Source organism: Dama dama, chromosome 2, assembly GCF_033118175.1.
Source record: "Dama dama isolate Ldn47 chromosome 2, ASM3311817v1, whole genome shotgun sequence".
Lineage (NCBI taxonomy): Eukaryota > Metazoa > Chordata > Mammalia > Artiodactyla > Cervidae > Dama > Dama dama.
This window is the reverse complement of record NC_083682.1, coordinates 47,839,797-47,911,885: the sequence shown is the minus strand read 5'-3', so window position 1 is coordinate 47,911,885 and position 72,089 is coordinate 47,839,797. Positions and strand designations below refer to the sequence as shown.

The window sequence follows — 72,089 nt, the reverse complement described above, 5'->3', positions numbered from 1 at the left end:
TTCCACATAGGTTCCTTGGTCCTTTGAACTGCCATGTTTTCTAGGGAGTCCATCTTAGGTCTGTTGATGAAACAAGTATTTCAAGTTTTCAATGAATGCTACAGTGTGTGGAGAATTCACCTTTTCCCAATCCAAGTGACAAAAATATATAATTTATAACTGGTTATACAGTTTTGCATATAAGCTACTTAAGAACGCGATGTAGCAGTAGTTGGGTAAATTGATATTTAAAAACTTTACTTCTTGTAGGTCAGCAGTCTTTCACAAGAAGATTTCCTCTCATTTTGACTATAAAATTTCAAAGGGCTTTTCAGAAAATCTACTCTCTTCAGTCTTCGCTAGTCATTCAAGTGTAAATTCTGAAACTGCTGTGTCCCCACAGAGATAACTGACAAAAACAGAGTATTTGAAAACAACTACTGAACAGGAGAACATGTAAATTTTTTAAAATAATAAGCTTCACATGACTTTCTTGAATATTCCTCTTAACAAAAATTGGTATTTGGTAGGGACCATGACTTTCTCTCTTTGTAAATTTAGTGCTTGTTTTTTTTATCATGTACTCAAAGAATCAGATAAAACATGATGAAAAACAAGTTCTTGTTTCACTCTTCATACAACTCCCTTTCTCAAGAGGTAACCACTGTGAACTCTTGATAGTTTTATTTGATATTTTTACTTCCATAATTCTAAATAACACATCTACAGTAGTATTAATGTTTCAACTTTATATATTCTCTATATTCTCACAACTATGAAAAGGGAGAATTTAGCTATTTCCCACAGTCTTCACTGAGCACATTTCTCCCCATCCCACCCACATCTTCAAACAGAATTGTAATATATTCTCTTGTTAAAGTTATATTTTGTGTTTTTATTATTATCACTTTCCATTTATTATTCACTGCCAAGCAAAGTGGCACACTATACTTATATTTCTTTTATCAATGTTTTATTCCTGAAGGCATCCCTTCTGGGTACCTTCTGCTGCACAACTGGGATCCTGCAACTCCCCTTTGGTATCCTCTTGGGCTTTACCTCTCCCGTGTTGAAGTCCTGCTTTCCTGAATCTCATGTCTACTTCTTCCTAGGTGTACTCTTCAATTATGATGGAGCTTCCCTGGTGGCTCAGTGGTAAAGAATCTGCCTGCCCATGCAGAAGATGCAGGTTAGATCCCTGGGTTGGGAAGATCCCCTGAAGAAGGAAATGGCAACCCACTCCAGTATTCTAGCCTGGGAAATCCCATGGACAGAGGAGCCTGGTGGGCAATAGTTCATAGAGCTGGACAAGACTGAGCATGAACACTTGACTTTGATGGAGCATTCCTCCTATGCTTTCTAAGAAAAGGAATATAGGAGATATATTTTTTTGAATTCATATATCTTAAAATATGTGTATTTTATGCTGTCATTTTATTGATAGTTTGGCTATGTATCAGATTCTAAGTTGGATGTATTTTACTTCAGAAGTTGCAATTCAATTCTCCATTGTCCTCTAGTTTTCTTTTCTTGTGATATTTATTTTGAGGAAAATGAGATGTTCAGTGGTATATATTAAATACTTACTATAAGCTACATACTATGCTGTTATTATCTGTTTATAATTTTTTATTTTTTAAATTATGAAAATATAACACATTTATAAGTGACTTGGAAAATATAGCACAAGGTGACACACAGTTCCATTGTATATTATAATTATTTCTTTAAGTAGATAAATTAAGATTCTAGTTGGAGTTTCAATATCAAACTCTCAAAAATTAATAGAATGAAAATATAGAGAAGTAGAAGGATATAGTAGATCTGAAAAGCATTATGAACCAATTCAACATCATTGAGATTTATATAATTTTTCACATAACAGTATGATACAAATTCTATTCAAGTTCTCATAGACTATAAATGAGGAGACACTGGAACATATCCTGTCCTCTAGCTTTTGATGTTGCTAATGGGCAGTTAGATGCAACTGTAAATGAATATGATTCCCTCCTCATCTTTTTTTTTTTTTTAATCTCAAGAAGCTGTTAGGATCTCTCTATTATTTTCTAACAGTAAAATGTTTTAAAATTATAAAATTTTATCTTGGCTTAAGCCTGTTTTCATCTGTGGTGTTGGACATTCAGTATTGTATTGGGCAATCCTTCTAATTGGGAAACAAATACCCTGCAATTATGAAAAATTCTGTTGTATTATTGCTTTGATTTTTCCTTCACTTTGAACCTAATAGATGAACCATTAAATTATTTTTTCTATTTTTCTTTCTTTTTGTCTTTCTGTTCTACTTTTTGTTCTCTGAACATTCTTTTTCCTATGGCATTATATTCTTATTTTATGGATGCACTGTCTTTTAAAAAGTTATTTGAGAATATCAGTATTTTAGTTACCTTTTTCTACTAGCATTCTTTTACTTCTAATCACAGTTTTCAGTTAATTTTAATCACTAAATCAGAAACAAAGAGTTAAATAAAGCAAACTTATTGGTGATAAAAGGAAGATTATCAGTAACAATTACTTCAAAGAAACTCTTAAGAGAATCAGTGTTAGTTAGCATGTTTCCTAAATTCTCAACAGAATACAGAAGTCATTAAGGTGGATATTAGTTAGAAGATGGTAAAAAATTATCTCTATATTCATTGAAAACATAAGAGGATGAAATGTACTTAAAATATATAATTGGGCTTCCCTAGTGGCTCAGACGGTAAAGAATCTACCTGCAATGGAGAGACCCGGGTTTGATCCCTGGGTCAGGAAGATCTCCTGGAGGAGGAAATGGCAACCCCTCTAGAATTCTTGCCTGGAGAACTCCATGGACAGAGAAGCCTGGTGGGCTAGAGTCCATGGGGTCACAAAGAGTTGGACACAGTGGAGCATGAGACACATAATAAGGTAATATTTCACACAGAGGAGACTCAAAGTAAAGTGAACACCTAAGGTTTGGTCTGTTAAATTTCTGTTTTTGGACACTATTCCCTTCGCCACACTGTCATATGCATAATTTCATCAGTGTGTGTGTATGTTAGTTGTTTGGTCATGGCTAACTCTTTGCAACTGTAGTCCACCAGGGTCCTCTGTCCATGGAATTCTCCCAGCAAGAATACCTGGGTGGTTGCCATTTCCTTCTCCAGGGGACCTTCCTGAGTCATGGATTGAACCTTAACCTCCTGCATTCCAGGCAGAATCTTTACTATCTGACCCACTAAGCCCAATTTCATAAGTACCTACAATATATATGACTTTGTTCACCCCTCATTTGACTAGTCTTGGGTGAGAACTTGATCTAATCCAATTAGAAGCTAATCTAATCACATATTTTTCTTGGGGTATTAAAATAAAAAAAAAGCCACTAGTATCTTTCTGGACACCTGAACACAGAAACTGCAAGTTCTAGGAACCATGTTTCCTGCTGGGCAAACCTGAGAAGCAGATGAATTTAGCAAAAACCTGCACAGATACAAAAGTAATGGCCAGAGAAGGAGACAGAGTCTCAGAGACATCAAAATCAGCTTGTCCCAAATCTAGGCACATCTCTGTTCTGGGGCTCTCAATATTCTCATTAAAGTCTAGGCCTCTCTCTCTAGTGCTATTAAAAAAACACTTCTAACTAATATGCTTGGTTTCCCGCCACAGAGGTAAGCAAGGATATTACACCATCAGGGGTTCCAGCCTTCCGAATGTGAATCCCTGAGCCTAGGAAGAACAGTGCTGGCTACTGGACAGGCACAGTCACTTCCTTGTAAGCAGCAAGAGTGAGCCCTGTGGCGCTGGGAGGATGTAAGAAGGCACACACCATCAATCCCTTCCACCGCTCCCTGTGCAGAACCAGGGACTAGGGATGCCAACAATCCGGAAGCAGGATTTGGCCCCAGCTAGCTAAGATGCCTAGGAAACAAATGAATTCAGTGAGCCCAGATGCCTGCCTCTTTCCATACATAGAAGAGCACTAAATTCCTTAACTTGAGATGTCTGATTTTCCTTAATTAACAATAATCCTCGATGTTCAGATGACCTGCCCTTTGTGTTGCAAACGTCTATATAATCTGACTCCTAAAATAAAAAAAGGCAATCTTCTAGAAAAAAAAATAATGATAATCTGAATCCTTCCCCCACCTCGTTGGAGCAGTTTCTCAGGGCTACTTGGGATGCTGCCTCTGGGGCTTAAAGTCTTTAAAATGCCCATCAAATAAATATAATTCTCAACTTTCAGTTGTGACTGTATTTTTTAGTTGACACTGTGAACTTGGTACTGGGCTAATGCTCTAAATACTTTACCTCATTAAATTGTCACAACACCCTGTGAGGTTGGTAATGCTATTTCACACATGAAGAAAGTTTTGAGATCTAAGTACTGTATAAAAGATAATGCTATTCAAATGTTCCATGGGTGTCTCAAATCAACATATATAAAACACAACCCTTTCTCCATCTGTAAAATGGGGAAGGCTATTCTCATAGCCTTGGCTGGTCTTCTCCTTACATACATTTAACCAATTCCTTCTAACATTTTCTAGTCCTGTGGCCACTGATGAGTTTTCCAAATTTGCTGGCATATTGAGTGCACACTTTAATAACATCATCTTTTAGTATTTGAAATAGCTCAACTGAAAAAGGTCAGTTTTCATTCTAATCCCAAAGAAAGGCAATGCCAAAGAATGTTCAAACTACCGCACAATTGCACTCATCTCACATGCTGGCAAAGTAATGCTCAAAATTCTCCAAGCAAGGTTTCAGTAGTATATGAACCGAGAACTTCCAGATGTTCAAGCTGGATTTAGAAAAGGCAGAGGAACCAGAGATAAAATTGCCCAATTCCACTGGATCAGAGAAAATGCAAGAGAATTTCAGAAAACTGTTTATTTCTGCTTCATTGACTATGCTAAAGCCTTTGATCATGACAAACTGGAAAATTCTTCAAGAGATGGGAATACCAGACCACCTGCCCTGCCTCCTGTGGATTCTGTGCAAGTCAAGAAGAAGCAACAGTTAGAACCAGACATGGAACAAGGGACTGATTCCAAATTGGGAAAGGAGTACATCAAGGTTGTATATTTTCACCCTGTTTATTTAACTTATATGCAGAGGACATCAAGTGAAATGTCAGGCTGGATGAAGCACAAGCTGGAATCAAGATTACCAGGAGAAATACCCAGGAGAAATACCAATAACCTCAGATATGCAGATGACACCATGCTTATGGCAAAAAGTGAAGACTGAAGAGCGTCTTGATGAAAGTGAAAGAAGACAGTGAAAAACTTGACTTAAAACTCAACATTCAGTGAAAAGAGACAAAGAAGGGCACTACATAATGATCAAAGGATCAATCCAAGAAGAAGATATAACAATTATAAATATATGTGCACCCAACATAGGAGCACCGCAATATGTATGGCAAACACTAACGAGTATGAAAGAGGAAATTAATAGTAACACAATAATAGTGGGAGACTTTAATACCCCACTCACAACTATGGATAGATCAACTAAACAGAAAATTAACAAAGAAACACAAACCTTAAATGACACAATGGACCAGCTAGACCTAATTGATATCTATAGGACATTTCACCCCAAAACAATCAACTTCACCTTTTTCTCAAGTGCACACGGAACCTTCTCCAGAATAGATCACATCCTGGGCCATAAATCTGGTCTTGGAAAATTCAAAAAAATTGAAATCATTCCAGTCATCTTTTCTGACCACAGTGCAGTAAGATTAGATCTCAATTACAGGAAAAAAATTCTTAAAAATTCAAACACATGGAGGCTAAATAACACACTTCTGAATAACCAACAAATCATAGAAGAAATCAAAAAAGAAATCGAAATATGTATAGAAATGAATGAAAATGAAAACGCAACAACCCAAAACCTATGGGACACTGTAAAAGCAGTGCTAAGGGAAAGGTTCATAGCATTACAGGCTTACATCAAGAAACAAGAAAAAAGCCAAATAAATAACCTAACTCTACACCTAAAGCAATTAGAGAAGGAAGAAATGAAGAACCCCAGGATTAGCAGAAGGAAAGAAATCTTTAAAATTAGGGCAGAAATAAATGCAAAAGAAACTAAAGAGACCATAGCAAAAATCAACAAAGCTAAAAGCTGGTTTTTTGAAAAAATAAACAAAATTGACAAACCATTAGCAAGACTCATTAAGAAACAAAGAGAGAAGAACCAAATTAACAAAATTAGAAATGAAAATGGAGAGATCACAACAGACAACACTGAAATACAAAGGATCATAAGAGACTACCACCAGCACCTCTATGCCAATAAAATGGACAACTTGGATGAAATGGACAAATTCTTAGAAAAGTATAACTTTCCAAAACTGAACCAGGAAGAAATAGAAGATCTTAACAGACCCATCACAAGCAAGGAAATCGAAACTGTAATCAAAAATCTTCCAGCAAACAAAAGCCCAGGACCAGATGGCTTCACAGCTGAATTCTACCAAAAATTTAGAGAAGAGCTAACACCTATCTTACTCAAACTCTTCCAGAAAATTGCAGAAGAAGGTAAGCTTCCAAACTCATTCTATGAGGCCACCATGACCCTAATTCCAAAACCAGACAAAGATGCCACAAAAAAAGAAAACTACAGGCCAATATCACTGATGAACATAGATGCAAAAATCCTTAACAAAATTCTAGCAAACAGAATCCAACAACATATTAAAAAAATCATACATCATGACCAAGTGGGCTTTATCCCAGGAATGCAAGGATTCTTTAATATCCGCAAATCAATCAATGTAAAACACCACATTAACAAATTGAAAGATAAAAACCATATGATTATCTCAATAGATGCAGAGAAAGCCTTTGACAAAATTCAACACTCATTTATGATTAAAACTCTCCAAAAAGCAGGAATAGAAGGAACATACCTCAACATAATAAAAGCTATATATGACAAACCCACAGCAAGCATCACCCTCAATGGTGAAAAATTGAAAGCATTTCCCCTGAAATCAGGAACAAGACAAGGGTGCCCACTCTCACCACTACTATTCAACATAGTGTTGGAAGTTTTGGCCACAGCAATCAGAGCAGAAAAAGAAGTAAAAGGAATCCAGATAGGAAAAGAAGAAGTAAAACTCTCACTGTTTGCAGATGACATGACCCTCTACATAGAAAACCCTAAAGACTCTTCCAGAAAATTACTAGAGCTAATCAATGAATATAGTAAAGTTGCAGGATATAAAATTAACACACAGAAATCCCTTGCATTCCTATATACTAACAATGAAAAAACAGAAAGAGAAATTAAGGAAACAATACCATTCACCATTGCAACAAAAAGAATAAAATACTTAGGAGTATATCTACCTAAAGAAACAAAAGACCTATACATAGAAAACTATAAAACACTGATGAAAGAAATCAAAGAGGACACAAACAGATGGAGAAACATACCGTGTTCATGGATTGGAAGAATCAATATTGTCAAAATGGCTATTCTACCCAAAGCAATCTATAGATTCAATGCAATCCCTATCAAGCTACCAACGGTATTTTTCACAGAACTAGACCAAAGAATTTCACAATTTGTATGGAAATACAAAAAACCCCGAATAGCCAAAGTAATCTTGAGAAAGAAGAATGGAACTGGAGGAATCAACCTGCCTGACTTCAGACTCTACTACAAAGCCACAGTCATCAAGACAGTATGGTACTGGCACAAAGACAGAAATATAGATCAATGGAACAGAATAGAAAGCCCAGAGATAAATCCACGAACCTATGGACACCTTATCTTTGACAAAGGAGGCAAGGATATACAATGGAAAAAAGACAACCTCTTTAACAAGTGGTGCTGGGAAAACTGGTCAACCACTTGTAAAAGAATGAAACTAGAACAGTTTCTAACACCATACACAAAAATAAACTCAAAATGGATTAAAGATCTAAATGTCAGACCAGAAACTATAAAACTCCTAGAGGAGAACATAGGCAAAACACTCTCCGACATAAATCAAAGCAAGATCCTCTATGACCCACCTCCCAGAATATTGGAAATAAAAGCAAAACTAAACAAATGGGACCTAATGAAACTTAAAAGCTTTTGCACTACAAAGGAAACTATATGTAAGGTGAAAAGACAGCCCTCAGATTGGGAGAAAATAATAGCAAATGAAGAAACAGACAAAGGATTAATCTCAAAAATATACAAGCAACTCCTGCAGCTCAATTCCAGAAAAATAAATGACCCAATTAAAAAATGGGCCAGAGAACTAAACAGACATTTCTCCAAAGAAGACATACAGATGGCTAACAAACACATGAAAAGATGCTCAACATCACTCATTATTAGAGAAATGCAAATCAAAACCACAATGAGGTAACATTACACGCCAGTCAGGATGGCTGCTATCCAAAAGTCTACAAGCAATAAATTCTGGAGAGGGTGTGGAGAAAAGGGAACCCTCTTACACTGTTGGTGGGAATGCAAACTAGTACAGCCACTATGGAAAACAGTGTGGAGATTTCTTAAAAAACTGGAAATAGAATATGACCCAGCAATCCCACTTCTGGGCATACACACTGAGGAAACCAGATCTGAAAGAGACACGTGCACCCCAATGTTCATCGCAGCACTGTTTATAATAGCCAGGACATGGAAGCAACCTAGATGCCCATCAGCAGATGAATGGATAAGGAAGCTGTGGTACATATACACCATGGAATATTACTCAGCCGTTATAAAGAATTCATTTGAACCAGTCCTAATGAGATGGATGAAACTGGAGCCCATTATACAGAGTGAAGTAAGCCAGAAAGATAAAGAACATTACAGCATACTAACACATATATATGGAATTTAGAAAGATGGTAACAATAACCCTATATGCAAAACAGAAAAAGAGACACAGAAATATAGAACAGACTTTTGAACTCTATGGGAGAAGGTGAGGGTAGGATGTTTCAAAAGAACAGCATGTATACTATCTATGGTGAAACAGATCACCAGCCCATGTGGGATGCATGAGACAAGTTCTCGGGCCTGGTGCACTGGGAAGACCCAGAGGAATCGGGTGGAGAGGGAGGTGGGAGAGGGGTTCGGGATGGGGAATACGTGTAAATCTATGGCTGATTCATATCAATGTATGACAAAACCCACTGAAATGTTGTGAAGTAATTAGCCTCCAACTAATAAAAAAATTAAAAAAAAAAAACAAAAAAAAACTCAACATTCAGAAAACTGAGATCGTGGCATCAGGTCCCACCACTTCTTGGCAAATAGATGGGGAAACAATGGAAACAGTGAGAGACTTTATTTTCTTGAACTCCAAAATCACTGCAGATTGTGACTGCAGCCATGAAATTAAAAGATGTTTGCTCCTTGGAAGAAAAACTATGAGAAACTTAGTCAGCATATAAAAAAGCGGAGACATTACTTTGCCAACAAAGGTCTGTTGTGTTTTTCCAGTAGTTATGTGTGGATGTGAGAGTTGGATCAAAAGAAAGCTGAGCACCAAAGAATTGATGCTTTTGAACTGTGGTTTTGGAGAAGACTCTGGAGAGTCCCTTGGATAGCAAGGAGATCCAACCAGTCCATCCTAAAGGAAATCAGTCCTGGGTGTTCACTGGAAGGACTGATGCTGGAGCTGAAGCTCTAGTGCTTTGGCCACCTGATGCAAAGAACTGACTCCTTGGAAAAAACCCTGATGCTGGAAAAGATTGAAGACGGGAGGAGAAGCTGTCGGCAGAGGATGAGATGGTTGGATGGCATCACTGACTCAATGGGCATGAGTTTGAGCAAGTTCTGGGAGTTGGTGATGGACAGGGAGGCCCGGCATGCTGCTGTCCATGGGGTCACAAAGTACTGGACATGACTGAGCGACTGAATTGAACCAATTTCTTCTAACCCAGAGCTGTCAGTTTAAATGTCATCTGAGAATGTCACCTACTCAATCTAAAGTAGGTTCTCCAGTAGCAACCTATTAGTATTTTCTTCACTAACATTGTAATCACGTAGTAAATATTTTGCTTAGTTCTTTTCTTTTGCAAGTTCCGGTATTGTAATTTGAACTCCAGTTCATACCAGTGTTCTTTGCCATTACAGACCCTACATCTAGCACAGTCCCTGGCACAGGGAAGGTGCTTCATAAATGTGTTTGGCTAAATTATAGCTTTTTAAATAAGGACATATTGAACGACTTTCAACACCTATTTATTGAGCCACTGATACATGCAGGGCACTCTGTAAGGCCTTATTGAGACAAAGACAGAAACAAAGATACAGCTTCTCTGTGCAGTCACAGTATATGAGGAATGATATATTTCCTGCCATATCAGTAAATAAGGATGTCACAGTCATCAGGTATTGCAGCCCTCAAAAACAAGCTGGTGAGCCCAAGGGTACTCAGAAAGGAGAAGAAGACCTGCCATCTGCCACCATCAGGCTGCAGCCACTCCCTGAGAGCTCAGGAAGTGAAAACACAGGACACTGGCTGGACAGCTGAGGTGCATGTGGAAGGAATGATTTCAGGGAGCACAGACTCCCACATCCTCCCATATACAGAAAAGTGCTAAGTCCCTTAATTTGGTTTTCTTTAGTTAACAATAATCTGTTGATGTTCAGACTACCTGCCCTTTGTTGCAAAACTTGTATATATAACCTGGCTCTCCCACTCACCTCCTCAGAGCAGTTCTATCAGGGATACTCGAGATGCTGTCTCCCGGGCTTGAAGTTCTAAAAATTCCCACAAAGTAAAACATAGCTCTTAACTTTTAGGTTGTGAATATTTTTTTAAGTCGACAAGCATAAGACTCAGACAGGGAAATATTTATAAGGAGCGAGGTGTTATAACAGAGATATGAACAAAGTGTGGTTTTTATAAACGAAGAAGCAATTGAGATATGATCCAAGGCGTTAAAGTCAGGAAAAGAAAGAAAGGAATCGCTAGGGTTCAGTCAGATTCTTTATAATATCATTATTCTAATACAACTTTTCCCTATCTCTTCTTTCAGTTTACAAGATCTGGAGCAGAAGTCACAGTAGTTTCTCAAGAAATATGAAACCGTATATTGTCTTGAATTTTATGATCACCCTTATCTCTTATCTCCATATCAATCTGTAAAGATATTGAGACAGGCTGCTTGCTTCAGTCCAGACCTCCGTTACATCAACTTTTTTCCTCTCACACTGCTAGATCTGCTTATCCTGATGCTGAGATTGAGGACAATGGCTGTTGATCCCATTTAACACTCAAAGAAAGCCTTCCTAAGTGAACAGTGCAAAGAAATAGAGGAAAACAATAGAATGGGAACATTCCATGCAAAGATGGGCACAATAAAGGACAGAAATAGTATGGACCTAACAGGAGCAGAAGAGATTAAGAAGAGGAGGCAAGAATACACAGAAGAACTGTACAAAAAAGGTCTTCATGACCCAGATAACCATGATGGTGTGATCACTCACCTAGAACCAGACATCCTGGAATGCAAAGTCAAGTGGGCCTTAGGAAGCATCACTATGAACAAAGCTAGTGCAGGTGATGGAATTCCAGCTGAGCTATCCCAAATCCTAAAAGATGATGCTGTGAAAGTGCTGCACTCAATATACCAGCAAATATGGAAAACTCAGCAGTGGCCACAGGATTGGAAAAGGTCAGTTTTCATTCCAATCCCCAAGAAGGGCAATGCTAAAGAATATTCAAACTACTGCACACTTGCAGTCATTTCACAGGCTAGCAAAGTAATGCTCAAAATTCTCCAAGTCAGGCCTTAACAGTATGTGAACCAAGTGCTTCCAGATGTTCAAGTGGGATTTAGAAAAGGCAGAGGAACCAGAGATCAAATTGCCCAATTCCACTGGATCATAGAAAAAGCAAGAGAATTCCAGAAAAACATTTACCTCTGCTTCACTGACTATGCTAAAGCCTTTGACTGTGTGGATCACAACAAACTGGAAAATTCTTCAACATGGGAATACCAGACCACCTGACCTGCCTCCTGCAAATCCGTATGTAGGTCAAGAAGCAACAGTTGGAATTGGACTTGAAACAATGGACTGGTTCCAAATCGGGGAAGGAGTATGTCAAGGCTGTATACTGTCACTCTGCTTATTTAACTTATATGCAAAGGACATCAAGTGAAATGCTGGGTTGGATGAAGCACAAGCTGGAATCAAGATTACCAGGAGAAATACCAATAATCTCAGATATGCTGATGACACCACCCTCTTGGCAGAAAGCAAAGAAGAACTAAAGAGTCTCTTGATAAAGGTGAAAGAAGAGAGTGAAAATGTTGGCTTAAAATTCAACATTCAAAAAAACTGAGTTCATGACATCTGGTTCCATCACTTCATGGCAAATAAATGGGGACGCAATGGAAACAGTGACAAATTTTACTTTCTTGTGCTCCAAAATCACTGCAGATGGTGACCGTAGCCATGAAATTAAAAGACGCTTGCACCTTGGAAGAAAAGCTATGAGAAACTTAGTCAGCATATTAAAAAGCAGAGATATTACTTTGCCAACAAAGGTCTGTATAGTCACTTATGTTTTTTCCATTGGTCATGTATGGATGTGACAGTTGGACCATAAAGAAAGCTGAGCACCGAAGAATTGATGCTTTTGAACCGTGGTGCTGGAAAAGACTCTTGAGAGTCCCTTGGGCTGCAAGGAGATCCAACCAGTTCATCCTAAAGGAGATCAGTCCTGGGTGTTCATTGGAAGGACTGATGCTGAAGCTGAAGCTCCAATACTTTGGCTACCTCATGTGAAGAGTTGACACATTGGAAAAGACTCTGATGCTGGCAGGGATTGGGGGCAGGAGGAGAAGGGGACTACAGAGGATGAGATGACTGGATGGCATCACCGACTCGATGGGCATGAGTTTCAGCAAGCTCTGGGAGATGGTGAAGGACAAGGTAGCCTGGCGTGCTGCAGTCCGTGGGGGTCACAGAGTGGGACAGGACTGAGTGACTGAACAACAACTCTCAAAGGATAAAGTTGCTCTTTCAAGACATTGTCCCAAGTGTTCTCATTACAGTGGGTGGTTTCTTGGACAATTACCTGTCTGATGTGTGTCTTCTCTCCCACTGATCTGTAATAGGTACCCCACCCCAACACAGCTTATGATCCATGATAGAGCTCTTTCTTCTCTATCTTCCCTATGTCTTTGTTATGTGTCTAGAACATTTCACAGAAAACCTTTCTTTGGTGTTTGCATGTGTATGTTTCAGAGTGATTGGGGTCAAATCTGAAGGAAAAAAACGGTGTTGGCAAACCACAGTAAAACTCACAAAAGGATAAAACAGGAGGAAACATAGATATTACTTAACTGTGTACACTTAAAATATTAGCATTTAAAGTACTTGTCACTGTCGATTTAAAAAATATTCACAACCTAAAAGTTGAGATTCATGTTTTAATCAGCAGAAATTTTTAGGCCTTCAAGTCCTGGAGACAGCATCTCAAGTAACCCTGAGAGAGCTGCTCCAAGTAGTCAGGTGTTGGCAACAAAGGGCAGGTAGTATGAGCATCAAATGGTTATTGTTAATTAAAGAAAAGCAGATAACCCAAGTTTAGGAGTTTAGTGCTTTTAGTGCTTTTCTGTGTAAGGGAAGATGCAAGAGTCTGGGCTCGCTAAAATCATTCCTTTGATACGCCCCTCGCCTACTGGGGCCAGTTTCCTTTGCTTTCACACCCTGACTTTCCTTCCCTCAGGGCTCAGGGTAGGGAGTGACTGATGGTTGTTCAGTTCAGTTCACTCCAATGCTTTGCGACCCCATGGACAACCGCATGCCAGGACTTCTCGTCCATCAACAACTCCTGGAGTTTACTCAAACTCATGTCCATCAAGTCACTGATGCCATCCATCCATCTCATCCTCTGTCCTCTCCTTCTCCTCCCGCTTTCAATATTTTCCAGCATCAGGGGTATTTCCAATGAGTCAGCTCTTTGCATGAGGTGGCCAAAGTACTGGAGTTTCAGCTTCAACATCAGTCCTTCCAATGAACACTCAGGACTGATTTCCTTTAGGATGGACTGGCTGGATCTCCTTGCAGTCCAAGGGACTCTCAACAGTCTTCTCCAACATCACAGTTCAAAAGCATCATTTTTTCAGCGCTCAGCTTTCTTCATAGTCCAACTCTCACATCCATACATGACTACTGGAAAAACCATAGCTTTGACTAGACAGACCTTTGTTGGCAAAGTAATGTAGATGGACCTTTGTTGGCAAAGTAATGTCTCTGCTTTTTAATATTCTGGCTAGTTTGGACATAACTAGTCTTCCAAGCTGCAAGCGTCTTTTAATTTCATGGCTGCAATCACCATCTGCAGTGATTCTGGAGCCCCCCAAAATAAAGTTTCTCACTGTTTCCATTGTTTCCTCATCTATTTGCCATGAAATGATGGGACCCGATGCCATGATCTTAGTTTTCTGAATGTTGAGTTTTTAAACCAACTTTTTCACTCTCTTCTTTCACTTTCATCAAGAGGCTCTTTAGTTCTGCTTCACTTTCTGACATAAGGGTGGTGTCATCTATATATCTGAGGTTATTGATATTTCCCCCAGCAATCTCGATTCCAGCTTCTGCTTCATTCAGTCCAGCACTTCTCATGATGCACTCTGCATATAAGTTAAATAAGCAGGGTGACAATATACAGCCTTGATGTACTCCTTTCCTGATTTGGAACCAGTCTGTTGTTCCATGTCCAGTTCTAACTGTTGCTTCTTGACCTGCATACAGATTTCTCAGGAGGCAGGTCAGGTGGTCTGGTATTCCCATCTCTTGAAGAAATTTCCTCAGTTTGTTGTGATCCACACAGTCAAAGGCTTTGACATAGTCAATAAAGATATTTTTCTGGAACTCTCTTCCTTTTTCAATGATCCTATGGATGTTAGCACTTTGATCTCTGGTTCCTCTGTCATTTCTAAATCCAGTTTGAACATCTGGAAGTTCATGGTTCATTTGAAGCCTGGCTTGGAGAATTTTGAATATTACTTTGCTAGCATGTGAGATGAATGCAATTGTGAGGTAGTTTGAGCATTCTTTGGCATTGCCTTTCTTTGGGATTGGATGAAAACTGACCTTTTCCAGTTCTATGGCCACTGCTGAGTTTTCCAAATTTGCTGGCATATTGAGTGCAGCACTTTCACAGCATCATCTTTCAGGATTTAAAATAGCTCAACTGACATTCAATCACCTCCACTAGCTTTGTTTGTAATGATGCTTCCTAAGCCCCACTTGACTTCACATTCCAAGATGTCTGACTCAAGGTGAGTGATCACACACCATTGTGATTGTCTGTGTTGTGAAGATCTTTTCTGTATAGTTCTTCTGTGTATTCTTGAGACTCTCTTCTTAATATCTTCTGCTTCTGTTAGGTCCACACTATTCCTGTCCTTTATTGTGTCCATCTTTGCATGAAATTTTCCCTTGGTATCTCTCATTTTATTGATGAGATCTCTATTCTTTCCCATTCTATTGTTTTCCTCTATTTCTTTGCATTGATCCTGGAGGAAAGCTTTCTTAACTCTCCTTGCTATTCTTTGGAACTCTGCATTCAAATGGGTATACTGTTCCATTTCTCCTTTGCCTTTCTCTTCTTTTCATAGCTGTTTGTAAGGCCTCCTCAGACAACCATTTTGCCTTATTGCATTTCTTTTTTCTTGGGGATGGTCTTGATCACTGCCTCTTGTACAATGTCAGGAACCTCTGTCCATAGTTCTTCAGGCACTCTGTCTATCATATCTAATCTCTTCAATCTATTTGTCACTTCCACTCAGTTCAGTTCAGTTCAGTCGCTCAGTCGTGTCCGACTCCTTGCAACCCTATGAATAGCAGTACGCCGGTTCCAAATAGGAAAAGGAGTACGTCAAGGCTGTATATTGTTACCCTGCTCATTTAACTTATATGCAGAGTATATCATGAGAAACGCTGGGCTGGATGAAGCACAAGCTGGAACCGAGATTGCCGGGAGAAATACCAATAACCTCAGATATGCAAATGACACCACCCTTTTGGCCAAAAGTGAAGAGGAACTAAAAAGCCTCTTGATGAAAGTGAAAGAGGAGAGTGAAAAAGTTGGCTTAAAGCTCAACATTCAGAAAACTAAGATCATGGCATCAGGTCCCATCACTCCATGGGAAATCAATGGGGAAACAGAGGAAGCAGGGTCAGACTTTATTTTTGGGGGCTCCAAGATCACTGCAGATGGTGATTGCAACCATGAAATTAAAAGACGCTTACTTCCACTATATAGTCTCAAGGAATTTAATTTAGGTCATACCTGAATGGTCTAGTGGTTTTCCCTACTTTATTCAATTTAAATCTGAATTTGGCAATAAAGAGTTCACAATCTGAGCCACAGTCAGCTCTAGGTATTGTTTTTGCTGACTTTATAGAGTTTCTCCATCTTTGGCTGCAAAGAATATAATCAGTCTGATTTCAGTGTTGACCATCTGGTGATGTCCATGTGTAGAGTTTTCTCTTGTTGTTGGAAGAGGGTGTTTGCTATGACCAGTGAGTTCTCTTGGCAAGACTCTGTTAGACTTTGCCCTGCTTCATTCTGTACTCCAAGGCCAAATTTAGTACTTTTAGTGCTTTTCTGTGTAAGGGAAGATACAAGAGTCTGGGCTCACTAAAATCATTGCTTTGATATGCCTCTCACCTACTGGGGGCCAATTTCCTTTGCTTTCACATCCTGAGTGTCCTTCCCTCAGGGTTCAGGCTATGGGTGGCTGATGGTTGCCAGATAGCAGGTATTCTTCTCCTTCCTGAGTGCCCTTAGAGTTCACTGGCTCAGTGATCCTAGAAATTAGACACTCCCCCCCCCCACCAACCAAAACAACAACAACAAATCAATTTTCCTCAGAAGATCCTAGGGAAATAGAATGGGCAAAAAGAAAAAACCATGCAAAAAACCATGCAAAACAAACAAACAAACAAAACAAAAGAACAACTTCAAAATTATTTTCATTTAATCCAAAAACCTTACCCATCCAGTGATGTAGTAGCCAGAGGGGTTAGCTTTGCATACTGAAAGCCCTAGCTCTAGCTGCAGTTAGAAATACATATTTGCCATTTACTACTTTACTATCCTTGGACAATAGTCTATTGTTATATAATTGTTTCCTCCGGGATCAATGCAAAGAAATAGAGGAAAACAACAGAATATTGTTTTCAATAGAATATTGAAATAGATGCGCTACCCCACGTCCAAGGTCAAGGGCGGCGGCCGAGAGGAGCTACCCCTCGGCCAAAGTAAGGACCAGAGGCTGTGCTTTGCTGGAGCAGCCATGAAGAGATATCCCACGTCCAAGGCAAGAGAAACCCAAGTAAGACGGTAGCTGTTGTGAGAGGGCATCAGAGGGCAGACACACTAAAACCATAATCACAGAAAACTAGCCAATCTGATCATAGGACCACAACCTTGTCTAACTCAATGAAACTAAGCCATGCCGTGTGGGGCCACCCAAGATGGAGGGTTCATGGAGGACAGGGCTGACAGAATGTGGTCCACTGGAGAAGGGAATGGCAAACACTTCAGTATTCTTGCCTTGGGAACCCCATGAACAGTATGAACAAGCAAAAAGATAGGACACTGAAAGATGAACTCCCCAGGTTGGTAGGTGCCCATATGCTACTGGAGATCAGTGAGAAATAACTCCAGAAAGAATGAAGGGATGGCACCAAAGCAAAAACAATACCCAGTTGTGGATGTGACTGGTGATAGAAGCAAGTCTGATGCTGTAAAGAGCAATATTGCATAGGAACCTGGAAAGTTAGGTCCATGAATCAAGGCAAATGGGAAGTGGTCAAACAGGAGATGACAAGAGTGAATGTCGACTTTCTAGAAATCGGCAAACTGGACTGGAATGGGTGAATTTAACTCAGATGACCATTATATCTACTACTGTGGGCAGGAATCCCTTAGAAGAAATGGAGTAGCCATCATAGTCAACAAAAGAATTCCGAAATGCAGTACTTGGATGCAATCTCAAAAATGACAGAATGATCTCTGTTCGTTTCCAAGGCAAACCATTCAATATCACGGTAATCCAAGCCTAAGCCCCAACCAGTAATGCTGAAGAAGCTGAAGTTGAACGGTTCTATGAAGACCTACAAGACCTTCTAGAACTAACACCCGAAAAGATGTCCTTTTCATTATAGGGGACTGGAATGCAAAAGCAGGAAGTCAGGAAACACCTGGAATAACAGGCAAATTTGGCCTTGAAGTACAGAATGAAGCAGGGCAAAGGCTAATAGAGTTTTGCCAAGAGAACACACTGGTCATAGCAAACACCCTCTTCCAACAACACAAGACAAGACTCTACACATGGACATCACCAGATGGTCAACACCAAAATCAGATTGATTATATTTTTTGCAGCCAAAGATGGAGAAGCTCTATACAGTCAGCAAAAACAAGACCAGGAGCTGACTGTGGCTCAGATCATGAACTCCTTATTGCCAAATTCAGACTTAAATTGAAGAAAGTAGGGAAAACCACTGACTATTCAGGTATGACCTAAATCAAATCCCTTATGATTATACAGTGGAAGTGAGAAATAGATTTAAGGGACTAGATCTGATAGACAGAGTGCCTGATGAACTATGGATGGAGGTTTGTGACATTGTATGGGAGACAGGGATTAAGACCATCCCCATGGAAAAGAAATGCAAAAAAGCAAAATGGCTGTCTGAGGAGGGCTTACAAATAGCTGTGAAAAGAAGAGAAGGGAAAAGCAAAGGAAAAAAGGAAAGATATTCCCATCTGAATGCAGAGTTCCAAAGAATAGCCAGGAGAGATAAGAAAGCCTTCCTCAGCAATCAATGCAAAGAAATAGAGGAAAACAACAGAATGGGAAAGAGTAGAGATCTCTTCAAGAAAATGAGAGATACCAAGGGAACATTTCATGCAAAGATGGGCTCGATAAAGGACAGAAATGGTATGGACCGAACAGAAGCAGAAGATATTAAGAAGAGGTGGCAAGAATACACAGAAGAACTATACAAAAATGATCTTCACGACCCAGATAATCACAATGGTGTGATCACTCACCTAAAGCCAGACATGCTGGAATGTGAAGTCAAGTGGGCTTTAGAAAGCATCACTACGAACGAAGCTAGTGGTGATGATGGAATTCCAGCTGAGCTATTTCAAATCCTGAAAGATGATGCTGTGAAAGTGCTGCACTCAATATGCCAGCAAATGCAGTAGCCACAGGATTGGAAAAGGTCAGTTTTCATTCCAATCCCAAAGAAAGGCAATGCCAAAGAATGCTCAAACTACAGCACAATTGCACTCATCTCTCATGCCAGTAAAGTAATGCTCAAAATTCTCCAAACCAGGCTTCAGCAATATGTTAACTGTGAACTTCCAGATGGTCAAGCTGGTTTTAGAAAAGGCAGAGGAACCAGAGATTAAATTGCTAACATCTGCTGGATCATCGAGAAAGCAAGAGAGTTCCAGAAAAACATCTATTTCTGCTTTATTGACTATGCCAAAGCCTCTGACTTTGTGGATCACAATAAACTGTGGAAAATTCTGAAAGAGATGGGAATACCAGAGCTTCTGACCTGTCTCTTGAGAAACCTGTATGCAGGTCAGGAAGCAACAGTTAGAACTGGACATGGAACAACAGACTGGTTCCAAATTGGGAAAGGAGTAAGTCAAGGCTGTATATTGTCACCCTGCTTATTTAACTTATATGCAGAGTGCATCATGAGAATCACTGGGCTGGAGGAAGCACAAGCTGGAATCAAGATTGCCGGGAGCAATATCAATAACCTCAGATATGCAGACAACTCCACCCTTATGTCATAAAGTGAAGCAGAACTAAAGAGCCTCTTGATGAAAGTGAAAGAGTAGAGTGAAAAAGTTGTCTTAAAATTCAACATTCAGAAAACTAAGATCATGGCATCTGGTCCCTTCACTTCATGGGAAATAGATGGGGAAACAGTGGAAATAATGAGAAACTTTATTTTTGGGGGCTCCTGTATAACTGCAGATGGTGATTGCAGCCATGAATTTAAAAGACAGTTTTGAACTGTGGTGTTGGAGAAGACTCTTGAGAGTCCCTTGGACTGCAAGGAGATCCAACTAGTCCATTCTGAAGGAGATCAGTCCTGGGTGTTCATTGGCAGGACTGATGTTGAAGCTGAAACTCCAATACTTTGGCCACCTTATGCGAAGAGCTGACTCATTGGAAAAGAGCCTAATGTTGGGAAGGTTTGGGGGCAGGAGGAGAAGGGGACGACAGAGGATGAGATGGCTAGATGGCATCACCGCCTCGATGGACATGGGTTTGGGTGGACTCCGGGAGTTGGTGATGGACAGGGAGGCCTGGTGTGCTGCAGTTCATGGGGTCGCAGAGAGTCGGACACGACTGGGCGCCTGAACTGACTGATCGTGGGCACAAGTCACTTAGCTGTATGCACTTAGTTCCTGCGGGAAATGGACAAGCGCATTAGATTACTTACTGCAGAGGCCGACCATCTGAGTAAGAGAAGGTGATCCATGTATACTGCTTAGGAATATTTGACACTATATCAGTATTAGTCTTAACCTTAATTTCCTTTCAGCACTGTGGTAAGGGTAAGCATCTGTGAAGGGCACTGAATAAAAGTCCTTAAAGTGAGATTGACTAAAGGAAGTGCTTCTTGAGGGGACACTATAGCTCTAAACAGAGGCACAGAGAGATCAAAAGCCAAAGAGTGGTCAGAACCTCAACACGGATGGGGCAAATGCCCTCCTACTTCGCATTCTTTAAGGTACGTTATAGAATGATTGCTTGCGTTCTTGCTCAGTCCTGTCCTGTCCAAATCTCTGCGACCCTATAGGCTTTAGCCCATCAGGCTCTTCTGTCCATGCGATTTTCGTGGCAAGAATATGGAGTCGGTTGCCATTTCCTCCTCCAGGGGATCTTCCCCACGCAAGGATCAAAGCTGTCTTGGCAGGTGGATTGTTTACCATGGAGCCACAGAATTCAGAATGCTGCGTGTGTGTGTGTGTGTGTGTGTGTGTGTGTGTGTGTGTGTGTGTGTTAGTCGCTGAGTCGTGTCTGACTGACTGTTTGAGATCCCATGGACTGTAGTCCGCCAGGCTCTTCTGTCCATGGAATTTTCCATACAAGAATTCAGAATGCTAAAGCCTTGCAAATACACAGGCTCCTAAAATTTAAGTTCGTAGTTATGTTTAAAGGCACCCTCCCCGCCCCTGCCTGGTGGCCCAGCTGGTAAAGAATCCGTCTGCAGTGAGGGAGACGTGGGTTCGATCCCTGGGTGGGAAGATCCCCTGGAGAAGGGAAGGGCTCCCCATTCCAGTATTCTGGCTTGGAGAATTCCGTGGACTGTACAGTGCAGGGGGTCGCAGAATCGGACACGACTGAGCGCCTCTCCCTTCCCCGACCCCGCGCCGTAAGGCCCAGGTCTCCGCTCGCTCTGAGAGGTCCCCAGTTGTCCCCGAAGCGGCTCCGTCCCGGTGTCCCCGCCCGTCCTCAGCTCGGGCTCCTCTCCCTCGGGCTCCCTGCCCCGGCGCTCGGCGCGGGCTCGGCCGGCCCACTGCCCAGTGCGCATGCTCGGCGGCCGGGAGGCGGGAGGCGGGCTCGTTCCGCCGGCGCCCTCGGCCTGCAGCCGGCCACGCAGCGGCGGGAGCGCGCGCCCCGGGGCGGCGGCGTCCTGGAGACCCCCGAGCGATGGAAGCGGCGGCGCCGGCGGCGGCCGAGGCGGCTGGGCGCGAAGAGCTCGGTGGGTGCGGCGTGGGCGCGGAGGCCCGGGGCTCGCCGTCGGCCTCGGCCCGGGGGTGCGGCGCCCCGCCGCGCTGCCCGCGGGTCGGGGTGCGCGGTGCTCGAGCCTCGGCGGGGTCGTCGGTGGGCTTCTTGCGGGGCGAGGCTCCTGGGGGCGCGGGGCTGGCGTGGGTTCGAACGTGAGAGCAGCCACGTCCCCGGACACCGGGGCGGACCGAGGCCGCGGAGGGGACTGACTTTGGGGTCCGCACCTGCGCAGGAGAGCGCGCTCAGGCGGGGAGCCAGGCCTGCAGAGGGTGTCAGAGTGAGTGAGTGAGTGTGTGTGTGTGTGAGACAGTGTGCGTGTGTGTGTGAGAGTGACAGTGTGTGTGAGTGATTCAGAGTGTGTGTGACTGTGTGAGTGACTGTGTGTGAGTGATTGTGTGAGAGTGTGTGTGACCGTGTGAGAGTGTGTGTGTGTGAGAGGGTGTGTGTGTGTGAGACTGTGAATGTATGTGACAGTCAGTGTGATTGTGTGAGTCAGTGTGTGTGACTGTGTGAGTGACTGTGTGAGTGTGTGTGAGACAGTGTGAGAGTGTGTGTGTGTGAGAGGGTGTGTGTGTGTGAGACAGTGTGCGTGTGTGTGTGTGAGTGACTGTGTGTGAGTGATTCAGAGTGTGTGTGACAGTGTGTGTGACTGTGTGAGTGACTGTGTGTGAGTGTGTGTGAGACAGTGTGAGAGTGTGTGTGACCGTGTGAGAGTGTGTGTGTGAGAGGGTGTGTGTGTGTGAGACTGTGAATGTATGTGACAGTGTGATTGTGTGAGTCAGTGTGTGTGACTGTGTGAGTGTGTGTCTGAATCAGTGTGAGAGTGAGTGTGTGTGTGTGTGTGAGGTCGGATGGCGTGCACTGAGTGTACGTGTCAAAGGCAAACCACAGCCTGCGCTGTGACTCGCACTGTTTTTTTCCAGCGATGCTTTAAGGAAGTTGTCACAGATGGGCTTTTCAGAGGAGGCGCCAGGATCAGGAACACTAGTGAATCCTTAATTTACTCTCCGCCCCCCTGGGTGTGACCAACGCTCTCAAATCAGATGCATACTAGCAGTTGACTGACTTGGCAAGCTTTTGTTTCCCTACTTTCCTTTGGTGTCTTATTTTGGCCACAGGGAATACACAACATTGTTTATGGTTTCCCGCTGTCAAAAGGAAAACAAAAGTAGAGATCGGAGTAGTTCCCCGCAGTTATAAGCATCGTATTAAGAATATTTGTAATTCGTTGTTAAATCATTAAATGATTAAAAAAGAAGTTGAGGGGATTCCCAGGAGGTTGAGTGGTTAGGGCTCCTCCCTTCCGTTGCAGAGGGCACGGGTTCCAACCTCGGGTCCGGGAGCTAAAATCCTGCCTGCGCCTTTAAAGAAATACTTTATTATAGTAAGAAGTAGACATTCTGTAATACTGTGCACTTTGCAGTTGATTTCTTCACGTCACAGTAATGGTAGAAATAAACATTGCGGTATTAAATGTTTACTGTGTGTCAAGTAGTGTAAGTGCTTTTCCTACATTTTCTCTCCTTTAATTCTCAACAATGATGGGTGAAGTAGGTGTAATTATTATCCCTATTTTATAGATACAGTAGTTTTAAGCTCATCAATGGTAGTACCCAGGTAGGAACCCAGGTTTATCATCTGTTCTAAATTCGTTAATAACCCAACCCAGTGAGGATGTTGTGTGTTCTCATGCATTACTGGTAAAAGCCGTGTAACATATTTATCCTTAAAAATGCACATATTGTTTGACCCAGCATTTCTACTTCTAGAAATATGTCTCCAGGAAATGTCATGAAACATATCAACAGATGTTCATTACATCATTTATAAAAGAGAAAAGCTGGTGACTATTTAAATGTTCAGTTAAAGGAAATTGTTTAGGTAAATTGTGATATAGCTATATGGTCATATGCTGAATAGCCATTTAAAGTTACATGGGAAGATATTTGCCAGATGTATTTTTACTAACTGAAAAAATTTTCTAAAATTTTTTTTTAAGTTATGTCTGTTCATTAATTCAGCACATATTCGTTGAACTTCTCCCATGTGCTAGGCACTGCTTTAGGCATTTGGGATACATCTGTGAACAACACAGATCAGATCAAGATTCTTGCTCTCATGGAACTTACATTCTAGTAAGAGGAAGCAGACAGTAAACAGTAAGACTATTATCAGTTAATGTGTATGTGTATGCTCAGTTGCTCAGTTGTGTCGGACTCTTTGTGACTCCATGGACTTTAGGCCACTAGGCTTCTCCGTCCATGAAATTTTCCAGGCAAGAAATTTTCCTGGAGTGCGTTGCCAATAACCCCGGGGATCTTCCCAACTTGGGGATCGAACCTGAGTCTCTTGCATCTCCAGCATTGGCAGGCAGATTCTTTACCACTGTGCCATAATTATTACATTAGGCTAAAAGTGCTATGGAAAAAAAGAATAGAGTAAGAGAAATCAGGAATGAGAGTCAGGCTCGGCAGTTTATAGTATTTTATGAAGTGGCCTAAATGGGCTTTATTGAAACAGTGGGATTTGAACAAAGACTTGACAGAGGTTAGGGGATTAGTCAAGTGGATATCTGAAGACAGACTATTACAGGCAGAAGGAACAGCTGGAGTAATGACAGAAATAGCAAGAAGGGTCTGGAAGCTGAAGCAGAATGGTCAAGGTGGTGATAAAGCCAGATTATGTAGTGGTGTGGACATCCATGTAAAGCCTTTGGCTTTTCCTCTGAGAGAATAGGGAGCCAACACAAGGTTTCAGGAGAGGAGAGACATGATTTGACTTTAATTCTAAAGGATCACTCTGGCTGCTGTGTGAAGAATAGACTTAAGGGGGCAAAAGTAGAAGCAGGTTATTTCAGCAATTCAGGAAACAGATGGACTTGTTCTTCACAGCAGTGTGGTAGCAGTGTGGAAAATGGAGAGTAATGGTCAGACTCTGGATATATAAAGCAGAACCAGAGTGATTTCCTGACAAGTTAGACGTGGAGTGATGGTGCAACAGAGGAGGCAAGGATAACTCCAGGGACCTGCGTGTCTGGAAGAATGAACTGCCATCATCTGAGATGTTGTGGTGGTTTTATAGTATGTCTACAAATTCTTTGATGCTTCTCTCTTCTAGAGGAGGAAGTTAATTTCCTTCCCTTTGAATGTGGGCTGTATTTAGTGACTTGTTTCTAATGAATAGATTATGGTGGAAATGGTGGCAGTGACCCCAAAGCTGGGTCCTGAAAGGCATTGTGCCACGCTCTGTCTTTTGGATCAGTTCCTTGCAGGGAAGCCAGCTGCCATGTTGTGAGGGTACTCAAGCAGCTGTAAAGGGCCCATGTTTCATGGAACCGAGGCCCCCTGACATAGATAGCAAGTACGGATGGTTAAAGCTGGGCGGAGCAGGCTTGGTGGTGAAGGTCAGGAGTTTAGTTTGAGGCTTGCTAAGTTTGAGATGTCTGTTAGACATGAAAGTGCAGATGTTGAGTAGGCAATGGGATTTATGTCTAGAGTTAGTGAGAAGCCCGATCTGGAGATAAATATTTGGAAGTCATCAACATGTAGATAGTATTTAAAGCCGTAGGGCTGAATAAAAATAAACTGAAGTGAATTAACATGTTTGTTTATACTCTAAAATGTTGCCAGTGGTAGTTTCTAGGCAACGAGGTCATTTTAATTTAAAAAATTTGCTTATCTTTATATTTTCTAATTTTCTACAGTGACCAAATATTATTTGATTTAAAAAAGAGTTTTAAAAATTGTGTGGCTATGTGAAAAGCACTAGTAGAGTTGTTAAGATACAGGTTTCCTTGAGCTTAAGGTCCACACTTTATTTCAGAGCAAATAGGAACCTCTGGAAGATTTTGTGCTGTACATATGTTCTCTGCCTCAGAAATGGATAAAATAGTTAACTGTTCCTATGTTATATATGGTAGTGTATAGATTTAGGTGGCAACATTATGTTATTTTTTTAAAAGGATGCTTTCTACTTTATTTTAGTTTATCTATTGTCAAAATATAAGTGGCTTCTTTTGCTATTATGAAAGTAAGGCAAGGGGAGGAGCCAAGATGGTGGAGGAATAGGACGGGGAGACCACTTTCTCCCCTACAAATTCATCGAAAGAACAATTGAACGCTGAGCAAATTTCACAAAACAACTTCTGATCGCTAGCAGAGGACATCAGGCGCCCAGAAAAGCAGCCCATTGTCTTCGAAAGGAGGTAGGACAAAATATAAAAGATAAAAAGAGAGACAAAAGAGCTAGGGACGGAGACCTGTCCTGGGAAGGGAGTCTTAATAGAGAAAGTTTCCAAACACCAGGAAACCCTTGCACTGGCGGGCCTGGGGGAAGTTTTCGAATCTCGGAGGGCAACTTAACTGGGAGGAAAAATTAAATAAAAGTAAGGCAAGTTTATTACTTTCTTCTTATTTTTTTACATTTTCCAAAGAAAGAAAAAGGTACTCACGCTTTCATTGTCTGTATATATCCTTGTTAACTTATTCACATTTTGTATTATTTCCTTTCTTTAATTTTTATTTAACTTTTAAAACACCATTGCACTCATGCTGTGATTATCTAGTTTTTTCTTCCTCAGCAGTGGATATATTATCTCTGTTTTGTTCAGAGTTTGAAAGCCATAATTTAATGTCAGTGTCATAGTTTACAAAGTGGATGTACTCTAGTGAATTGATCAATTTCCTGATTGTTACACATTTAGGTTGTTTCCAAATTTTCAGCAAAAATTTTGTTTTGATTAACATCTTTGTGCAGAAATCCTTTTCTTCATATACTACATTTGCAGACGTGGGATTACTCAGTGAAAAGGATAAATATTTTAAAGATTTCAATTTATATTGCTGAATGAATGTGATTGTTCTTTATTCTGATGATAACTGGAAATTTCAGGTTGATTTTAGGTTAGGAAATTGAGATTGAAAAGAGCATAAAAACAAAGTTAAAGAATCTTCCAGTATCTTAAAGCATAGCTTTACTCTTGTGAAGACCTGTTGTACTGAGTTCCAGTTAGCACTAGGATAATGGCAGCTGCCTCAATCTTAATCTCTCCACCTATCCTCACCCGAAACCTGTTCATTCAACAAGATCACAAGAAAACACATTTATGAAATTATTCTTTTAGCATAGGAGACCAAGGATACCACAAACTTCAAATAATCTGTAGATAGAAAAATAAACAGAATTTCCAACAGAGATCCTTTTGCTGCTGCAAACATGGAGAGTGGAGGGGTCTCTGTGGAAAAGAGGAGAGGGAGCGGGAGGCTTGGAAGAAGCGCAGTGAAAATCTTCAGAAAGGGAAAGTGTAAAGCGTGGTATATATTTATAATGGAGTACTACTCAGCCATAAAAAGAATGAAATCCTGCCATTTGAACAACATGTATGGACTTGGAGGACATTATGCTAAGTGAAATAAGTCAGACAAATACTGTATGATATCACTTATATGTGGAATCTAAAAAATATACCAAAAATAAAAAACAAAAATAAAAAATATACCAAACTAGTGAATATAACAAAAAGGCTGACTCACAGAGGACAAAATAGTAGATACCAGTGGGGAAAGGGAAGCAGGGAGGGGCAATGTAGGGTCAGAGGATTAAGAGGTACAAATTATTAGATATAGAAGCTGTATGTACAAATGTAACATAGGGAATATAGCCAATATTTTATAGTAACTATAAATGGAGTATAACCTCTAAAAATTGTGAGCCACTGTAGGTATACCTGTAACTTATGTAAGACTTTATTTTTTTGGGCTCCAAAATCACTGCAGATGGTGACTGCAGCCATGAAATTAAAAGACGCTTACTCCTTGGAAGGAAAGTTATGACCAACCTAGACAGCATATTAAAGAGCAGAGACATTACTTTGCCAACAAAGGTCAGTCTGGTCAAGGCTATGGTTTTTCCAGTGGTCATGTATGGATGTGAGAGTTGGACTGTGAAGAAAGCTGAGCGCTGAAAAATTGATGCTTTTGAACTGTGGTGTTGGAGAAGACTCTTGAGAGTCCCTTGGACTGCAAAGAGATCCAACCAGTCCATCCTGAAGGAGATAAGTCCTGGGTGTTCCTTGGAAGGACTGATGCTGAGGCTGAAGCTCCAGTACTTTGGCCACCTCATGCGGAGAGTTGACTCATTGGAAAAGACCCTGATGTTGGGAAGGATTGGGGACAGGAGGAGAAGGGAACGACAGAGGATGAGATGGCTGGATGGCATCACCAACTCGATGGGCATGAGTTTGAGTAAACTCCGGGAGTTGGTGATGGACAGGGAGGCCTGGCGTGCTGCAATTCATGGGGTTGCAAAGAGTCGGACACGACTGAGCGACTGGACTGAACTGAACTGAACTTATGTAATATTGTATAACAATATTTAAAAGCTTTTAAATTAAAAGAGAAAAATATGATTGCCATTTATGTACTCAGTATGATTTGATGCTAACAAGAGATAAAAGTTCATTGGATTATTTCTTCACATTTTCCATACCATAATTATATCATCATTTACTATAAACCTTATGGAGACAAACTGGAAAACATGTTGCAGTGAATGCTTACTGTTTTCACTTTTAACTCAATTTTTAAAATGATGGTGAAGTACTTTTTTTTCTTTTTTAAGATATGGATGTTATGAGGCCCTTAATAAACGAGCAGAATTTTGATGGGACATCAGATGACGAACAGGAGCAGGAGCTTCTGCCCGTTCAGAAGCATCACCAGCTTGATGATCAAGAGGGTATTTCGTGAGTAATTAGAGTTTAAATGTCTTTCTCTTTTCATTCATTGTATATTTTGTAATCATCTTCTATAGACCAGGCACTGGATACTGCAGAAGTCACAAAGATGAGTAAGACATAGTCCCCACCCACAAGACATTTATAGTTTATTTGGAAAGAAGAAAAACATCTAAATTACAGAGCAGTGTATAGGAATCACTGCATGATGAAAGTGAAAGTCTCTCAGTGGTGTCTGGCTTTTCACGACCCCATGGACTATATAGTCTATGGGATTCTCCAGGCCAGAATACTGAAGTGGGTAGCCTTTCCCTTCTCCAGGGGATCTTCCCAACCCAGGGATCCAACCCAGGTCTTCCGGATTGCAGGTGGATTCTTTACCAGCTGAGCTACAAGGGAAGCCCAAGAATACTGCAGTGGGTAGCTTATCCCTTCTCCAGGGGATCTTCCTGACCCAGGAATCAAACTGGGGTCTCCTGCATTGCAGGCAGATTCTTTACCAACTGAGCTACCAGAGAAGCCTCCTCACTACATGATAATGCATATAAATGCTATGAATCTTGAAAGAAGGGGGATTGGATTGGGAGGAATAGAATTTTCAGAGAAGGGCCTTCTGCAATGTTTAGGAATTAGACTCTGGGAAGTAGGCAGTAAACAGTTCTTTATGTTCAGTGAATGGTGTGAAACAAAGTCATGGTCTCAGGAAAACAGTGGAATATTTTTAAAATCTTTTTTGTTATTTTGTTATCATTAATAGATTTGAGTAAGTTGTTATTCTAAGATAATTTGACAGTTAAGCAAAGTAACATTTTTATTGACCACAGAAGAATAGTATAAACTAATAAAAATTTTAATAAGCATTTTTTTTCAAAATTAAAAATTTGTACCCTTCTTCTTAGTTTAATTTGTGTTTTCTTGGCCAAGAGACTCTCCAAATGCCTCTTGGAATGCTTTCTTAGGTGAAATCCCTTGGGAGTTCATGATTATAAAAGCTGATTAGTATTTATCTTACTTGATGATATACACAGTTTTAGAAATTGTATTTTTTTCTTTTAATTAACTTCCTCTGAGGTTGATAATCATAGATAAACTATGTTTGATGTCATGATTGCATAGTGCAGTAAATTGCTATGTCACCAGCTTAGCTGTATATAGTATTCAGCATTGTTCTGAATATCATAGCAGCAAAGAATCTTATGAGAAAATTGCCTTTATTACTTTAATATGTACAAAAATACTTTCATTTAACTCATTTAATCTCCATAATAACCCTCTGTATTCTGCTTTTAAAGCACAAAGGAAGGACTTGAACCAAATATAACTTTTGGCTCCTTCACCTTCTGATTGAATGGAAATGTTAGTTTGATTCCTTGCCTAGATTAATTTTTAGTTCTCTTCTGATTCTAAAACCATGGTCATGTAATTTTAATAGCTTTTGTTCTAAAATGTTTGTTACAACTTCTACTTTTCAGATTTGTACAAACTCTTATTCATCTTCTTAAAGGAAATATTGGAACTGGTCTTTTAGGACTTCCACTGGCAATAAAAAATGCAGGCATAGTGGTAAGACTCATCTTCGTAATCTCTAGTTAAAATACAGTTACCAGTTTTAATTTACAGCAAAAATTAGAGCAAGTTAACATCTAGCCTAGTCAAATATAACCTGGTCAGGTAACAACTAGATAATTGTTTAGCTATTGTTGTTAAAATTATATGAACATGATAATATCTAAGTAAAAACAAGAATTAATTCCTCTTTTCATTTCTACCGAATTACTTGTTTACAATATTTGACAGATCCTAAGTCAATATCTGATTTTTCCAGGTATGATTAGATCTTATTAGTCTTTTGGATTTTCAGGAATTTAAGTAATACATTCATAGCAACAGATGTATTTATAGAGTATTAGTATTGGTGAAATTTTATAGTTTTTTAGATTCCAAATAAAATACAAGTTTTCAGGTTTTAAGAATAATAGTTAAAAAAAAGAATAGCAATATCTTTTGAAAACAAATATTCAAAGAGTTTGCTGGAACCAATTATTGTAATTATAGAGAATCCTGATAGGGGAGAATTCAGTTATGGACTAATGAAATTGTATTTAACATTTTTTAACTGATGAATTTTCTTAAGAAGAGTTTTAACTATCATATTGGACTTTGTCCATCCTAATTTAGAGAAACTGAAAAATTTCTGATTATAAAAATAACTTTGGTGATATTTTGTCTGTCAGTAACCTACACATCACTTTAATTTTAGTAAAGGAGTACTTGAAATTTTTATGTGCCACTTTTTCAAATAGTTATTTTCTAGGCACAGTTTTTCACGTGTGATTCTCAACAAGCAATGTACAGAAGAAGTAGATTGCCTACAATCCCAGATGATACAGTGCTTTTTAGTAACTTAGATAATGTTTTATGGTTCCGTATACTTTTACTGGTGGGATACCAGTTGTCACAGACTTGCCATCTGATGTTAAATATCATGCTCTATTCTATTCTATTGTGTTGCATGTCTATAGTCTACATTCATAGGTTTTGATAGTCAAGTTGATAAGAGGTAATCATATATGGTTGTCTTAAATATTACTGAATTCTTTCTGTATCAAGTCCATTAATTTCTATTATGCAAATGATTCTTTAATCATTTTGTCAACAAATATTTGTTACTGAAAATTTGTCAGGACAATTAATAGTCTGTTATTTCATTGTTTATAAGGTAATTTAATTTTTATTAAACTTAAATATTTAAAACTTATGTTTTCCCCACAGCTTGGACCAATCAGCCTTGTATTTATAGGAATTATTTCTGTTCACTGTATGCACATTTTGGTACGTTGCAGTCACTTTCTATGTCAGAGGTAAATGTGGATTTGTTAAGTCTATTTAATTTATTTTAAAGCTATATAGTTTTTAAAGGATAAGATAGTCTTATATTTCTGTTGTGCTTTGCAACTAGACATTGTATTGCCTATAATCTGTTACATAGACAATTCTAAGAGAATGATTATGGAAAAAGGTAGCATTTCATATGATTGAAATCTGGTCAGCATAAGCATACTTCTTTTAAAAGTAGTGAAATCGAATTTTTTTTAATATAGTGTAAATGAGAAAAATCAGAGAAGATACATGGGGCAAAAGGAGGCAGCAGGGCTACTTTTAGTTAAAAAAATAATGGTCATTTTGTTACTAATTTCACTTTGAATGTAAGAACTTTTATGCTCTTTGCTGATATATGGGTTGGTAGATAGTAAAATAATATTCTGTTTTATTTTTGTGTCAAAATGTTTCTATTGGATAGTGAGCCAACTTTTAAACAAACATTGTCTATTCTGGCAAACTAATATTCTAACTTTAACTCACTTTTGTTGTTGCTAAATGTTCTTAAAACTTTAGGCAGGTCATTTATGATCTTTAAATAACACTGTATACTTGAAAAAATAGAAGAGAGAACGTGGCTATTATGATGACTAAATAGGGTAATTTATGTGACAATATATTATAAAGCCCTCTATGGGTTTTTTGAAATAATGCTGTTATAAGAATGGAATAATTTAGGCATGAACAGTGTAGTTGATGTTTTTAGATAATTGAAGTATTTAAATCAGGGAAACACAAATATTATGTTATATGAATTCAACAAATATATAAACTTTAACAGTGGGTTCAAAACTAATATATTGGTTAAAAAGATATATAAAACTTTAAATTTCATGAGATGACTTTAGAAATATGCAAATCTCCAAATTTCAAAAACTCCTCTGTCAGTGTATAGTCCATTTATTGATGTTCTTTTCAAGAAATGGATTTATGGAACAATTAAAATTTTTTCTTTTTCATATGCATGTATGTCATTAAATTTCAGGTTTAAAAAGTCAACATTAGGGTATAGTGACACTGTGAGTTTTGCTATGGAAGTCAGTCCTTGGAGTTGTCTGCAGAAGCAAACAGCATGGGGACGGTAAGTACTTGTTATGTTATTAATATCTAGTTATCAATATAGGTATTTTAGTCTGATAAAGTACATTAATAGAAGAATAATAAAGTTGGGGGGAGACATAAGTTTTAGAGTTAAATGGATTTGGGTTCAAATTTCAGCTCTATCATTTTACAAATTTATGATCTGGGTCAAAGAATTTTTATTTTATTTGAGTTTTTTCACTATCAAGTGAGTTTACAATCATACTTCACAGAATTATAATGATAGTTGAAATAAAATGATATTTATAAAGTGCCTAGCTAACCTATGACATAATCATGTTCGATAGTTTTTAAGTAAAGGAAGAAAAACAAGAAAAATGTTGCAGTCTCTATTTCAAATAAAATTGTAGTGTTTAGCCCATACTCATAAGACATCTGAAGTATGTATTTTAATATAATGTTTTTATTATTGTGTAGTTTAAATGTAACTTTATTGTTGGCAGACATGGCTCATCAAAATCAGGTGAATTCAGGACTGGAAAATAAGCATAGGCAGTTTACAGCATGCTAACCAGGACTGGGGGCAAATAATGTGTGTGGTGGAAGTTAAAAGAAGGAAAAGGATGGTATTAGTAGAGTGGTTTATGGTTTGATTTTCAGGAAGTTAGATGTGTCTGTGAGCTGCTCAGAGTTTCCGGCCTGATAGACTGTGTGGGAGAAGGGAGGAAGCAAGCCCAGTGCCCTGGGGATTGCCTGCAGGACCCCATCTTCCTCCTCCTCCTGCCAGTCTAAAGGCAGCTTTGTCTGCTTTTCCTGTCTAAAAGAATAGCTTTCAGACAGAAGCAACTGGGATAATTGTTGGTAAAGGGTACTAAAATTAAAGGTGAGTGAAGAGATCTTAAAGAAATACTTAAATGTAATTCACCAGAGAGAAGAAATTTGAATTCATTTCAAGGTACCAAGATTACTTGCACATGAGATCCCTGAAGAACCGTGAAGAAAGAGAGTTATGGCAAGAATGAAAGCAGGCAAGGGCCCTTCCAGCTTCACATGGGAGGAGGAGGGTTTGTTGACTTTTAGACTAGACTGCTTGATAGCTTGACACTAATGGTCAAACAAGAGACTATAATGAGTTAGTAAGAGCAAGCTCATTGTTACTAGAGCAATAGGCAGATGTGGGGACTGTATACTAACAATATGTAGGCAGACTTTTAACTTGATTATAATCATACCCAAATAACGAATTTGGCCAGTGATTTCCCTTCCCCACTTCCGTACCCGCTGTGTTATGTGGCTTGAATTGTTTAGAGTATCTAAAAAACTGCACAGAGCTAAGTCTCTGGTAGAATGATAAGGGCCATGCCCCCAGTCCTTTCCCATTTCCTATGTTTATTAGTGATTTGGATGGTATGTAATATGCTTATCCTGTTTGCTGGGAAATACACTAGGTTGGTCTGAAAAAGATCTTGAGAAACAGGAGAGATGGGCTTAATCTAATTGATGAAATGTTTTCATGAAATCACTTTATAGATAGATACTCTTATTAATCTGTTGAATTTCAAAAGTAAATAATGGGAAAATTGGGAACTTTTAAGTATTATAACTTTTTTTGATCAATAATATGTATAGTGATATGCAGATCATAAATATGTGCTCTTTGTAGAAAGTAAATATTTTAAGCAAATAGAAAAAAGTGGAAGCAGTGACAGATTTTATTTTCTTGTGCTCCAAAATCACTGCAGATGGTGACTGCAGCCATGAAATTAAACGATAGTTGCTCCTTGGAAGAAAAGCTATGACAAATCTAGACAGCATATTAAAATGCAGAGACATCACTTTGCTGACAAAGTCCATATAGTCAAAGCTGTAGTTTTTCTAGTAGTTGTGTCTGGATGTGAGAGTTGGATCATAAAGAAGGCTGAGCACCAAAGAATTGATGCTTTCGAACTGTGGTGTTGGAGAAGACTCTTGAGAGTCCCTTGGACTGCAGGGATATCAAACCAGTCAATCCTAAAGGAAATCAGTCCTGAATGTTCATTGGAAGGACTGATGCTAAAGCACCAGTACTTTGACCACCTGCTGTGAAGAGCCGATTCTTTGGGAAAAACCCTGATACTGGGAAAGATTGAAGGCAAAAGGAGAAGGGGGTGGCAGAGGATGAGATGGTTAGGTAGCTCCCTAACTCAGTGGACATGAATTTGAGCAAACTCAGGAAGATAGTGAAGGCCAGGGGAGCCCAGTGTGCTGCAGTCCACGGGGTTGCAAAGCATTGGATGTGACTTAGCAATTGAACAACAGCAACATTATGAAATGTTTTAAAATAGTTAAAAGGGAAAAATACATCGACATTTCTTCAGCTCTTACTAATGCTTATTTGTGGGTATCCCTTTTTAGGAACGTGGTTGACTTTTTTCTGGTGATAACACAGCTGGGATTCTGTAGTGTGTATATTGTCTTCTTAGCTGAAAATGTGAAACAAGTAAGTGTTTTTCTCCAGTTTTTGAAATCATTTTCTTCTGATGCCATAGTTATGGCATCGTATTTAGATATGGCATCAAACATAGAGTGTTTGCAGTCTTGGTAGAGACTGTCAGTTTGAACAAACATGCAAAGCACTGAAATAAAAAAAAGCTCTCCTTTTAGCACAATGCCAAAGTACATTTCTTTATGTGCTTTAACTGATAGCTGGCCTGTATTATTCTTACTTTACCCTCTGTTTTTATTTAGTTATTTTAATCAATAACTTTTATTAATTATCCACATGTGCATGGTACAATAGTAGGCATTACTCAGTAATCTAGAGTACTTCTCTTGTAGGTATTTTAATGCAAAGTCATGTGAATATGTGTTCTACAGAATCTGTATGTATATATCTAGTATATATTTGGGCTTCCCTTGTGGCTCAGCTGGTAAAGAATCTGTCTGCAATGCAGGAGACCCAGGTTCGATCCCTGGGTTGGGAAGATCCCCTGGAGAAGGGAATGGCTACCCACTCTAGTATTCTGGCCTGGAGAATTTTGTATAGTCCATGGGGTCGCAGAGTCAGACATGACTGAGTGACTTTCACTTTCACTTTCAAGTATATATTTGACTCACTTTTCTAAGTATAAGATAACTTCATTTTATATTTAGACAAAGATTTGGCAACCATTTTTTGTAAAGGTCTAGATAGTAAGTATTTTCAGTTTTGCAGGCCATAAGATATCTGTCTCAACTCAGCCGTAGACAATAATACATTATATGTGGCTGTATTCCTATAAAATTTTATTTGCAAAAATAGATGGTAGGTTTTGGTCTGGGGGCTATAGTTTGATAAAGTCCTCCTCTTAGATTTTTAATGGTGGAAAGGGTCACTGAGTCTTTCTTTTATAAATAACAGAGTTGATGCTTTTATCAGCATTATTCATCATTGATGATGTGCTTTTGATTTTACAAGTATTTAATTCTTCAAGTCATATAGTTTTAGGATTACTGACTCAGTTAAGAGGCTATTTTATGTCAAGATAAGATATCCCATTTTGGCAGTCATTTACATAGAATATAATGGAAATGGTGCCTTTCTAGGATTGTGCTACATGGTAGTATTGGATCTTTTCTATCATCCCTTAAGAGAGCTACCAACAAGCTTGGCTTAAAGTTATAGATAATGCTCATAATGCTTTATGATCCTATATTTATCAACTGTGATACATATCCTCTAACTTTTGCAACTGCACTGTAATATAAGTATTATGCTCATTTTATGAATGAGGATACAGAGTTTCACAGAGCATGAGCAGTGTGCCCCAGGTCATGTGAACTAGGCAGAGACCTAAATGCCTCATACAACTGCCACACTACTGTTCTTCCTAGGGCAGGACATTGACTTTACTTGTGAGTGTGTGTATGACACAGACTATATAAGTACATAAAATACATATCTGTACGCTCAGGGTTAGTGACTTTCTCCTATCAAATGTTATCAGTTGCCTCCAATGTTGAATGGGAGAATTTAACTCATTTGCACATATCACAAGGCCAGGTAGAAAAAGTGACTCTCTGGAAGGTAAGGAGAAGCTTGCAGTTGATAGAAAGATGAAAGTTCTTTTGCAGCCAAAAAAGCAATATGGAAAAAGACATTGAGGCAGATGTGAGAAAAGTTGAAAGCAATGTTAAGCACCTCACCTTAGCAGCGCAGACAGATGATCACTGAAACAGCATTATCAGAGATTGCCCCTCTCTGCAAAAGTATCCTCACATTTGAGAGCAGTCTCCAATAAAAGACACACAGGTTGATTAAATGGTACTAATTGCTACTACTTTTACAGTTAAAACCTGTAAGGTTATTACCACCTTTATCTGCCTAAAACTGAAGGTTCAATATTACATCGAACCAAAGAATTAAAGAGTTTAGTTCCCATGCGGAGTTGTGCGTCTCTTGCTCTGTAGCTGCTGCATGGCTGTGGCCCCGTTAAGCCACTGTGGACAGTTGGCGGGGTGAGGTGCTGTGATGCTTCCAGTGATGCTGGCTTCTTGCTGATCTCACGTTAAAATGCTCAAGAAAATGTCAGGTAGACAAAATAGTGTATGTGGGTATGAAGAATAGGGAAGGGCTATTACATTCAGGGGAAAAAACTATTGTGATAACCAAAGACCATGGACTTCAGAGTCAGAAAATCTGAATTCAGATGCATGCTCTCAGTTTTAACTTACACTTTGGGTAAGACCCTCTCATCCCTGGTCAAGCCTCGATTTCCTTATTTGTAAAATAGGATCAATAGCAAAATCTCCCCATGTTCCTCATAACCTTATTGTGAGGCTCAGCTGATGAAAGGTTTGTGAAAGCCTTTATACAATGCATTATGCATTTTATATGCAGTATGCAAATGTAGCATATTATAGCTTTAATTCTGCATTTTAGCTTTGCTGAAGAACATCATCTGCCTTTGGAATTTTAACCATTAAATCACTGAATTGAAAAGTTAATAAATTGTAGAATTTAGTAAATTTGAGCTCTACATGGAAGCAACTGAATTTAGTAATTTTATCTTATAATATTTATTTCAGTGTTTTGCATTTTGGTAAACTTGTGAGAGCGTAGGAAGCCCTATTAGATAGCCAGTCTCTGTCTCTAGAGGGCACCGAAGGACTCAAATGTTTACCTGAATCTTGCTCTGGGTATGTATCGATACTTTTATTTTACTTTATTTTTCAATCTCGAGAATTTCCTATAACAGTCTTTCTGCCAAAGAATACTAAATTATTATGAGAGGTTTGTGGTAGAATTGATGTGAAATTCCCAAGCACCTAACAACTCAAGCAGCCCTTTGTAAAATTGGTTATATGACTACTTTTCTATTGCCAGGAATCCCTGATAGAGCTTAACTCTGATCATGGCCTCATCTTGATTATGGGAAGTACTTCTTTGAATACCTGTACTTCAGAAGTATTTGGCTATAAATAATTTGATGACAGAGAAAATCGGGTCAACAAATAAAATATCTTCTTAAAAGCCAAGTGATGTAAATGATCAATTTTGCTTTTATTTCAAGTTATAGAAGATAAAATAGAAAGTTTTAATGGCCAATTAAAAAATAAATGAGAGCTGTGCATTTCTTAAATGGCACATGGCATAACCTGAGAGTCTGTTAGTTCAGTATGAGTTATAAGTTGCCGATATAACTTAAAACTAGTAGGTATATTCCCTGTAATTTAAGAAGATATGTACATTTGTAGTGACACTAAACATTACTTACTGTGGATAAGGGTAAAATTAACCCCCTGGATTATTAATCACGTCAGGATTTTGTTCTGTACTTCTGAATTGTTGGCCTCCTGGTCCTGTATTTCGGGGGAGAGAGAGTGATGGCATGGAAGGGACCAGGGGCTCCTTGGGCAGGCCCTCTTTGAGGCTTGCAGCGTTTTGATGAGGAGAACGTGTACCTGTCACACACTAGATTCTTGGGTCTCAGACCTGGGTTTGAATCCTAGGACCACCACTTACTGGCTTGATATTACATATATTTTTCTTTCTTACTTTCCCTAAACCTCAGTTTCTCAACTATAAAATGGAAATTAATATTACCACCCACCTCAGAGAGTTGTTTTGAGGATTAAATGAGATGTTGCATATAAAGTATTTAGTTCAGTACTTGACACAGTGTATATAAATCATAATTTTCTTTATATTTCTCCTTCATGAGTATAAGTTGATGGAAGTTTTTTCCTCCACTCTTCCTTATTCTCCTGGTGATCTCCTGGTAATAGGTTCATGAAGGGTTCCTGGAGAGTGAAGATCAGTACCTGACACATAGAAAGTACTCAGAAAATACTTGCTGTTATTATTATAAGTTTTGGTTCTTAATTTATATATCCAGAGACATGATGATGTCATTATGTTCAAAGGAGGGTACAGTGTTTGGGACAAATAGATTTTCACTGATATTTTTATTTTAGTATGATCTGCCTCTGCTGTGAGTTTTTAAGATTATTTTTAAAGTCCTCTATAATTTCACTTCTATTTTTGTAAGTTGGACTATTGGATTAATTGAATCAGGGATAATTTTTAATATATGGAGCCTATAAATTATGAAATCTCTTTTGGAAGCTAAATATTGGTTTATAGAAGTAGCTGAATAAATTTTGAGGTAAAGTTGGTTTATCTTATAGAAGCTTTTTGCTCTGACAAAACTTTATTGTCTAGCATGCAGAAGATAACTGATTTTTAATAAATATACATTGACAGTGATACTAATTCATCAACAGTTGCTTTATAGAATACATATAAAATTGAGCTTTGATTTCTGAGTTTCATTTGGACTACTGTACATTTCTAAAAGGCACTTGGAGATTGTTTTCTGCTTTGAAAAAGCTTTTTTCAAAACTACCCCATGGCCAATGGCCATTCCAGACAAGCATACTTCTACTTTTGATTATCTCAGAAGCAGATTGAGCCTTTGCAGGCAGCACAAGCATCACGGTCACAAAGCTTCAAAATGGATTAGCAAGTCTGTCCTCATAAGTTTCTAGTGAATTTGTTTTCACAGTGTGATAAAGTTATTTTGCAAAGAAGACTATTCTATTTTAATTATCCTTTATATATATACATACATATATACATATTTCTAGGTTGCTAGATTATCTTGAAACTGTGTTTTATTTATTGCAAAGGAATTTATCATAGAGTGTGCATAGATCATTGTTTTCTTTATATTTATCCTTCATGCTTATAAGTTAATGGAAGTTTTTGTCTCCCCTCTTCCTTATCCTCCTGGTAATCCTGTGTAGGTTCATGAAGGGCTCCTGGAGAGTAAAGTGTTTGTTTTGAATAGTACCAATTCATCAAGTCCATGTGAGAGACGAAGTATTGACCTAAGGATATACATGCTTTGCTTTCTTCCATTTTTAATTCTTTTGGTCTTCATTCGTGAGCTCAAGAATCTGTTTGTGCTTTCATTCCTTGCCAACATATCCATGGCTGTCAGTCTTGTGATAATTTATCAGTACGTTGTTAGGGTAAGTATAACATGTTTTTAACTGTGTTGTATGTTTTTTAACAAGTAAACATTTATTTATTTTTTTTTTTTACTTTAGAGGCAAAAGTGATGATAAGTAAAGACCCTACTTCATCTGTGTCACCTAGGAGATAAACAGGTTTCCTTTTGGGGGATACTGCTTAGCTGAAGAAGTATATAGCATAGAGGATGAAAGCGTAGGCTTTGTAGTCAGATCTGGTTTTGAATCTTGGTCAATATGCTTCTGAGCTGTATGGCATTGCCTCAGAATATAGTAATGCCTGTCCTACCAGAGTTGTGAGATGCAGGAGCCTGCCTTAGTACACTGCCTCACATGAAACAAAGATCTCAACAATGTCTTGTTTATTCCTTTAAGACTTAAACCAGTCACAGGAGATGGGAGTCTAGATGTGATGTTATGATTTTCTCTCACGCCTGAAGCTTTATTTGCCGCCACCGCTTCAGCTCCCTGCCACGACCCTGGGCTGTAATCTCTTTCTGCAGTAACTACAACTGAGTTCATCATCAGTAGTCTGGAGATACTTAACTCAGTTTCCTTAAAATAATCTGTTGAGAAGATCCAGGGGATCTGCAAATCCCTTAAAATTATTTATAAGATTTACTGTTTCTGTTTGTGTATATGCATTTTCCACTGAGCAGCTGTATAGCTTTCATCTCTCACTGGGGCCAATGACTCAAAAAAGGTGGAGAATAAATTATCATTAATCTTTGACTCAGTTCAGTTGCTCAGTCATGTCTGACTCTTTGCGACCCCATGAATTGCAACACGCCAGGCCTCGCTGTCCATCGCCAACTCCCAGAGTTTACTCAAACTCATGTCCATTGCGTCAGTGATGCCATCAAGCCATCTTATGCTCTGTCGTCCCCTTCTCCTCCTGCCCTCAATCTTTCCCAGCATCAGGGTCTTTTCAAATGAGTCAGCTCTTCCCATCAGATGGCCAAAGTATTGGAGTTTCAGCTTCAGCATCAGTCCTTCCAATGAATATTCAGGACTGATCTCCTTTAGGATGGACTGGTATGATCTCCTTGGAGTCCAAGGAACTCTCAAGAGTGTCTTCTCCAACACCACAGTTCAAAAGCATCAGTTCTGTAGCATTCAGATTTGTTTATGATCCAACTCTCACATCCACACATGACTACTGGAAAAACCATAGCTTTGACTAGGTGGCGGACCTTTGTTGGCAAAGTATGTCTCTGCTTTGTAATATGCTGTCTAGGTTGGTCATAGCTTTTCTTCCAAGGAGCAAGCATCTTTTATTTCATGGCTGCCGTCACCATCTGCAGTGACTTTGGAGCCCGGAAAATAAAGGTTTTCTAGACCTCTCTTATGTCACACTTCAGTGTCTTTGTTCGTCCCTTTCATCGGCCTCGGTTCCACTTCCAGTCTGATAAGGCAGAGAACACAGGGTGGTGAGGAGACTTGGGGCAGCTGGAAGAAGTAGCCACTTTGGACCCAGACATCTTGAACAAGATGTGCGGATTGTGAGTTCCCAGATAGTGAGGGTTGGAACAAGGCTGACTGAGCCAGAGTCGAGGCTTGTGCATGAATAGTAAGGGTGATGGCAATTTTCAGGTCGAAGAGTGAAACCCTGAGCAGGAGCTGGGGAGCCGCGCAGGGCCATGCGGTGGGAAGCCAGAGCTGGGGAGATCTTAGAAGCCAGAAGCGCAGTGAGAGCAGAGTGGGGGTGAGTTCCACTGGACACTGTCAGCAGTGGTTGATAGTGACTGCATGGCTCTCAGCCCAGATGTTGATATGCTTGCGTGTTTCCCGTTGCGGCAGGAGCCGTGCCCAGTGAGAACAGCCTGGGACTTACAGGTGGAAGCAGGTGATCAGGAGCATTTAGCTCAGCTGGAACATGTGGGCTAGAGGGAGACAATTGCTTCTGGCAGTAAAATCCTAACAGCTTGGCTACATTGAACATAGGATGCTTAAACTTTTTAGTGAAAGAATTATTCACATTTATAATCCACGTTTGCTAGTGTGAAGCTCATAAGTATATAATTTCACTCTTCTGCTTTAAATTGTTTCCAACAAGTACGTAACTTATCTTATTTTTTCTTTCTTTCTCCAGAATATGCCAGATCCCCACAACCTTCCAATAGTGGCTGGTTGGAAAAAATACCCCCTCTTTTTTGGTACTGCTGTATTTGCTTTTGAAGGCATTGGAGTGGTAAGGATTTAATTCTTTATTATTATTTTTTAAACTCTTAAGTCAACACAGAGACTTACTTACATTTAAAAATACATGGTTTTCTTTCCTGTTTCTGTTTATTTTTGTTTGTTTCTATTTTTTTATTCCTAGAAAATGATTTGCATTTTGACATGATAATCTTGAATTAAGGTTTAGTTCCTCTACTAACCAGGAGTTTCATCCATGTTCTATATTGGATCATTTTCTTAATGTGTAAAATGAGAGCATTAGAATAGATGATTTTTAATATTTTGTTGTGAAAATTTTCAAACCTATATAGTGTGATGAACTCCTCTGTAAGCATCACCCAGCTTCAAAAACCATTAACTCATGGTTAATTTTGTCTGATCTATATTCTCTCTACTCTGTCAAGTCTGGGTTATATTTAAACAGATCCCAAACATCATATCTTATAGACTAGATGATTAGAAATGAATTGAAATTGTTATAAATTTTATTATTACATAAGAAGAGTCAAACATAAATTCTTTTTAGATTTATGCATATCATATTTGTTTTGTGAAACTGTGTTATCATGAAGCTAATACCAAGAGATACGAACATCGTGAAGATTCTGAGATCCTAAATATTTCCATTCAAGATGCTTCCAGTTCAGGGAACTGAACTTGTGGCCTAGTGGTTAAGACGCTGAACTTCCAGTTCAGGGGGTGTGGATTCGGTCCCTGGCTGGGGAGATAAGATGCCACATGCCGTGTGGTGTGGCTAAAAAGTTAAGCAAAAAAAAGATGCTTTCCACTCACTGAAAGCCCAGAATGTATATTTAGATTTGGGCAAAATAGAATATTGCTGTTTGTGTGCTCAGTCAGTCAGTCATGTTCAACTCTTTGTGACCCCGTGGACTGTAACTTGCCAGGCTCCTCTGTCCATGGAATTTTTCAGTCAAGAGTACTGGACTGGGTTGCCATTTCCTACTCCAGGGGATCTTCTTGACCCCAGAGATCAAACCTGCATCTCTTGTGTTTGCTGCGTTGGCAGGTGGATTCTTTGACACTGTGCCACCTAGGAAGCCCCCATACTACATTTGATCTTGGTCAAAAGACCATGTCTTTTTGTCTTTTGATGCTATTCATGGGGTTCTCAGGGCAAGAATACTGAAGTGGTCTGCCATTCCCTTTTCCCTGGACCACTGGGTCCTTCTCCAGTGACCCAGATCCTGATGCTGGGAAAGATTGAGGGCAGGAGGAGAAGGGGGCAACAGAGGATGAGATGGTTGGATGGCATCACTGACTCAATGGATGTGAGTTTGAGCAAACTCAGGGAGATGGTGAAGGACAGAGAAGCCTGGCATGCTACAGCCCATGGGGTCACAGAGAGTCAAACATGACTTAGCAACTGAACAGCAAAAGGCCATAGCTTGTGTATCATCGTCTGATGGTTGGGTGTGGGAGCAGAACCGCTGATAAACATCTGTTTGTATGAATCACAGACAAAACAGAACTGAGACAGTTTTCTGTGGTTTTAGTTGGCTTTCTGCTCTCTGAGTTCTCCTTTACAGAATTCCTCCTAGTTCTTAGAGGTTCCATTTATCCCTGTTAGAGACATAATTGTAGATTTTCATTTCTGCTTTAGCTAGTAAGCCATAGTTAAGCTATTGGACATTTCCACTTAAGTGTTGTTCCTCTGATATCTCAGATTCAACAACTCTGAAGTCTGACACATACTTTTTTTCATATAAAACCAGTTTCATTTTCTCATTTCTCTATTTCTTTTAGTTTGACTTTTGGTTGCTCCAACTTGCAACACTGGAGTATTTCTTTTCACTGTGTCCCTCGTTTCCCCGTTCCAGTCAGCAGTTAGGCCATGTTGAGCCTTCTCTTTGTACTTCCCCAGATCAGCCCCGTAAATGAGGTTACATGTGAAACAGGCAACGCCGCTGAACGCACGTGGGGCCTCCGTAGTGTCCGTCTCCTTCCCTTCCTCCTTCCCTAGCTGCACTGGCACCTCCCTGACTTCAGCTTCCCCTCTCAGTCTGGGTTTTCTCTGGAGCACATGACTTGGGTACTCTTCTCTTTTCTGTTAATCACTCACAGTTTTCACATGGACCTACCTAACTCACCTCAAAAGTGGAGATAACATTAGTTATTATCTCATGAGGTTATTGTGAGATACTACATGTAAAGCTTTTAAAAAAGCACCTGGCACACTGTAAGCACTCAGTAAATACTTGTTATTATTACTTAGTGTCTTTTACTGTATGGTCAAATTTGTAAGCCCAAAACCTCCAAATATTTGCCTACAGATTTAACTTTTAAATTGGCCTTTTTTTTAAAGGGTTCCCCCCTCCCACCCCTATAATGTAAGTACTTATTCATCTCACTGGGGCTTCCCTGGTGGCTCAGATGGTAAGGAATCCACCTGCAATGTGGGAGATCTGTGTTCCATCCCTGGCTTGGGAAGATCCCCTGGAGAAGGGAAAGGCTACCCACTCCAGTATTCTAGCCTGGAGTATTCCATGGACAGAGGACTCCACAGGGTTGCAAAGAGTCGGATGCGACTGAGCGACTTTCACACTTCACACGTTCATCTCATTAAATTGACAGACAACAGGTACAGATGGATAGATAGAGAAACAGTTGTAGACATGTGTGTACTTTGGTCAATATGCGTACATGTATCTACTAACTCTGTCTGCGGAGAGAGCTGAAAGCAATGGCACCCAGGAGCACTGAGCCCTTAGTGCCCAGATCTTGAGTTCTAAATCTGATTTTCCAGCAAAGGAAACAAAGTTCTTTGGAGAAATGACTGATTACAGGACAGAAGCAAGGAAATTCAGGTTGTGTCTGGAGCATATTGTAGTGCCAGAGAGTATGTTTGTGTGTATGTGTGTATGTGAGTTGTTCAGTTGTGTCTGACTCTTTGCAACCCCATGGACTGTAGCCTGCCAGGCTCCTGTGTCCACGGAGTTTTCCACGCAAGAATATTGGAGTGGGTTGCCATTTCCTTCTCCAGGGGATCTTCCTGACCCAGAGATCGAACCTGCATCTCTTACATCTACTGCATTGGCAGACAGGTTCTTTACCCACTAGTGCCAGCTGGGAACCCCTGCCAGAAAGTATGGAAGTGCTCAAAAAGCAAAAGAATAGGTGTACGTCAAAAGGACAAAGGAGCTTACCTGATGGAATTCATGATGACTGGAGCTGGAATGATAGTAGTAACAAAATAAGCAGTAGTGTTTCGGCTTCGTACGCAAAACTGTAAAACAAATATATTTGAATCCCTACGAATACAAATATGTGATTAAATAGATAAGCACATAGGGCAGATTTCCAAATAGCTTATGTAGATACTATCCTCGAGGAGCTGTCACTTAATCCCCCCAGTCCCTGGAGTGCGGGCTGCCTGTAGTGATTACTTCCAATGAATGGAGTATGAGGAGAAGGAAGGAAAGAGCTTTATAAGCAGAACTTTCCAGGCAAACACTGCCTCAGCCAGGTGATCAAAATGAACTCCACCAGCGCTAAATCATGTTGATGGCGTGTGTGACAGGAAGGGCATCACACTTCCGTGGTGTACTTTTCTGAAACCTATAATCCCAATCTAGTCAGGAGGAAAACATCAGGCAATTAATAGAGGGGCAGTGTGCCAAATACATAACAGGCTCCTCAAAGCTGTCAAGATGATAAAACAATAAGGAAGGATCAGCAAACTGCCCCAGACCAGAGGAGACTAAGGACACCCGATGGCAAAATGCAAGGTGCTGTCCTGGCCAGGACCCTGGAGCAGCAAAAGGACATTTGTGGGAAAACTGGTGAAATCCAAGTAGAAGTTTGGAGTTTAATTGTAATGTCCCAATATTGGTTCTTAGTTGTAACACATGTACTTTGGTTGTGTAAAATGTTACTAAAAGGAGAAATTGGTCAGGAGTATATGGGAGTCTTCTGTTTATCTCTGCATCTTTTCTGTAAATCTAAAATTATTTCAAAGTAGAAAGTTTATTTTTAAAAAAACCTGACAGTTTTGCACATTAAGAGCTGATTTCAAATCTTTTTATTTTAGGAATTTAAAAAATCTGTAGTGTGAAAAAATATGTAATATTTAGAAAAATACATCAAGGATTATGTGTTGCATATACCATAGAAATATTAATTTGGGCACCTATCAGACGGGGTGCTATATTGTTTTCATTTATTTGCATTCTCTTCTTAGGTCCTTCCACTGGAAAATCAAATGAAAGAATCAAAACGCTTCCCCCAAGCATTGAATATTGGCATGGGGATTGTCACAGCGCTGTATGTAACATTAGCTACTTTAGGATATATGTGTTTCCACGATGATATCAAAGGCAGCATAACTTTAAATCTTCCCCAAGATGTGTGGTAGGTAGACAAGAATTTGTTAACCGAATTTGTATATTTTATAAATATAATTTACTAGTGTTTTATGATAAAGGTATATTTTTAGTTTTATGATTTAAACATTTAAAATCTTTACTGTGGTTTCTCTATTTGTGTAATCTAAATTTTTTCATAATCTTCAGAGGAGGTCATCTGATTTTACAGATTTTTGCGGCATATTTTTAAAAGATTAAAAATTCAAGGTTGTTCCAAATTTAGATAACAGGTGAAACATGAACTCTTTTAATGTAGACTCACTTTAATAAAAAATTTAATACTTATCCTTGCTGCCCAAAATCTAATATTCTGGGTTTCTGATAAAATCATATAACCCATCACTTATGGCCCTCAAGGTTTTAGTGGTCAGCTTTAATACTGTATGTGCCTCAGTCCTTTCTGAACACAGGACACATTATACAGTTGACCGTTGAACAACAGGGGTTTGAACTGCATGGGTCCACTTATATGGATTTTTTTCAATTAACATGTTAGAAAAATTTTTGAGATTCATGACAATTTGAAAAAACTCACAAACTACATAGCCTAGAAATATAAAAAAGGTATGTCATGAATCTATAAAATATATGTAGCTGTACCTGTAACAAACAAGATATGAGTTAATTGACTGTCAGTAAGGCTTCTAGTCAGTAGTAGGCTATTAGTAGCTAAGTTTGGGGGGAATCAGAAGTAATATGCAGGGTCAGACCCCAACCCCTGCACTGATCAAGTAACTGTAAATCATATAACTGTATATGTCAACTGTAAATAGTGTGGTGCATCTTAATATTCTCTTTATTATTAGAACCATATTCTGCTAAATGAAGCAATATATAGAGTCTTTATCTTCTTCCAGAGATTGATCTTTGGAGATTTAATAAAGATATTGGCAGTGATTATGATGTAGACTCGCTCCCTTATTTATGAAATGGAAAGTAACTTCTTAGTTTTGATAAATGCAAAGAATAAATGTTGACCTAATACCACGCTGTTGGTATTTAGCTGTTGGTATGGAAGTCTGTGAAACCTTAAGTTTAAATATTTTGACTGGCTTCCTGATGAGAGTTTGATTGTTATTCATTTGAATCCTGGGTCCTCAATGGAGTCCAGAATGCTATTAGAATAAATGTGTGCAGGGAACCACTTATGATAGGGAGGAATTACCTAGAGTGGTTTCCAGGTTGCACAAGTCTCGTATATGCAGTGTGTTTATCTTTTTTTTTAAATTACAGTTTTCCTTTAGCTGTGATATATTTAGGGGGGCATTCCAAGGTGGAATCCTTTCAATGATATACATTTGTTTCAAGCTGGAGACCTGAGTACAAATAAGACATGTGATTGTTTGGCCTTTATTTCATTAACCTATTTTATAGTTGATAATATAGTTTTGTTTTCTTCAAAAGTGCTCCTTTTTTCTTTTTTGTAATAGTTTAATATGGAGTATAGACAAACAGCTTAATATAAGAGGATCAAGGCTAAGAATTATGGTAGTTTAGTTTCTCTTTCAAAGATTGTAAGTACAGTGTCTAGAATACAGAATAATACATTTCTCCACTTGGAGTAATAGTTAGACTGAATCCTAAAAGCAAATTTATAAATAAATTTGACAAGTACTATAAGAGGTAGGTGGGGAAACAGTCTCAGAATTCTCCCCTACCCTTATTCATTAACTAATCTAAAGAAAGTCTTGAGGGGGACGATACCGAGGTGGCAGTGCCTGCGTGTCAAGCTGAGGCGCTCCTCTCCCCAGGGAGCCAGGGACCTGGTGAAGTAGCAGTGGACACGGAGGTGGAGGTGTTGGTCCTTTAATGGACCAGAACCTGCTGGTCCGGAGTCGACGATGAGAGAGTGAAAGAAGTAAAGAGGCTAATATTCCCAGGGTTACACAGCCGGCTTCCGTGCTCCAGGGAATCAGCCAGAAATAGAGAGAGAGATAGAGAAAAAAAGAAAGAAAGAAAGACACGGGGACCAAAGCTCTGATGGAGCAAAGGTGTTTTAATCAACATGGCGTGAGCATATATACTGTAGTTATTCTCAGCAAAGATAAAGATTAAAATTCCAGACTTACAAAACACAGGGCGATCCCTTTTAAAGAGAGAAGAGTGTACTTATCACCATAATGAGAAACTAACAAAGTAAATGCCTGGATTCCTCAGCCCTGGGACAGGCATGCCTCTCCTCTTAATTCCTGAATATTCAGGAATTAATAAGGGCCAAAGGTTTTCTGACAGATCCATAACAGCACACAGGAAGCCTCCTGTTAAATGCTTCCTGACAGGAAGGAATGCTTCTGGTTTTCACAGCTAAACCTCAAGGGGGTGGTACTGTCCCTGCAGTAGCTCTAATCAATCCTTCCCTTTTTCTGCATCCACTTCCCACCTTTGCCTTGTTCCCTAATTGCTCTGGCTCCCCAGTTAGAATGGAACTCATTATAAGCCTTAATTAAAAACAGGCTATCAAATAAAACAACTCTCCACTTTCAGGTTGTGACTGTTTTTTCAGTCGACAAGATCATAGTTTCTATTCGGGAAAGCCTTGTTAGACACCTGCTTTTTATTTAGAAGAGGGGAGCCTTGTATCCTTGGAAATAAAAATCTGTTAAAAACAGGAAAGCAAGTCAGGATACTCCCCTTTAGAGAACTGCTGTTGAGTAACACGTTCTTGTGGAGACATGCCTTTTGTGGCCTACAGTCTATTTCTCTATGGTCTGCAACTGTGCTTCAGTCTTGTCCGACTCTTAGTGACCCCATGGACTGTAGTTCACCAGGCTTCTCTGTCCGTGGAATTCTCCAGGAAAGAATACTGACTGGAGTGTGTTGTCATACCCTTCTGCAGGGGATCTTCCCAACTTAGTGATCAAACCCCAGTCTCTTACATCTCCTGCATTGGGAAGCAAGTTCTCTGTGAGCATACTGGAGAGAAGACGCTTGTCTTTTATAATGATAATCTTCCAAAATGAGAAGTTTAGACTAGGATAATCATGGGGTTATCGCAGAGATTACTTTCTTGAATTGCTGTATATGAGTCCCTTCTTCCCTCCCCTCCCTGTGCTTCAGGCAATAGGCCGAGCAGTTTAGAGAATGTGTAATGTACTCTTTATTGTCTGGATATTGATCTTGGAGAGGCAGCAGTGAGTGAAGACTCTTAGTTCTCTGCCCAGAAATTGAACCTGGGTAGCCTGGATGAAACTAGCCACTAGATCAGCAAGGGTTAGAGGCTAGAAGCTCTTGCCCCCATTGAAGTGCATTTTTCAAGGAGGCAAAAGCTGTGACAAGAGACACAAAGTTTATTATTAGACACACAGCACAATCACAAGTGTGAGAGCCCAGTGGAGAAAGTCTGTGTAGCTGAGATAGAAGTGAGGCAGAGATGCACACCCGGAGGGAAGGGGTGAGGTGTCCACCTTAGCGAGGAGGAGCCCTGCAAAGAGGCCGTTAAGGCATTCATACAGGGCCGTTCTTCTGGGTCTTTGTTTACTTTGGGCCAATTGTCTGGTTTCTTTTTCCACACCTGACCTACCCTAGGACCCTCCCCCATATGCTTGTGCAACACCATGGACTGTAGCCCCCTGTTCCTGGGCCGGAATCCATTTTCCAGTGTGGATTCCAGCCCAGATTACTGTAAGGCAGCCTTGGCATCACATACTGTGGGGGGTGCCCCCTCCTTTGACCCCAGGAGCTTTTGTGCACATGTTCAGTGTCTCCCTCACCCCGAGGACGGGAAACATGAGACCTCTTGATCCTTTATTCAAACAGGGTGTAGCCCCTTCTGTTTCTGCCGTGCCTGTTATCTTAAGGTGACCACAGAAGACATGGCCTGGCACTTTTCCCTGTTTCTGTTGTCATTTCTATTTCAGAGTGCAAAGAGGAGGCTGGTTGTAAATACATGATCTGGAGCCCCCCATCTCCTATCTCAGGAAATGCAAACGGGAGGCTAGCTATAGCGTGTCCAGCATGAAGCCCATTTTTTTTTTTTTTGGTCCCAAGAAATGTAAGCAGGAGCCCACCTAATTCCTGCCTCAGATATGAAAGCCAGTGACTGTCGCAGGAGCCTAGGGAACCCAACTACCAGCCATGAGAAGCTCTAAAGGGCTTTTGATGCCACGTTGACTTAAAGTCTCAGAGTTCATGTGGGGTATTCCTACAAGAAAAGGTTGAATTAGAGAGCAGCCCCAGAATAAAGCAAGTATGGATTAGAGAGGCTCCAAGTTATTAATTACTTACTACCTTCGGTCTTAGTGAGGCATCATCTTTTAAAACTAGTTATGAGTGCTATTGTTCAATGTAGTGCATTTAGCTTTTGAAGTAAAGGATATATTTTAAAGATGATAATAAAGTAAATTGGGCTTCCCCGATGGCTCAGGGGTTAAAGAACCTCCTGCAATGCAGAAGACACAGGAGACAGGGGTTCGATCCTTGGGTTGGCAAGATCCCTTGGAGGAGGAAATGGCAACCGACTCCAGTGTTCTTGGAGCCTGGCAGGCTACAGTCCCTGGGGCCTCACAGAGTCGGACATGACTGAGTGACTAAGCAATCAAATAAATTCACGGTTCTGAGCTAGAACATGAGCACCTTGAGGCAGAAACCCTGCACCTCTGGGTTTTTGATGCATCTCCATAATATAGCACATTACTCAGCACTTAGGAAATGTTCATTAATTAGTATTCTAGGTATAAAAGCATTTCCCTTGTAACTGCTAATCTTAATTGAATGAAGTTTTGGCAGTGTTTTTCCAGGATTTCCACTAGAGTAACCCAAATAGCAGACATTCTTATCCTAAGAGATATCAAGGGTATATTAAGTTTTCAGATAAACAGACATTGAGAAGCAGTAAAGTGACTTCTTCCATCTCACACATGGAATCCTTTTGAAGCACCCACTGGATGGGGAAAATTCAAACAGGAGAGAAGCCTGTAACAATACGGAAGATGTGGAGTAGATATTTTAATTTATTTAGATAAGTGAACTGGGACTTCATGTTCCCCACAAAACAGAAGAAATCTTAAGTCTGAGCTCCTGTTTGTAGCATATAGGAACTAGGAGGTTGAATATTCTGCAAATATAGCTGACAGATAGTAGCAGATAATCAAGCTGTCTTAATTGATCCTACCAGGAAATCTGGGAGTTGACCTCTGAGGAATTTGTTACCTAAGATGAAAATATTTAGGCAAGAATGGACTCACCACGAGGCACAGTAAATAAAGATGTAGAGAAATATGAGGAAACAGGATAAAGATTTGTATATTCTGAACTATTTCTTCCATTCTCACCCTCAGAAATTCTTAATGATATTCTTCCAATATTAAAGTTGCCTATATCTAGGAATCCTGGCTGAAATGACCTCTGCCTTTCTTTTCCTCTGCGTGCCTTCTTTTTTCATCACAGTGAATATCATTAAATTAAAAATGAAGGGCATCTATCAAATTCATCTGTCATCTAACGGATATTTACTGTATGTGTTTTATGTACTTGGAGCTACTCCCAAGCACGAGAGATACAGCAGCGAACAGATAACAACGTCCTCCTCATAATGCTTGCATTCTCGAGGACGTTCCTCAAACGCCCAGCTGTTTACAGCAGTCAGTGTAGTGATGGACACTAGACGACACTTGTTAGGTGTCTTTGTTGCTGTTGTTGAGTCACTCAGTCGTGTCTGACTCTTCGTGACGCCGTGGACTGCAGCGTGCCAGGCTTCCCGGTCCCTCACCATCTCCTGGAGCTTGCACAGACTCATGTCCATTGAGTCGGTGATGCCAAAGCCAACCGTTGCATCACTAAATAAATAAATAGTTAGTTGTTCTATTTATTTATTTTTAGTTTAGAATGAGGTGAGGTTCTTGGTAAGGACTGTAGCTATTTCTCAAAAAGACTTCTTGACAGAGCTTAACCCTCGAGATTCGTAAGGATCATGAAAAGTCCAAGAGGGAAAGTGAATTGTTAAATTACTTCCGAGAGTAGCTTCTGTTTCCAACCTTGAGAGAATGAGTCAGCCTCTTATTTCCCAGATTAACTTTAAAAAATTAAGGTATTCATATCTGTAAATTTAGGTTAAGTATTGATTTGTTAGCCAATATGAGGAAGAGAAGAGAAACCTTATAATTTTTGAACTCTCATGTTTTCAAAACTTATATTTTCACTGGAACATTTAGTTGTTTTTCTCCCCCATCATCTGATTCTATATGTTAACTGCAAAATAGATATTAAATATATATATATATATATATATATATATATAACTGGTCTTTACTAAGGTATTACATTTCTTAGCTATCAGTATAACTGACTTTGTTTTCAAACAAGAGTCATCTTATTTTTGAAGTATTTGTATTTGTGATATTGATTAAATGTAGTTTCAAAGAATTACTATTCACACCCATTTTTGATCATTAATATTAATTTAACTAATGTTTAATAAGTGTCTATCCCCTCCTAAGTGCATGAATGGTTATGCAGAGAATAGAACCTATGTTCTGACTTTCAAGAACTTTGACACTGAGTTTTAAATACCTTTTAAGTTGTTCTGTATGTTATTTAAAAGTTGTTTTATGTTGTTGAAAACACATTAAAAAGCTCATACAAGTTGGGTTTATTTCAGGGATGCAAGGATTCTTCAATATATGCAAATCAATCAGTGTGATATACCATATTAACAAATTGAAAGATAAAAACCATAGATGCAGAAAAATCCTTTGACAAAATTCAGCACCCATTTATGATTAAAACTCTTTAAAAAATGGGCATGGAAGGAACATACCTCAACATAGTAAAGGCCATATATGATAAGCCCACAGCAAACATTCTCAGTGGTGAAAAGCTGAAATCATTCCCTGTAAGATCAGGAGCAAGACAAGGGTGTCCACTTTCACCACTGTTATTCAACATAGTTCTGAAGTCCTAGCTATAGCAATCAGAAAAGAAAAAGAAATAAAAGGAATCCAGATCAGAAAAGAAGAAGTAAAGCTCTCACTGTTTGCAGATGACATGATACATACATAGAAAACCTTAAAGATAGTATCAGAAAATTTCTAGAGCTAATCAGTGAATTTAGCAAAGTTTCAGGATATAAAATCAATACATAGAAATTGCTTGAATTTCTATATACTACCAATGAAAAATCAGAGAAATTAAGGAGTCAATCCCTTCATTCACCATTGCAACAAAAAGAATAAAATATCTAGGAATAAACTTACCTAAGAAGACAAAAGAACTGTACAGAGAAAATTATAAGACACTGATGAAAAAAGTCATGACATAAACAGATATTCCATGTTCCTGGGTAGGAAGAATCAATATTGTGAAAATGACTATACTGCCAAATGTAATACACAGATTCAATGCAATACCTATCAAATTACCAAGGGCATTTTTCACAGAACTAGAACAAAAAAATTCACAATTCATATGGAAACACAAAAGGCCCTGAATAGCCAAAGCAGTCTTGAGAAAGAAGAACTGAGCTGGAGGAATCAACCTTCCTGACTTCAGATTATGCTACAAAGCTACAGTCATCTAGACAGTGTGGTACTGGCACAAAAACAGAAATACAGACCAATGGAGCAATATAGAAAGCCCAGAAATGAACCCATGCACCTCTGGGTACCTTATATTTGACAAAGGAGGCAAGAATATACAATGGGGCAAAGATAGCCTCTTCAATAAATGGTGCTGGGAAAACTGGACAGCTACATGTAAAAGAATGAAATTAGAACACTTCCTAGCACCATACACAAAGATAAACTCAAAATGGATTAAAGATCTAAATGTAAGACCAGAAACTATAAAACTCTTAGAGGAAAACATAGGCAGAACACTTGATGACATAAATCAAAGCAAGATGCCCTATGACCCACCTCCTAGAGTAATGAAAATAAAAACAAAAGTAAACAAGTGGGAGCTGATTAAACTCAAAAGCTTTTTCACAGCAAAGGAAAGTATAAACAAGGTGAAAAGACAGCCCTCAGAATGGGAGAAAATAATAGCAAACAACTGACAAAGGATTAATTTCCAAAATATACAAGTGGTTCATACAACTCAATACCAGAAAAACAAACAACCCAATCAAAAAGTGGGAAAAAGACCTAAACAGACATTTCTCCAAAGAAGACGTACAGATGCTAACAAACATGTGAAAAGCTGCTCAACATCACTCATTATTAGAGAAATGCAAATCAAAACTACAATGAGATATCACCTCATACCAGTCAGAATGGCCCTCATCAAAAAGTCTACAAACAATAAATCCTGGAGAAGGTGTGGAGGAAAGGGAACTCTGTTGCACTGTTGGTGGGAATGTAAATTGATACAGTCAATGTGGGAGACGGTATGGAGATTCCTTAAAAAACTAGGAATAAAACCACCATATGACCCAGCATTCCCACTCCTAGGCATAAACCCTGAGGAAACCAAAATTGAAACAGACACATGTACCCCGATGTTCATTGCAGCACTATGTACAGTAGTTAGAACGTGGAACAAACCTAGTTGTCCATCAACAGATAAATAGATAAAGAAGTTGTGGTACACATACACAGTGGAATATTACTCAGCCCTAAAAAGGAACGCATTTGAGTCAGTTCTAATGAGGTGGATGAACCTAGAGCCTATTACACAGAGTGGAGTAAGTCAGAAAGAGAAAGATAAATATCGTATACTAACACATATATATATGGAATCTAGAACAATGGTACCAATGAATTTTTTTGCAAGGCAGCAGTGGAGAAACAAACATGGAAAACAGACTATGGATGCGGGGAGAGGGGAGGAGAGGGTGAGATGTATGGAGAGTAACATGGAAACTTACATTATCGTCTGCAAAATAGATAGCCTATGGGAATTTGCTTTGTGTCTCAGGGAGCTCAAACGGGCTCTGTATTAACCTAGAGGGGTGTGATGGGAAGGGAGATGGGAGGGAGATTCAAGAGGGAGGGGATATATGTATACCTATGGCTGGTTCATGTTGCTATTTAACAGAAAGCAAAAAAAAATTCTGTAAAGCAACTATCCTTCAATTAAAAAAATAAATGAAAAATAAAAGTTTTATGTTGCTGTATATCCTCAAGACAAATCCCTGGCACTTTAAGCAAGTTTTTTTATCCTTTTGAGAGACAGTTTACTCTTCATTTCTAAAACTGTTAGTATATATGGCCAATATTAGTACATGTGGACAATTACCACAGATACATGCGTAAAACCAAAATGAGAACAAAGGTTGATAAACATGTAGGAAAGTTGAGTATAGAAAAATAGTGTGCTTGAAATTATAGATATGAAACATAGAAATTAGGGGGTTCTTGAAACAAAAATAAAAATGGAATAGTTGATGACTGTATGAAAAAAAAAAATAAAAGACTGTATGTAGTGCTTCTCTTTAACACTCTGATTTCTGTATTACTCTCTGATGGATTCTTAACAAATATACCAGCTTCTAAAAAGATACTGACCATTTTGTTTCCCATTTTCACTCTGGGTAACATCAAATGATAGTACTTACATATAATTAATATTGCTGAGTGGTGTTAATAATAACCAGATTCTTAACCTATATAATTTGTTTTATACCAATTAGAAAAGTTATTACACCTATATGTGTAGTGATATATTTTTAGATATATTGTTAATCATATTTTAAAAACATGTATGTTAAAAGATAATTAGAAAAAGGACTGTAGTAATAAACTGATAAGAATATTCAATTCTCCACAATTATGTATCAAAGTATATGAAGCAGGAGTCTTTTGTTATTTTATACATTCAAATAGCTTGACTATTTATGTCTAAACTTTAAACATTAAGGTGAGAAATATATCTTGAGGTCTTTTTAATATAAGTTTGTATTGTTCCTAGCCCTAAGGTCTTCCTTCTTTCCTTAATTTTGCTGTTTGTAGTATTTTCAAATCCGTTTCCGCTCAGCTTTCTTCCTTCCTCCTTCACTCCTAGGATGAATACATTATAGAAGGAGACTTAATCGAATTCCTTCTTGCTTGGCAGCTGTTTAGGAAAACTGTTTATAATCTTGACATATCAGTGATAGGATATCACTGATATCCTGATATCACTGATAGGATATCACAGTATTTGTCTTTTTCTGCCTGGCTTACTCACTTAGCAAAATGCCTGCCACGTTCACGCATGCTGTCTTGTTTTTGCTCATGGCACGTTGTCGTAATATAAATCTAACTTTCTTTTATTTTGGTTATTTTCATTTTATTTCTTTTATTTTTATTATGACCTAGATAAACAGAGAATAGATTGGTGTTTGCCAGGGGCTGGTAGATGGGGGAAAAGAGAAGAGTTTTGGTAAAAGGATACAAGCTTTCAGTTAAAAGATGAACAAGGTCTAAGCGTCTAATGTATAATGTGGTGACTGTAGTTGATATTACTGTATTGTCTGGTTGAAATATGCTGAGAGAGTAGAATCAGTGTTCTCACCAAAACAGGAAAAAATAGGCAAATACATGAGGTGATGGATGTGTTTGTTAATTAGTTCCATAGGTGGGGATTCTTTCACAGTGTATGTGTATATCAAATCATCATGTTGTAGACTTTAAATGTCTTATAATTTCACTGGTTAGTTAAATGTCGGTAAAGCTGGAAATAAAAGATTGACTAAATTTTGAAAATTTTTAACAGGTTATATCAATCAGTGAAAATTCTGTATTCCTTCGGCATCTTTGTGACATATTCAATTCAGTTCTATGTTCCAGCAGAGATAATCATCCCTGTGATCACATCCAGATTTCATCCTAAATGGAAGCAAATCTATGAATTTGTAATAAGGTCCTTCTTGGTTACTATTACTTGTAAGTATCACTGCATACTTATAATGATTTTTATTGTTGAATTTCTTCTAATGAAGCTACTTAAAGTGTATTTTTTATATTTTTGAAATAATTTTGTTCACCTAACTGGATACATTTTGGTTTAAATTTCTGTTATTCTACTGATATAGAAGGAAATCATAAGTCAGATCCTATCACACTTAAAACAAGTAACCAAATTTTTATTTTCAAAATAATATCACTCATGATTGAAATATAAGTATATTTAAATCAGATGCATAAGTGACCCTTTATATCATTGACAACATTTTGCTTTGGCTTTCTAGTTTTCCTGAGGTTTTTTATATCTGCTAACTTTTGTGTGTTTAACAGTTCAACTCTCCATGACTACCTGTACAAATGGGTTTTGTTCTGTTTTGGTCTTTAACAATTTCAGTGGCTTATTTTACTTATTATTTGAAGGAGTATGTATAATCTCTTCTTATCGTTTCATATTATAAAATGCCCCCACAAGGGAGAATTAATCATGGAGACTCATGGAGGGGGCCTTTAGTTTGGTGTAGCGCTGTCACGGTGACCCGACGGTTCAAAACTCAGGCCTCCCACTTCCTTGCTGGGTCTTTACTTAAGTTACAAACCATCTTTGAGTCCTTCTTTCCTCAACTATGAAATTAAGATAAGACATTTAAAAATATGAACAAAGTGGTTAGAACTTGCTGTTAATGCTATCATTATTGTCACCACTTTTGTTATAATTGCAAACAGAAAGATGATTGCCCTATTGACCTCTCTAATGGGATTGCCTAGGATGATAGCAAGGACGAGATGACTGGTGACTGGGGGACAAGCAGCTTTGGAAATTCTAGAGAAGATTTAAGTAACTATCTTAGCCCATTTGAGGTTAGAGAATGGTAGAACTAGAAATTCTGGGCAACTCTGTCAATTGCATTGAGCACCTTGGGGTGGAGCTTATGCCTAGATTTAAAGAATTGGGTGTATTATATTTTGTTCAAAGAAACAGCAAAGCTGAGCAAAGTAGATAAAGTAGATAAGACTTACTTTTCAAAGCAATTATTTAAATGAAATATGTCAACTATATAAGGGAAATCACACTGAAGAATGAAGTCAGTAAACCCATACTCCAATGACTAATGAAACACCCAGGAGGAAAAAATTATTTTAAAACGTTTTAGAATATTCTTTACACATTACTTTTATTGACATTTTGACAGCTGTACTAAATAAAAAGACTTATTTCAGGCAAAGTCCTTTTATCAGGAGATGTAAGGCAGAGTTCTATTCTGAATGCATATCTCCTTTTAAGGTTAGCTACTGAATTTTAATAACTTCACCCATTTCTGCACATTGGCTGCTGTCATGTTGAGCTTTCTGTCTGCTGCGGTCCAGACCAGACTGCACCTTTGCCACCAGGAGTTTATTCCCACAAGCCAGGGCTTTTCTTCAAGGGCTGAGGACGTCGCTTCTTTCTCTTAGTTACAAATGGAGAAGCCTGTTTAACCATTTGTGAGGGCTATATTTACAGCATGCCTTGGACACAGAGAACACAGACTGTGTCATATTCCCTTCTACTTCACTGAGACACATCGCTGGACACTGACCTTCATTTAAGTCTTTGGCAGGTCCTTCCAAGTTAAAGTCAACCGGTGTTCATGACAGGCCTGTTTTCTATCAGTTATCCAAAGCACTGGAAAATGTCCTGGGGCGGACTCTACCGATGGGCGTGTGGAGAGCTGGGGGGACCTTGTCCTGTCCGTAGAGCAGGTTGTGCGGCACCAGCAGGGGTAGTGGAGGCCCAGCTGGGTTTGCGCGTTTCAGGCCCCATCGTCCTTTCCAGGTGCGGAGTCCACATCTGCAGGACAGATCTGCAAAGTATGGGGCTCACCTGCTTGGGTTATAGTAGTTATGTCCAGGTCTCCATTTAGTATTGAATCGCCGTTTCACAGCATCTTTTCATGGAATCAAAAGCTTGAAAGGATGGGTCAGGCTCTTCCTGCATGTTCCCTGTAGACCCTTACCTGCTAGGTAGGCATTCCACAGGTAAGAGAGAAGAGTGACTGGAAACTGGCCAGAGGCCACCTTGGACTGCAACAAATGCGTTTTATTTTAAAGGCAAACCTGTAAAAAGCTGCTAGATTTTTATTTCAGACCAGTATTTTGATTCCCTGTTTGAATTGAACCTGCAAAATATGTTAAATACTACTCATTTCTGTTATTGTTTAGTTCATTGATCCTTTTACTGTTTCTAGTTGGAAAAGGCCTTGGATTTGAGAGTATGCTTTCTTCTTTAGTAAACTATGACTACATAAAGCATAAATCTTTGGTAGTTTGTAGAATACTAAGAAGATATACCAGAATCATTTAAGTTAGTTGTCACAGTAGCTGAAAATGAGTACCATTCTGTGCCCTAGTATTCTATCTTAGAGTCAGTAGGTATATGGAGAGGATCATTCACTGTTTGTGCAATTTAAATTTGTGTGCCGCAACTAGTGAAAGCCTGGGTGCAGCAATGAAGACCCAGTGAACTGAAACTAAAATAAGTTTTAAAAAAGATTTACATGCTAGAGTGTTGTTGATGTTATAATATCAAGCATTTTATTTTTTCTCTGATATATCTTTTACCATTAAGATGCAAGAAAATGGACCTTTTTTCCATGGCTTTTTTTCCCACATCAGGGGCAACTTTGTACCGTAAGGCTACACTCTTTTCCTCTATAATACAGTTTTTGGAAATACTGAATAAGATTAATTAGTACTTACAAGATATATTCATAATAACTGTCTGTAAATGACAAAGGGCAGCCTATTTATAGTAATCCTGTAGTGAATATTTGTAATTTGTAGTGAATAAACTATCCTTATCTAAGCTATCCTTTGACTTAACTATTTTTGTGATTTTCGAGTTCTTCTATGTCTGATTTGCCTAAAGTATATATGTTTCACTTTCTTCTCTACTAACATTATCAAATAACATTTCAAGCCATTTTTACTAGCAAATATATATTGGTTATATAACATGTAAAGAATGACTGTCTAATTGATAAATTTCATGTTTTAAAAGCATTTGATAGATGGAATTTTAGTCTGACTGAATAAATTCTAAAATACTATAGTGCTTCTCCAGATGCTTTTCCAACAATACTTCACTTGATTTTCTCGTAACAACTTGGCCTATTGGAAAACATTAATAACAAAAAATAGACTCCAAAATGAAAGGCTCTTTAGATGACAAGGTGGTAGTCATGTTGGTCTGGTTGTCCTTTTGAATACTGCCATCTACTGTAAGTGTTTTATCACAAAATGGATAAAAGCCAGTGGGTTTTGAACCATTTTGTTGTGATTGAGTTATGCTTTATACTTCCCTTGAGAGAAATGTTAAAATGGTGTAGCACACATCCATTAAACAAGGATTCACTTTATAAAGTATTTCTAGTTTAGAGTTCCAGCTTCACATTCAGTTATTTTACTTAGGAAGATTTATTGTACTTCAGTCTTGTAGAAGTGCAGCTACGTTTATGATTTCAAAATAATTTTTTTAGGATTTTGGTTTTCATAATAATGAAAATAAAAAGTGGTAAATAGTAGTGTGTGGTTCTGAGAAATGTGGTGGTTCCAAATTAATGCCACATCCTCCTGGAAAACATGGAGAGGTACAAAGAGAATACAGGGAGGGAAAAAACCACAAACTAACAATTGAGAAGTAAAGAAACCAGTAGACCAGAAACTTGAAACTTAATTACAAAGAGCGTGAGTTAAATTTATACACACACACCCCCCACAGAAAGTTCAGTAAGAAACAAACACACAGGAAAAAGAAAAGCAAAGGAAAGTAACCTCAGAAATAGAAGGATGATGAAGATTAGTGAGACGACTGATGGCTTTTGAAGACAAGGAAAGGAGCACCAACACATGCGTAATCAGAGCCCTCAGAGCCGGCACTGTGGTTACGTAGTCGTCTTTAGAGGCGGTGGTGATAGAGTTGTCACAGCTTGCATGCCAGCAAACTTAGCTGTTATTTCTGGTGGCAGCTCCACGCCTTCACAGATCATTCACTGAACTACTTAAGGACAATTCAGAGAGAGACTATGTCTCGATTTTTGCAAACCTTCTGTTGATACCTTTTGGTAAGATAAGGATAAGATCAAAAAAGTGCTAGATCAAAACTTGCAGAAAACTTGTCAATAGCTTGGCATAAAATCCTGCTGACAATCATGGTGCATAATTTTTTTTTAACTTTTCATTTTGAAATAGCTTAGAGAAGCTGTACAAGAAAGTAGAATTACCATAAACCCTTTACTGTTTCCTCTAATGTTAATAGCTTACATACCACAATACAACTGTTAAAGCCAGGAAATTAACATCGATAAAATGCTGCTGACTCATTTATAGACCTCATTTTTATTTCACCAGTTTTTCCACTGTTACCCTTTTTCTGATCCAGGAACCAATTCAAGGTCCCACTTGAATTTAGTTGTCAAGTCTACTTGGTCTCCCCCAGTCTTGAGTTATCTTTTTTTGTCTTCATTTACCTTGACATCTTTGAAGTGTCAGTGATTTTGTAGAATTTCCTTCCGTGTAGATTTGTGTGATGCTTTCTTATGACTAGGTTGAAGTCAAGCATCTTTAACAAGAACTCCACAGGTGATGCTTTGCCCTTCTCAGTCCATCACATTACGGCTTAGGACTGGTGATGTTAACTTTGATCACTTGGTTAAGGTGGTGTCTGTCAGATGTCTCCACAGTAAAGGTACTCTTTTTTTTCCCTTTATGAGTTTTTTATAGGGGTATTTCCTGTTCTTATACGGTTAGTGTTATAAAGTGTAAAGTGTTAGTCGCTCAGTCGTGTCCAACTCTTTGCAGCCCCATAGACTATAGCCTGCCAGGCTCCTTCATCCATTGGATTTTCCAGGCAAGAATACTGGAGTGAGTTGCCATTTCCTTCTCCAGGGGATTTTCTGACCCAGGGATCCAACCCAGGTCTCCGGCATTGCAGGCAGATTCTTTGTCGTCTGAACCTTTTGCCCATTAATTTTAGGATCCTTCGTTGACTTTTCCTGCAATAGTTATTACTGTAGTGTTTACTTAATAATTTTCTGTTTCCATGGTTTCTTCTATTTTGGTTAATTGGAATTCTAATGTACGAAATACTTATCTCTTCTCTTTGATTTAACCATTTGTTTATACCATACCAGCCAAGATTTTGTGCTTTGTAGAATGAGCTATATGGCAGAATAATGAAAATGCATTCTTTACCCAAAACTTCATAGCAAAAATTAAAAGTTCTTTACGTAAGAAACCCTATTGATAAGTCAATGTCTGAGAAACATCACTCAATGTTTTGGCTTCTTTCTTTGTTTTCATTTTTAGCTGAGAACAAAACGTGACAGACGCTTCCACAAGCAATAGTCTCATAGTGCCTACTTGCATCAGTTAATCTTAATGTATTGAAAGTATCTGCAGTTAGTATTTATATAAGTATTAGATATTTACACAAGGAAAATTTGTATTTTCAATTTTCTAGGTGCCGGCGCGATCCTCATTCCTCGTTTAGACATTGTGATCTCCTTCGTCGGAGCTGTGAGCAGCAGCACGCTGGCCCTGATCCTGCCGCCTCTGGTGGAAATTCTCACCTTCTCTAAGGAGCACTACAGTATATGGATGGTCCTGAAGAACGTTTCCATCGTGTTCACTGGAGTTGTTGGTTTCTTATTAGGGACATATGTAACTGTTGAAGAAATTATTTATCCTACTCCCAAAGCTATCACTAGCACTCCACATGGTCCCTCTTTAAATTTGAATTCGACATGTTTTATATCGGGTTTGAAGTAGTAGGAGCAGAGATATGAGTTTCCAGTTTGGAAATGATTTAAGAACCACTAGGACACGTTGGCAGTACTGATAAGCTACAACATATTTCTTGGTTTTAAGTATTAGCAGCAATTTCAAAAGTTTTAGTTTTGAAAATTGAAAAAATTAAAATGTTAAAGAATTAAAGGAATACTCTATTACTTGTCTTTCAGTCAGAAATGATTCAACCAAGATTCTGTCTTTTACCTCCATGCTACTCTCTTGTCACCTGGTTGAGGAGAGAACAGGGTTTCAACATTAAGAGAATTAAAGAAGAAGGTATAGGTAACTAAAATCTGACCACCCTGATGAATTTTAAAGTACACTTCATGTTAGTATAGAAATATCTCAATTGTGTTTTTATTAGAGAGCCAGATACTTAGGTTTACCCCTTTAAAGTTTAGAAAACCCTCATTAGCCATGCATCAGAAAATCCCCCAAACAAAAAAATCAAGAGGGCCTGTGCAAGAGTCTGACTTAGTGTTTCAACCAGATTTGAAGGAGACTTTAAAGGTTGTGGAGTACAAATTCGCTTGTTTTTTTTACCTGCGGAAATAGACACCCAGGATGGTTAAAGTTAACTTGGTCAAGACCACTCAGCTTGAGATCGAGAGAACCTGATCTTCGGATCCCTGGTCCAGGATTTTTTAATCTTTCACGTCACATCCTAGAAAAAGAATAAATTATGTTCAGTTCAGCTTTAGTGTTAAGTCGGTTTAGTATGCTGTTTGCCAAGTGCTTGTGACCTGCGCAGACAGTCGGGGAGCTCCGAGAAGCCTGCAGCGCAGCCGTGGGGCAGAAGCAGCGCTTTAATGAACCAGCAGAAACCCCCTGCTGGCTAGCTTCTGGCAGGTAGAGAGTGTCCAGCTGTCCTGAGTGGGGCTGTAGCTCTCCTCATTGTTTCTTCCTTCCTAGGTTTGTAGGTACCATCTTTCCTAATGACAAAAAAATAGATAACCTGGCGTGATCCAGGACCTGTGCCCTCTTCCTGGCCCTGTGGCCTTCCTCGTCAGAGCCTCCTATTGCTCTGCAGGGGCAAAATAAAAGAAAGCTTCAAGCCTAGGAAAAATCGAGATAATGATAAGCTGTTAAATACTGACAGCTCCAGGCTTCCTCCAGAGAAATGCATTCTTTTCTACTCCTCCATATTTTTCAAGCCCAGTTATTAACCAAAACAAAGAATCTCAGTGGTCATGGAAGATGAAAATGGTTAAATTTAAAATTGAGAATCTTGATTTTTTTTTTTTAATCATAATTTAAAACTCATTGAATTTTTTAGTCAGGTTGGTGAAAGATACCACCAAGACCACTGCAGTGTATATTTTCTCTATTTTTGTATGTAAATGTCAGTTCAAGTATTTTTTTGCTTACATCATAGAGTCAAGCATAATCCTAAAGGTATATCAGAAACTTTGTTTTGGTACAAATTCATCAGCATCAAACTTTAAAAAAAAATTTGCATCAAGAATCACCAATAATTGTTTATGACACTTTTATGTCAAATCTGTTATGTTGAACCTTTAGTCATGTTGGGAAAATGTGGAAGAAATTGTAGGAAAAGTAATTGCCATTGAAGCTAATGTTATATAATCTTGAACATAAGAGTAAATTAGGTATTTTTTTTTAACATATGTAACTTGGTATAAAGTGACTTGAAAACTATTATTTAATTCAAAGCACTATTAGATTTTTTTGTCAGCTGTCTCAGATAATATTTCTAGTCTGTGTGATATTTTATTTTTGTAGTTTTGCCTTTTTTATTTTCTTTATGAAATTTATCAATTTTAGTAAAAAAATGGTTGATCATAGCAATATATAAATTTTAATTTCAATGAACAAATGTTGAGTATATTTTCAGAGTAAAGTTGAAATGCAGAAAGGAAGAGCAGGAGAATAGTTTTAGTTCCTAACAAGAAACACTATGTAGATATAAATGCACTCTATATAAGGATTTTTGATGATTTATTTCATTTGCAAAAAAAAATCAGGCAACATTTTTCCTTTGAAAATTATTTTTAATGAGTCATAACATTTTCTGAATGTTATTAGAGAAGATACTTTGATCAAACCAGCTATTGATTTTATTTGGGGACCTGGAAAAATGAGAGTGATTGCACCTATCAAATTTTTTTATCCAGTATCTTTGGTCCATTGCATTCTGGGTAAAATGACTTCAGCGTTTCATCTGCCACCACAGTAAAGCACCTTCGGAAAGCCAACCAGGTGTCTTATGAACTTTACTACTGGAATGGGGAAGAGAAAGGAAAACTTTATTCACCTCTGAAAACCTCAGAGCTAAGTCTCTCTTAACAGAGTTAACCTCTGTTCCTTTCCAGCCAAAAGGGTTTCTCCAGTTTCAGAGTCAGCTTATCAAAACACTGGCTCTCAGACCTTTCTTTCTTTTTTATCAAAGGATCTGCTTTTCCCCGAGTGGCATGGTTTCTCCGCAAGTGAAGAAGTAAGACCTAGTTTTTCTTAAAGACCAGTTATTAGTATAGTGTTACCAAATGAAAAATGTACTATGTTAGCAAATGCCACATTAGGTTTTAATTCAGTCCTCTGGATTCTCCTCTGTTGAAATGATTTCTGCCTCTTATCTGTGTGATGCACTTAACATTTTTGTAAGTGTTTTATGCAATATGCATGTTGTAAATGTCCTAACGTGGCCTGATTTCATTCAGTATTTTTGTAGTAGTTGTAGAAAAGCTCTCCAGCTGTAAAGTGCTATACAGATACTAATTGGGGTATTAACTGGCGTTCTACGTCAGTGACAGGTCCAGCTGTGGGCATGCTTTACCCTAGCTTACCTGTTCATCTCCTCTGGGGCTGGCATGCCAAAGAGGTCAGAACAGCAGCTGAGAAGTGCATTTGTTTACTGATGATATGTATCCCCTCATTTCTTCATTTGAAAGGGAGAAGATACATGACAGAGCTAATAGAAGTAATAAATAAAATTATTTAACTGATACCAGTGGCTCAATGAATATTTTCTGTTGAGAAAATAACTTGGTAAAAACAAAGGCAATGCTATAAAGTGAGTTTTTTAGAATGAGTATTTTAATCTTTTTGCCTCAGTTAGCTCCCCTTCATAAAACAGTTTGAGAGACTTTGATCTAAAAGGTATAACAAGATACTTCCTAACATTAAACAGCTGACTGTAATAATTAACACTTTGGCAGTATGGTTAACCATAATTAATCTTATTCACGCAACTGGTGCTCACTAGGCTACACACCGTTCTCAAAGTTGCTGGTTCTGACCTAGGAGATAAGAAAACATGCTTTAAAAATGTTATTATTGCCCTATTATAAAATGAAATGACAAATCACTCTCATCCTTAAAATTATATATCAAGGTTACCTAGTTCTGATGTATCCACATATATACATTCCAGTAGTCTGTGTTTTATACTAATATAAATTTGCCATTTAAATTGGATCCAGAAAGATGTGTGTTGGGATCACCCTGAAAATGATTCCTTTAGAGTTTTCTTGATAACAAATAGGCGCTTGTACCGTGAATAAGTTAAGCTGTGGAGTTTTGTTTCTCAAAATGATGTTGTTTGTTTGAGTGACAACTACATATCAGTGCACTTGAGTCAATTCTATTTCTTTTAACTTATTTTTCTTTATAGTATGAAAAAATGTCTTTAAAAGTACTGTAACTTCTGAATTTTCAATAAAATATTATTTTGCTTGCAAAATATTGCCTTTTTAAAATAAATTTGTCTTTTAGAAGGTTAAATGCCACAAATGTCATAAACTACAAAGGGCACTAGTGTATTCTACTGTAACATTTTAATCAGTCTTTGAGGTTAATTCCTTGTCATGTGAACTTCCACAATGGGAGCTGCTGTTATGCCCCTCTGAAATATAAAAACCAAGGTTGACTGAAAATGAAAGGTCATACTCGAAACAGTGACCTGAACTTCCTGCAAAGTAAATGCTGGGAGGGCAGTCTGCCAGCACTGCAGCCAGGCCATCGTTTCCATTCTCTCAAGGTCAAGACTGTACCAGTCACACGTTGTCCTTGCAGTATGCCAATCCCAAATCAAAGACCATAAAGGTATTTACACCTTGACAGCAGTAATTCTGCTCTTGTGAACTTAAGAAAAGGGCATCTCAGCCCAGGTTGGATGCATGAGACAAGTGCTCGGGCCTGGTGCACTGGGAAGACCCGGAGGGATCGGGTGGAGAGGGAGGTGGGAGGGGGGATCGGGATGGGGAATACATGTAAATTCATGGCTAATTCAAGTCAATGTATGACAAAAACCACTATAATATTGTAAAGTAATTAGCCTCCAACTAATAAAAATAAACGAAAAAAACAGAAAAGGGCATCTCATAGTTCATCAGATGAGAAAGACTCTATACCTAAAGGTGCATTGGGAGCCTCATGTGTAATAGTGAACAGCTGAAAACAACCTAAGTATTCAACACTAAGGAAATCATAAATTGTGATGTTTTAGCCTACAGTACAATAGAGATCACGTTATTCTACTAATGTTGTACTGAAGATTGATAATTTGGTAAAGAATAAGTACAAAGAGTTAATTTTTTAACTGCAGCTCTATAAAAACATGCTTTTGGACCAAGACACGAAGATGAGCAGGACGTAAACCATGGTGCTGAGAAAGAGATGGGTTTTACGTTTCACTGCTTTTAAGTGAGTAGTTAAAAGAAGGCAGTGAGAGAAATAAGATTTTGAGAGAGGAACAGGGAATTTATAAAGCTTTAGTGGTAGCACATGCTTTTGTTAAAAAAAATAGGCGGAACATAAAGACCAAAGAAAAAAATGAACCAAACAAAAATTACAGGATGTGGATAGGAGTGGGTGCATAAGAGAAATGTAAATTCAATGAAAAGCCCTATGGAATACTTGTTGAAGAAAAAAAGCTATGATCACTTTGTAAAATTAACTTTAGGGTTTTTTTTTTTTTAATATAAAAAGTTTAGTGTTTGTTCCTAACAGATAAGCACATTCTCTCAAAATTTTACGTCCAGATGGGTGGAGCTCGCATTTCAAGGGGTCCACAGACCCAAGGGGAAAGAATTCTTGGAAGAGGTACATTGGTTTTTGAAGTATGGGTTTGGTTCAAAGTTTCCCCATGGTGGTGGATTTGTTTGCAATGGTATGGAGGTCTTTGGTCGTCACCATTTCCTGAAGCCGTGAAGTACAGGTTGACACGGTAGGAGACAATACAATGCTTCTCAAATGAGACCTAACGTATTAATCTTGCCAAGGAATTTGGGAGTAACTTCCCCACTCCGTCCTGGATCTCAGTCTGGCCTACAGGACGAGGACTGGACGCTGACCATCCAACCAGGACTGTGTGGAGAGGAACAGTGTGCTGGGTGGGGTGTGGATCAAGGCTGAGCAGGTCTTGAGTAGAACAAGAAAGTGCTGGAAAAAGTGAGCAGTGCAGAAGCAAGCTTCTTCGGATCATGGGCCTACGGTGCCTTACGTATTTTTATAGCTTCAGCAGCTCGTAACACTCCTCTAGGGCACAGAGTAGGGGCTCAAAACACTGTGCTTGTGACTCCCCTGTCGTAAATCTTTTCTCCTTCCCCAACCTCAGCTGTGTGAAGACCAAGGCCTCCCTCCCTATCTCAGCCTCCAGGTTCCAGCAGCACCAGCTGCAGTCAGCACCACATCACACACCAGCTGGTTCTCATCGACATGACCATCACGCCTCCATGCTGAAATACTTTCTACTTCCTCCTCCCCTGTTTGCTGGCCAAGACCTGCTTATTCTTAAGATTCAATTTAGGCGTGTCTTCTACCAGGAAGCCTTCCCGTTTATCCTCTCCTCCACCCAGAACGAGCTGTTCACTATTTCCTTCACACTAGAAAGCGATCTTAGGTTTACTATCCCATTTGGCATACTGGGATAATTCAGCTTCTGGGTCTGTCTCTCCATTAAATTGGGAGTTCTATGAGCATGCCATGTGTGTGTGTGTGTGTGTGTGTGTAGGCGATTTTGTCAACTGTGTTCAGTACTAGAAGCCTATCATCAGGCACATTGGAGATGCTAAAAAAATATTTGTTAAATGATAAGGAAAATCATTCATTTAACAGAATAAAAAGGAAAAGCCCATATTAGAGTGCTAGCATTTAATAAAATCTTTGAGTGCAGGGGGGCCAAGTCATATTTTTGTACTGACTTCCAGCCCCGTGTGTATTTATTGAATGACTGTGGTCAACTCTCTTTTTCACTATGTATGTGAGCTCAGCAGGTGTCTTACAGAACATCCTCTGAATGAGTCAGGCCTTAAACACATATTCAGGAAATTCTGGTAATTAATGTAAAGTTCTTAAGAAGGAAAAGACTGAAAACCCTCCTTTGCAAACATTTATGTTTTCATGCTTTATATAACCAAATTGTTTTGTAGAAAAAAAAATCAAAGGTTATACTTTTTTTTTCCATTTATTTTTATTAGTTGGAGGCTAATTACTTTACAATATTGTAGTGGGTTTTGTCATATATTGACATGAATCAGGCATGGAGTTACATGTATTCCCCATCCCGATCCCCTCTACCACCTCCTTCTCTACCCGATCCCTCTGGGTCTTCCCAGTGCACCAGGCCCGAGCACTTGTCTCATGCATCCAACCTGGGCTGGTGATGGTGATCTGTTTCACTATAGATAATATACATGTTTCGATGTTGTTCTCTCGAAACATCCCACCCTCGCCTTCTCCCACAGAGTCCAAAAGTCTGTTCTGTACTTCTGTGTCTCTTTTTGTGTTTTGCATATAGGGTTATCATTACCATCTTTCTAAATTCCATATACATGTGTTAGTATGCTGTAATGTTCTTTATCTTTCTGGCTTACTTCACTCTGTATAATGGGCTCCAGTTTCATCCATCTCATTAGAACTGATGATACTTTTTATGTATCATATAAAAAATATATATGACCTAGAATGTAAATGTCCATTTCTGCCTAAAAAGAAGTATGTGTCTAAAGTGTAATGTCTAGTCGTGATATCTGAGGGTATTTTCCTGAACTTTTGATGCTCAGGGGATCCCTGCTGGTAAGAGTCACACATCTAGATGTTTGGAATCTTCTCGCAGGGGTGAATACTCTCTGGCTGTTCTGAGCAGCTCTGTCTGTGCTCTCAGCTCGGTCACACCTGACTCTCTGCGATCCCGTGAATGGTAGCCCGCCGGGCTCCTCTGTTCATAGAATTTTTCAGGCAAGAACACTGGAGAGGATTGCCACTTCCTACTCTAGAGGATCTTCCCGACCCAGGGATAGAACCCGCAGCTCTTGCATCTCCTGCATTGGCAGGTGGATTCTTTACCACTAGCACCTCCTGGGAAGTCCTTTCTGAGAAGCTACCTCTTGTCAAAGTGCACCACTCTATATGACAGAAATGAACCTCAGTGCAGGGAAGAACGAGAACCTATCCGTGTGGGAAAAGTGACTGCCTAGATGATTATTGTGTAAGAATAGCTAGAAATGAAAATGAAATTAAGAAGAAATAGAAATTATATCTGGAAATTGGAATTAGTTTAACTGAAAAATCACTTGCTCCAGTACATTTTGTTTAATGAGGCTTTGCCCAAGTGTATTATTAGCACATAAAGCAGAGAGTGCTCTGTGGCAATGAGTGACCATAGTCATACCTTTCAGCATAAAACATATGAATTTTGCCACTGGAAAAATACAAGAGACATCAAATTATACTCCTCTTGGGAAAAAAATGGATCTGGGTTATCTCTTTCCTATATACTGCTAACTCTGGCCACCCAATGTTAATAATCAAATATTAATGTCAAAATCTATATCAAAAAACACTGCTGGAAAACAGTATGGAGGTTTCTCCACAAAAACTAAAAACTGAACTACCATTATGAGCCAGCAATTCCACTCCTGGATCTATATCTGAAAAAAATGAAAACACTAATTCAAAAAGACACATGTACCACATTGTTCATAGCATCATTATTTACAATGCTGCTATGAACCTAAGTGTCCATCAACAGATGAATGGAAAAAGACGTGGTGTATATATATACAATGGAATGTTGTTCAGCCTTAAAAAAGAAGGAAGTCCTGCTACTTGCAGCAACTGGAGACCAAACTAGTGGTTCCCAGTGGGGAGAGGGAAGGGGTCGGGGCAATATAGGGATAGGGGAGTAAGAGGTACAAACTATTAGGTATAAAATATGCTACAAGGGTATAGTGTACAACATGGGGGAATATAGCCAATATTTTGTAATCAACTGTAAATGGAGTATAAGTTCTAAAAACTGTGAATCATTATATTGTATATCTTTAACGTATATAATATTGTTCATCAACTACAATAAAAATTACAAATTTAAAAATTTAAAAAAAGATCACTGCTGGAAATGGCATAGTGTCAGTGGTTGAAGATGCTCATCAAACGATATGCCTCAGCATTTCACTTTTCAGCCACTGCAGTGGAGTAAGTACATGAAGGAAGTACTTGATGACATAGTGATACCGTAATACAGAAAATCCAAAGCACAGGAGAAGAGATGTTTTAATTTAAAGTTTATTTTGGAGCCAATATAGAGACTGGTGATGTGTTGTGCTCAATTTTGACAAGGGCCCAGATTCTCACAAGAATAGAATACTGATCCCTAAATGCAAACCCATGTACTGCTTGGTTTTCAGAGGTTAATTAACAATCTGTGGTAACAGAGCCTCCTGATTGCAATTTTATGTTTAAGGAAATAGTGAAAATTGTAACTACCATCAAATTGCAGCTATTGAATATCCACTTTTCGAGCACATTCTGCCAAGAAATGGGCAGTGAATGTAAAACACTGCTTTTCATCACTGAGGAATGCTGGCTGGCAGAGAGAAATGTGCTCCTAGGAGCTGTAAAATCAGGGATGTGACAGTCCTTCATGAAATTAATAATGTCAATAACACCATTTCTATCATTTCAAATGCACAGTGCATCTCAGCAGTGTCTTCAGTTATCTTAACAATCCTGAACTCAGCACAGGAGAAATAAA

General features: G+C 38.8%; 1 protein-coding gene across 2 annotated transcripts; it reads left to right on the top strand.

Moving 5' to 3' along the window:
* The first annotated feature begins 21,637 nt into the window (after positions 1 to 21,637).
* Positions 21,638 to 66,794, top strand: SLC36A4 (solute carrier family 36 member 4). Of its 2 annotated transcripts, XM_061120621.1 has the most exons (11): positions 21,638 to 21,711; positions 28,356 to 28,479; positions 29,943 to 30,033; positions 31,243 to 31,331; positions 32,336 to 32,431; positions 34,786 to 34,870; positions 39,658 to 39,885; positions 41,978 to 42,076; positions 46,265 to 46,434; positions 57,078 to 57,247; positions 62,766 to 66,794. In XM_061120621.1, exons 1-11 carry the CDS (start codon positions 21,660 to 21,662, stop codon positions 63,071 to 63,073), a joined length of 1,512 nt encoding a protein of 503 aa, XP_060976604.1. In that variant the 5' UTR covers positions 21,638 to 21,659; the 3' UTR covers positions 63,074 to 66,794. The 2 variants fall into 2 exon arrangements, with proteins under 2 accessions (XP_060976604.1, XP_060976611.1); XM_061120628.1 differs by lacking the exons at positions 21,638 to 21,711; positions 28,356 to 28,479 and having other exon boundaries at positions 29,990 to 30,033; positions 31,243 to 31,302.
* Positions 66,795 to 72,089: the final 5,295 nt, after the last annotated feature.

What these genes read in the sequence shown, in the direction of transcription:
- SLC36A4 (XM_061120621.1), top strand. Translation starts at nt 21,660, where the DNA reads ATGGAAGCGGCGGCGCCGGCGGCGGCCGAGGCGGCTGGGCGCGAAGAG. An exon ending in AAGCAAACAGCATGGGGACG is followed by an intron (nt 32,432 to 34,785) that starts GTAAGTACTTGT and finishes ATCCCTTTTTAG; the next exon opens with GAACGTGGTTGACTTTTTTC. An exon ending in TAGCTGAAAATGTGAAACAA is followed by an intron (nt 34,871 to 39,657) that starts GTAAGTGTTTTT and finishes AATCCTGTGTAG; the next exon opens with GTTCATGAAGGGCTCCTGGA.